Source organism: Pristiophorus japonicus, unplaced genomic scaffold (genome assembly GCF_044704955.1).
Source record: "Pristiophorus japonicus isolate sPriJap1 unplaced genomic scaffold, sPriJap1.hap1 HAP1_SCAFFOLD_267, whole genome shotgun sequence".
NCBI lineage: Eukaryota > Metazoa > Chordata > Chondrichthyes > Pristiophoridae > Pristiophorus > Pristiophorus japonicus.
This window is the reverse complement of record NW_027252417.1, coordinates 9,860-81,948: the sequence shown is the minus strand read 5'-3', so window position 1 is coordinate 81,948 and position 72,089 is coordinate 9,860.

Sequence of the window (72,089 nt, the reverse complement as noted above, 5' to 3'; positions counted from 1 at the left end):
GCTAATTCCACTGTTTCTGGAGCTGCTAATTTCACTGATCCTGGAGCTGCTAATTCCACTTTTTCTGATGTCGATAACTTCATTGTTCCTGGAGCTGCTAATTCCATTGTTTCTGAAGTCGATAATTGCATTGTTCCTGGAGCTGCTAATTCCACTGTTTCTAGAGCTTCTAATTACACTGTTCCTGCAGCTGCTAATTCCACTTTTTATGATGTCGATAATTTCATTTTTCCTGGAGTTGCTAATTCCACTGTTTCTGAAGTCGATAATTTCATTGTTCCTGGAGCTGTTAATTCCATTGTTTCTGAAGTCGATAATTCCATTGTTCCTGGAGCTGCTAATTCCACTGTTTCTAGAGTTCTAATTACAATGTTCCTGGAGCTGCTAATTCCACTTTTTCTGATGTCGATAACTTCATTGTTCCTGGAGCTGCTAATTCCACTGTTTCTGAAGCAACTTCCACTGTTCCTGGAGCTTCTAATTCTCCTGCTTCTGAAGGAAATACCCCTGTTTCTGGAGCTAATTCCAAAGTTTCTGTAGCTAATTCCACTGTTCCTGGATCTGCTAATTCCAATGTTTCTGAAGCTAATTCAACTGTTCCTGCAGCTGGTAATTATACTGCTTCTGGAGCTAGTACCTCTGGTCCTGGAGCAGCTATTTCCACTGTTTCTGGAGCTGCACATTTCACTGTTTCTGAAGCTAATTCCTCTGCTTGTGCAGCTGCTAATTTCACTGTTCCTGGAGCTGCTAATTCAACTGTTCATGGAGCAGCTATTTACGCTGTTCCTGGGGCTGCTAATTCCCTGTTTCTGGAGCTAATTGCCCTGTTTTAGAGCTGCTAATTCCACTGTTCCTTGAGCTGCTAATTGCACTGTTCCTGAAGTCGATAATTCCATTGTTGCTGGAGCTGCTAATTCCACTGTTTCTGGGGCTGATAATTCCGCTGCTTCTTGAGCTAATTCCGCTCTTTCTGGAGCTTCTAATTGCACTATTCCTGGAGCTGCCAATTGTACTGTTTCTGAAGGTAATTCCCCTGTTTCTGCAGCTAATTCCAATATTTCTGAAGCTAATTCAACTTTTCCTGGATTTGCTAATTCCAATTTTTCTGAAGCTAATTGCTCTGTTCCTGGAGCAACTATTTCCACTGTTTCTGGAGCTGCAAATGTCACTGTAACTGAAGCCAATTACTCTGCTTGTGCAGCTGCTAATTTCAATGTTCCTGGAGCTGCTAATTCCACTGTTGCTAGAGCTGCTAGTTATACTGTTCCTGGAGCTGCTAATTCCACTGTTTCTAGAGCTGCTAATTTCACTGTTCCTGGAGCTGCTAATTACACTGTTTCTAGAGCTGCTAATTACATTGTTCCTGGAGGTGCTAATTCCACTGTTTCTAGAGCTGCTAATTACACTGTTTCGCGAGCTGCTAATTACACGGTTTCGAGAGCTTCTAATTCCACTGTTTATAGAGTTGCTAATTACAATGTTCATGGAGCTGCTAATTGCACTGTTTCTAGAGCTGCTAATTACACTGTTCCTGGAGCTGCTAATTCCACTTTTTCTGAAGTCGATAAATTCATTGATCCTGGAGCTGCTAATTTCACTGTTTCTGAATGTAATCCCCCTGTTTCTGGAGCTACTTCCAATGCTACTGAAGCTAATTCCACTGGTCCTGAATCTGCTAATTCCCCTGTTTCGGGAGCTAAATCCTCTGTTCCTGGAGCAGCTATTTCCACTGTTTATGGAGCTTTAATTTCACTGTATCTGAAGCTAATTCCTCTGATTGTGCAGCTGCTAATTTCACTGTTCCTGGAGCTGCTAATTCAGCTATTCAAGGAGCAGCTTTTTCCACTTTTCCTTGGGCTGATAACTCCCTGTGTCTGGAGCTAGTTATCCTGTTTCTGGAGCTGATAATTGCACTGTTCCTGGAGCTGCTAATTGCACTGTTTTCAGAGCTGCTAATTACACTGTTCCTGGAGATGCTAATTCCACAGTTTCTAGAGCTGCTAATTACACAGTTCCTGGAGCAGCTAATTCCACTGTTTCTCGAGCTGCTACTTGCACTGTTCCTGGAGCTGCTAATTCGACTGTTTCTAGAGCTGCTAATTACACTGTTCCTGGAGCTGCTAATTCGACTGTTTCTAGAGCTGCTAATTACACTGTTCCTGGAGCTGCTAATTCCATTGTTCCTGGAGCTGCTAATTCCACTGTTCCTGGAGCTGCTAATTCCACTTTTTCTGATGTTGATAATTTCATTGTTCCTGGAGCTGCTAATTCCACTGTTTCTGAATGTAATCCCCCTTTTCCAAGAGCTAATTCCAAATTTTCTGAAGCTAATTCCACTGTTCCAAGATCTGCTAATTCCCATGTTCTGGGGCTAATTCCTCTGTTCCTGGAGCAGCTATTTCCACTGTTTCTGGAGTTGCAAATTTCACTTTATCTGAAGCTAATTCCTCTGCTTGTGCAGCTGCTAATGTCACTGTTCCTGGAGCTACTAATTCAGCTGTTCATGGAGCAGCTATTTCCGCTGTTCCTTGGGCTGATAATTCCCTGTTTCTGGAGCTAATTATCCTGTTGCTGGAGCTGCTAATTGCACTGTATTTACAGCTGCTAAATACACTGTTCCTGGAGCTGCTAATTCCACAGTTTCTAGAGCTGCTAATTACACTGTTCCTGGAGCAGCTAATTCCACTGTTTCTAGAGCTGCTAATTACATTGTTCGTGGAGCTGCTTATTCCACTGTTTCTAGAGCTGCTACTTGCACTGTTCCTGGAGCTGCTAATTCGACTGTTTCTAGAGCTGCTAATTACATTGTTCCTGGAGCTGCTAATTCCACTGTTTCTAGAGCTGCTAATTACACAGTTCCTGGAGCTGCTAATTCCACTGTTTCTAGAGCTGCTAATTACACTGATCCTGGAGCTGCTAATTCCACTGTTTCTAGAGCTGCTAATTACACTGTTCCTGGAGCAGCTAATTCGGCTGTCTCTAGAGCTGCTAATTACACTGTTCCTGGTGCTGCTAATTCCACTGTTTCTGGAGCTGCTAATTACAATGTTCCTGGAGCTGCTAATTCCACTTTTTCTGATGTTGATAATTTCATTGTTCCTGGAGCTGCTAATTCCACTGTTTCTGAATGTAATCCCCCTTTTTCTGGAGCTAATTCCAAATTTTCTGAAGCTAATTCCACTGTTCCAGGATCTGCTAATTCCCATGTTCTGGGGCTAATGCCTCTGTTCCTGGAGCAGTTATTTCCACTGTTTCTGGAGTTGCAAATTTCACTTTATCTAAAGCTAATTCCTCTGCTTGTGCAGCTGCTAATGTCACTGTTCCTGGAGCTGCTAATTCAGCTGTTCATGGAGCAGCTATTTCCGCTGTTCCTTGGGCTGATAATTCCCTGTTTCTGGAGCTAATTATCCTGTTTCTGGAGCTGCTAATTCCACTGTTCCTGGAGCTGCTAATTTCACTGTTTCTGAAGATATTAATTCCCCAGTTTCTGGAGCTGCTGATTTCACTGTTTCTGAAGCCCATAATTCCATTGTTCCTGGAGCTGCTAATTCTCCAGTTTCTGGAGCTGCTAATTCCAATGTTTCTTGAGCTACTTCTGCTGATTCTGGAGCTTCTTCTAATTCCGCTGTCCCTTGAGCTGCCAATTCTACTGTTTCTGAAGGTAATTCACCAGTTTCTGGAGCTAATTCCAATGTTTCTGAAGCTAATTCCACCGTTCCTGGATCTGCTAAATTCAATGTTTCTGAAGCTAATTTCACTGTTCCTGGAGCTGCTAATTCAGATGTTCATGGGACAGCTATTTCCGCTATTCCTGGGCTGCTAATTCCCTGTTTCTGGAGCTAATTATCCTGTTTCTGGAGCTGCTAATTCCACTCTTCCTGGAGCAGCTAATTCCACTGTTTCTAGAGCTGCTAATTACACTATTCCTGGGGCTGCTAATTGCACCTTTTCTGAAGTCCATAATTCCACTGTTCCTGGAGCTGCTAATTCCACTGTTTCTAGAGCTGCTAATTGCAGTATTCCTGGGGCTAATTCCACTGTTTCTGAAGTCGAAAATTACATTGTTCCTGGAGCTGCTAATTCTACTGTTTCTGAAGCAACTTCCACTGTTCCTGGAGCTGCTAATTCTCCTGTTTCTGAAGGTAATTCCCCTGTTTCTGGAGCTAATTCCACATTTTCTGAAGCTAATTCCACTGCTCTGGATCTGCTGCTTCCAATGTTTGTGAAGCTAATTGCACTGTTCCTGGAGCTGGTAATTATACTGTTTCTGGAGCTAATTCCTCTGTTCCGAGAGCACCTATTTCCACTGTTTCTGGAGTTGCGAATTTCACTGTATCTGAAGCGAATTTCTGCTTGTGGTGCTGCTAATTTCACTGTTCCTGGAGATGCTAATTCAACGGTTCATGGTGCAGCTATTTCCGCTGTTCCTGGGGCTGCTAATCCCCTGTTTCTGGAGCTAATTATCCTGTTTCTGGAGCTGCTAATTCCACTTTTCCTGAAGCTGCTAATTGCACTGTTTCTGAAGTTGTTAATTCCCCAGTTTCTGGGGCTGCTGATTTCACTGTTTCTGAAGCCCATAATTCCATTGTTCCTGGAGGTGCTAATTTCACTGTTTCTGAAGCTGCTTCCACTGTTCCTGGAGCTGATAATTCCCCAGTTTCTGGAGCTTCTAATTCCACTGTTCCTTGAGCTGCCAATTCTACTGTTTCTGAAGCTAATTCCACCGTTCCTGGATCTGCTAAATTCAATGTTTCTGAAGCTAATTCCAACGTTCCTGGATCTGCTAATTCCAATGTTTCTGAAGCTAATTTCACTGTTCCTGGATCTGTTCATTTCAATGTTTCTGAAGATATTTCCATTGTTCCTGGATCTAATGCAAATGGTTCTGCAGCTGCTAATTTCACGATCCTTGGTGCTGCTACGTCCACTGTTTCCGCAGCTAATTCCAAGGTTCTGGAGCTAATTCCTGTGTTCCTGGAGCTGCTAATTTCAATGGTTATGGAGCTGCTAATTTAACTGTTTCTGGAGTTTATTCGTCTGTTACTGAAACTAATTCCACTGTTTCTGGAGCTGCTCATTCAACTGTTCATGTAGCAGCTATTTCCGCTGCTCCTGGAGCTGCTAATTCCCTGTTTCTGGACCTAACTCTCCGATTTCTGGAGCTTCTAATTACACTGTTCCTGGAGCTACAATTCACTGTTTCTGCAGCTAATTATCCTGTTTCTGGAGCTGCTAATTCCACTGTTCCTGGAGCTGCTAATTCTACTCTTTCTGAAGTCGATAATTCCATTGTTCCTGGAGTTGTTAATTCCACTGTTTCTGAAGCTACTTCCACTGTTCCTGGAACTCATAATTCCCCTGTTTCGGGAGCTGCTAATTCCACTTTTGCTTGAGCTAATTCCCCTGTATCTGGAGCTTCTAATTCACCTGTTCCCGCAGCTGCCAATTCTACTGTTTCTGAAGGAAATTCCCCTGTTTCTGGAGCTAATTCCAATGTTTCTGAAGCTAATTCCACTGTTCCTGGAGCTGCTAATTTCAATGTTTCTGAAGCTAATTCCACTGTTCCTGGAGCTGCTAATTCTACTGTTCCTGGAGCTAATGCCACTGGTTCTGGAGCTGCTAATTCCAATGTTTCTGAAGCTAATTCCACTGTTCCTCGGGTTAATTCCTCTGTTCCTGGAGCTGCTTTTTCCAGTTTCTGGAGTTGCAAATTTCAATCTTTCTGATGCTAATTCCTCTGTTTATGCAGCTAATTCCACTGTTTCTGGAGCTAATTCCTCTGTTCCTGCAGCTGCTAATTTCACTGTTCCTCGAGCTGCTAATTCAACTGTCCATGGAGTAGCTATTGACACGATTGCTGGAGCTCATTCCACTGTTCCTGGAGCTGCTAATTCCTTGTTTCTGGAGCCAATCATCCTGTTTCTGGAGCTGCTTATTTAATTTTTCCTGGAGCTGATAATTGCACTGTTTTGAACCCGATAATTCCATTGTTCCTGGAACTGCTAATTCCACTGTTTTTGAAGCCGATAATTCCACTGTCCCTGGAGCTAATGCCCCTGTTCCTGGAGCTGCTAATTCCATTGTTCCTAGAGCTGATAATTCCACTGTTTCTGAAGCCGATAATTCCATTGTTCCTGGAACTGCTAATTCCACTGTTTCTGAAGCCGATAATTTCACTGTTCATGGAGCTTCTAATTCCACTGTTCGTGGAGCCAATGCGACTGTTTCTGGTACTACTAATTCCAACATCCCTGGCAATGCGAAGTCCATTGTTTCTGGAGCTAGTTACACTGCTTCTGGTGCTAAGTCCCCTGTTCCTGAAGCTGATAATTTCGCTGTTGCTGGAGCTGCTAATTCAACTGTTCATAGAACAGCTATTTCCGCTGTTTCTGGTGCTGCTAATTCCCTGTTTCTGGAGCTAATTATCCTGTTTCTGGAACTGAAAATTCCATTGTTTATGGAGCTGCTAATTCCTAATTACTGTAGTTGCTAATTTCACTGTTTCTGAAGCACCTAATTCCATTGTTCCTGGAGCTAATAATTCTTCATCATACTCCCTAGAATCAAATCTAAATCTTTGATATATATACCACAAAAAGCAAGGCTTCCAGTACTGAGTCTTGTGGAAGTCTACCTTCGACAAGGACTCCAACATCTCAACAGTGGTCAACCTAAAAAACATTTGCATTTATCCCGGTCATAAGGCACACTAGCCTCAATAAGAGCTCCAGTCCCGGGCTTTGCAATAGACATATAACATTTCTGTCATTTCAAAATTATCCAGGGATAATTTGTCTTTGCAAATTGCCGTATAGAGAAAGGTCATCAACCAGGGAGGCCCATCCTCGCTGCTGTTATTTAGTTTACTTGAAATGTAATTTAAACAATCTTAGTCTTGCATGAATCGCAGCTTCTGAGCAGCCCGCACGCGAATTGCACACGTGAATCGCTCCACGGCAATGTAGGGTGGGTAGAAGTGCTACATTTGGTAAAATCAACCAAAATAACCTGGCAATTCACCCTTTGAATCTCATCCCAATTGTAGCCCTCTGTCCGTGCCCAATCGCTCTTCTGTCAGGGCCAAGCCCATAGTGCCACTGTTGGCTGTCCTGGTATGCTCAATCCCATATCAGGGCGAGAATCTTGAGCCTCACGAGCCCACTGTCCTGGTTCTGTCGTTCATACAACAGAGTGAGCAAGATGAGCCCACACCCCCAGCTCTCACTCTTATGTCAGAGTGAGCATCATCAGCCCACGCTGCCCGCCTTCCATCCTGGCCCACCCACTCCATATCAAATTGAGCACGATGAGTTCTCGTCACCAGCATTCTGGCCTGGCCCACTCCCTCCTATATCAGTGTGAGCACCATGAGTACTTGCCCCATCTCTCTGGATTGGCCACTCGCTCCTGTATCAGGGTGAGCACCATGAGTTCCCCCCCCCCAGCTCTCCGACCTATCCAACGCTCCTATATGGCGGGGATCCATATTAATGACCGCAACCTGACCTACCCAATAAATTGAGAGTCCAATCATGACCAAAATTGCAAACTCGAAAATTGTCAGCATTTTCGTCCACAATTTAAACTTCAATCTATTATGTCGGCGTGATGCAGCACAGCGGGTTTGAATTTCACATAATTCACCTCGTTTCCTCGACGGTTCTATGTTGTTGCTATCAGATGCTGCATTGGCATGCAAATCTCTACAGAGTTTGTAAACTTTATGCAGTGAAATGGCTTTATTTCTTCTGAAAGTGCCTCCAATTGAGCTTCTCCGGCATGTTACTGTCTTGGCCAATCAGCAGACGGTCAATATCTGCCTCGCCATCCATTGCATAATTACACAAGTACATTTCTGATCCTATGTCTTTGAAACCAAACGAGAACTGCGTTACATAATGGACCAAACAGATACATGGTGCTGACAGAATAATATTTAGTTTTGGATTCAGATATAACAGTGGTGCAGTCATGCAAGGTTTACATAGAAAGAGAGAAACAGAGAAAATAGGTGCAGTACCAGGCCATTCGGCCATTCGAGCTGATATTGGGGAAGTCCAGAATCAGGGTTCAACTTCTAAGGATAAGGGGTAAGCCACATAGGACAGAGGTGAGAAGAAAATTCTTCGCCAGGTAGTGGTGCACCTGTGGAATCCTCTACCACAGAAAGGTGTTGACACCAGCTCGTTGGATATATTCAAGATGGAGCTCGATGTGGTCATTACGGCAAAGGGGATCAGTGGGTATGGAGAGAAGGCGGGAGTGGGGTACTGAAGTTGCATGATCAACCATGATAGCAAGCACAGGGCCTTGGTGAGTCCAAGCTTTGAGTATTGTGTGTAGTTTTGTTTTCCAATGTGAAAAAGGACAATCTTGCTATTGAGGGAGTGCGGCGAAGGTTCAGCAGACTGATTCCCGGGATGACAGGACTGACATATGAGGATAGACTGGATCAACTGGGCCTTTATACACGAGTTCAAAAGGATGAGAGGGGATCTCATAGAAACATACACGATTCTGACCGGATGGGACAGGTTAGATGCTGGAAAAATGTTCCCGATGTTGGGGAAGGCCAGAACCAGGGGACACAGTCTAAGGATAAGGGGGAAGCCATTTAGGACTGAGATGAGGAGGAATTTCTTCACCCAGAGAGTGGTGAGCCTGTGGAATTCTCTACCACAGAAAGTTGTTGAGGCCAATTCACTAAATATATTCAAAAAGGAGTTAGATGAAGTCCTTACTACTAGGGGAATCAAGGGGTATGGTGAGAAAGCAGGAATGGGGTACTGAAGTTGCATGTTCAGCCATGAACTCATTGAATGGCGGTGCAGGCTAGAAGGGCCGAATGGCCTACTCCTGCACCTATTTTCTATGTTTCTATGTTTCTAACCAGGGTAAGCCATTTAGAACCGAGAGAAGGAGAAACGTCTTCACTCACAGAATAGTGATCCTGTGGAATTCTCTATCAAAAAAGTTGTTGAGGGCAGTTCCTTTGATATATTCAAAAGGGATTTGGATATGACCCTTACAGCTAAAGGGATCAAGGGTTATGAAGTGTAAGCAGAAAACATAGGAACAGTGAAAATATGTGCAACATAGGCCATTCGGCCCTTCGAGCCTGCACCACTATTCAACAAGATCATGGCTGAACATTCGTATCAGGATCACTTTTCTGCTTTCTCTTCATACCTCTTGATTCCTTTAGCCGTAAGGGTCATAGCTAACACCTTCTTGAATATATCTAACAAACTGACACGCAAACAACTCTCTGCGGAAGAGAATTCTACAGGTTAACAACTCTCTGAGTGAAGAAGTTTCTCCTCATCTCCATCCTAAATGGCTTACCATTATCCTTAGACTGTGTCCCCTGGTTCTGGACTCCCGCAACATCGGGACCATTATTCCTGCATCTCCCCTGTCCAGTCCCGTCAGAATTCTACATGTGTCTATGATATCCCCTCTCATTCTTCTGATAATCAGTGAATACAGGCCCAGTCGATCCAGTCCCTCCTCAGATGTCAGTCCTGCCATTTCGGGAATCAGTCTGGTGAACCTTGGCTGCAATCCCTTACTAGCAAGAACGGTATTCCTCAGATTAGGAGACCAAAACCGAACACAATATTCCAGGTGAGGCCTCACCAATGCACTGCACAGCTACAGCATGACCACCCTGCTCCAATACTCAAATCCACTAGCTATGAAGGCCAACGTGCCATTTGCCGTCTTCAGCACCTGCTGCACGCAGAACTTCAATGACTGATATACCATGAAATTCAGTTCTCGTTGCACCTCCTCATTACCTAATCTGCCCTATTCAGGAAATATTCTGCCTTTGTATTTTTTCCACCAAATTAGGTAACCTCACATTTACCCACATTATACCCATCTGCCATCCATTTTCCCACTCATCTAACCTGTTAATATCAGCCTGAATACTCTTAGCATCCTCGTCACGGCTCACACCACAACCAAGCTTAGTTTATTCTGCAAACTTGGAGATATTAATCTCAATTCTTACATGTGATCATTGATGTATATTGTACATAGCTGGGGTCCCAGTACATAGCTCGGCGGCTCCGCACTAACCACTGCGTGCCATTCTGAAAAGTACGCATCTTTTCCCGACTCTCTAAAATTCTGTCTGCCAACCAGTTCTGTATTCACCTCAATAAATTAGTGCCAATAAAAATGTGCCTCAATTTTGCATACCAATCTCTTGCTGGGGACCTTGTCAAAAGCCTTTGAAAGTACAAATACACCACATCCACTGGTTCTCCCTTGTCCACTCTACTAGTTACAAGCTCAGAATATTCTGGAATATTTGTCAAGCATGAAGTCCCTTTCATAAATGCATGCTGACTTGGATCTCTCTTGTCACTGCTTTCCAAATGCGCTGCTACTTCATCTTTAAAAATTGATTCAAAAATTTTCCCCACTATGGATGTCAGGCTAACCAATCGATAATTCCACCATTTTTGCTCTCCCTCCTTTTTTTAAAAGTGGCATTACATTAGCTAACCTCCAGTGCATAGGAACTGATCCAGAGTCAACAGACTGTTGAAACATCATCACCAATGCATCCACTATTTCTAATGCCCCAGGAATGGAGTACTGAAGTTGCATGCTCAGCCATGATCATATTGAATGATGGTGGAGGCTCGAAGCGACGAATGTCCTACTCCTGCACCTACTTTCTTTGATTCTATGTTTCTATCACCTTCCTCAGATTCGTAGACCAAAACTGCACACAATACTCAAGGTGAGGCCTCACCAAGGCCCTGTACAACTGCTGTAAGACCTCCCTGCTCCTATACTCAAATACTCTCGCTATGAAGGCCAGCGTGCCATTTGCTTCCTTTACTACCTGTTGTACCTGCATGCCTACCTGTCGTGATTCATGTACCATTGCAACCTGGTCCCGTTGTACCTCCACTTTTACTAATCACTCATCTTCAGATAATAATCTGCCTTCCTGTTTTTGCCACCAAAATGGATAACCTCACACTGTTCCACATTATTCTGCATCTGTGATGCATTTGTCCATTCATCTAGCTTGTCCAAGTCCCCTTCAGCCTCCAGCTTCCTTCTCGCAGCTCGCACTGCCACCTGGCTTAATGTCATCTGCTAACTTGGAGATATTACATTCAATTCCTTCGTCTAATTCATTAATGTATATTGTAAATAGCTGAGGTCCCAGCACTGAAACCTGCGGCACACCACAATCACTGCCTGTGATTCTGAACAGGACCCGTTTATTCCCACTGTTTGCTTCCTGTCTGACAAAGATTTCTCTACCACGTCAATACATTACCCCAAAAATAATGTGCCTTAATTTTGAACACTAATCTTTTAGGTGGGACTTTGAAAGTCCAAATACATCACATCCACTAGTTCTCCCTTATCCACTCGAGTACTCAGAAAACTCCAGAAGATTTGCCAAGCAGGATATCCTTTCATAAATCAATGCTGACTTGGACAGATCATGTGACTGTTTTCCAAATGTGCTGCTATTACATTTTTAATAATTTACTCCAGCATTTTCACCACCAGAAATTCCTCCGTAGACAAACTTCTTTCTCTCTTTACCTTGTCAAATTCTACCATTTTACTTTCAGTAAACCCACAGCTCCTGTAGAGATATTACATAGAAACATAGAAAGTCGGTGCAGGAGCATGCCATTCGGCCCTTCAAGCCTGCAACTCAATTCAATATGATCATGGCTGATCATGGAACTTCAATACCTCTTTCCTGCTCCTATACTCAAATCCGCTCGCTCTGAAGGCCAACATGCCATTTGCTTTCTTAACCGCCTGCTGTACCTGCATGCCTACCTTCAATGACTGATGTACCACGACAACCAGGTCTCGTTGCACCGCCCCTTTTAATAATCTATCATCATTCAGATAATAATTTACCTTCCAGTTTTTGCCACCAACATGGATAACCTCACAGATGTCCACATTATACTGCATATGACATGCATTTGCCCTTTCACCTAACCTGTCCCAGACCCCTGCAACCTCCAAGCATCGTCCTCGAGCTCCACTGCCTCCCAGCTTAGTGTCATCTGCAAACGTTGAGATATTAGGAACAATTCCTTCGTCTAAATCAGTAATGTATATTGTAAATAGCTGGGGTCCCAGAACTGAAACTTGTGGCACGCCATAAGTCACTGCCTGCCAATCTGACAAGGAGCCGTTTCTTTTCACTCTTTGCTTTTGGCTGCCGACCAGTTCTCTATCCACATCAATACATTACCCCCAATACCATCTGCCTTAATTTTGCACACCAATCTCTTGTGTAGGTCCTTGTCAAACGCCTTTTGAAAATCGAAATACACCACATCCACTGGTTCTCCCTTATTCACTCGATTAGTTAGATCCTCAAAAAACTTTAGAAGATTTGTCACGCATGATTTCCGTTTTAAAAATCCATGCTGACTTGGACCAATCCTCTCATGATCATGTCACGTAAATTGCAGTCCACCCATCAATATTCAGGTTAGATTGTTTCTGAAAACAGCGCTGGGCAGCAACAATGCCGGTGGGAGGAAGACTCCATTGATTGAAATCCATCAGTTTGCTTCAATTTTAAAAAGCTCCTATCCATCACTCATCCTGGTGCCGATTACTTACACAAGGAGACATTCCAAATAGAGCAAAAGTGATCTGGATTATACAGCTAGAGATATTGATTTATACATTTTTATTTCAGTAATTTTCCATTTAGAGTAAACAGATATTTAATCCCACTCTTCAGCTCCTCCCTGAATTTTCTCTGGGTTAGTCCATAGATACACGTGTTTGTACAAGAACAAAGAAGCTGCAGCATGAATCCAACCTGCTGAACCCTGTACACCGGAGTATTGAAATATTTGTTGATATAATTATAGTTTTCCACTGGCCAATTTAGTGAATGCACCACATATACCATCCATAAGAGTAAGAAATTTCCAGATAGAGTGAATAGCAATACCATGGATTTTTTCCGATTTTCCATCTCTCGATCATTCTGATTCTCACTATTGCTCCGGAGACCCCTGCGGATTCGATTTGCCGCTATAATGTGTCTCACCGTACGAGCATTGAACAAAACAATTAAAAATATTGGCGTTAACGGGGTACACATACTGTCAATCCACTCATATGCCCTCCAAAAAGGCGAAGTCAAGAAGCTTATATTCGGAGCACAAAACCAACGTACTTGGTCAATTATAAAGTAGGGCAGGAATGTAAAATAAAAGGGGATACATCTAACACAGCTCACCATGCACACAGCTCCTAAAACCACAGTCGCAGTTCTCTGTGTGCAATATTTTGCTCTGTGTTTCGGACAGCAAATGGCTACAAAGCGATCAAAGGTGAACGCGACCATAAACCATACCGAACAGTCGAGGAATGCAATACAAAGAACAACTATTACCGAGCATACAGGAGTGACAAACAAAAGACTAACAGGAAAATACATAATATTAATGCGATTCAGAATTATGTCAGTGACAACAACAAGTAGATCGGCCGTTGCCATTCCAACCAGGTATCGAGTGATGCATTTGGAGAGACCGCACTTTCCGCGGGACAGGATCACAATCGCCACCAAGTTAACTGGAAGAAATACGAATAAAAAAATGATTCTAGACTCTGCCAGTATGTTTTGTTTATCACAATCTATTGTGTCAATTATAGCTCGGTTTTTCATCTTGCCGTTGGTAAATTACTATGCCACTCATATCGCTCGTATTTTTCATATTATGAAAGTAACGAGCAAATTTTGGCAATAAGTAAACAGAGAAACGGATACAATGCTTTTTTTCAATGAGCCACATAGAAGAGCGCGGTGAAATTCAGGTAACGAATAGGAAGTTTATAGTGATGAGCAAAACAAATACAATTTAGAGAGCTATAATAACTTGAGTGGATAATACAATATTTTTTCAGTGACTAGATTATGGTGATTTGTCAGCTATGTGAATTAAAAATAAAGACATAAATCACTAATGATTTGTGATAATCATGTTAGAGAATGAAATGACAAAATATAAATAAAAATAACGAATCGCCAGATTTTAAGAAAAGGAATACTTTTACCAGTAGTACAATGATTAACGACTATGAGATTAAACTAAATGGAAGATATAAAAGATCACAATCCAAGAAGGTATTCAGCGATTAACATAATGCAGGAGTCAACTGTACAAAATCAATAGAAATTTAATATTTATGTTATGAATTTAACAACAATGAATTGGCAATCTACACGTACAGGTTAAAATAAAAAAGCTGTTACAAATACTAATTTTAGTTCAGAAGGAATGTTAAAAACAAGAAAAATATCATGGAATTGTGAGATTATTATACGGGGGAAGTTAAAAAATTACAATATAGCAAGAATCCAGAAGAAATTGCTGCCAAAACTCAGCAGGACAGCCAGTTTCATGGACAGAGGAGAGCAGATAAAATCTGTGCTGCAAACTCGGGCAAAGATTCTTTATGATGAGAGAGATAGCATGAAGGTTAGACAAACGTGAATGAATTGAGAGGACATTTAACGAAACTAACATAAATAAATCCAATAAAGATTTAGCCAGCTCACAGTCAGTAGACAAGTGGAAAAGGAATATCAGTAATGGTTTTCGAAAGTACTGAAAATGTCACACTTGTTGACAGCAAATTCCGTGATTCATTGATTAAAGTAAAGCACATAATAAAACAGAAGTAGCACATTGATTGAGAGGTTGCAATGAAATTGAAATAGAAAAGCAACGGGTACTTAAAATTATGAGAAAATAGGATCATTATAAGAGCATAAGAACATAAGAATTCGGAACAGGAGTAACCATCTATCCCCTCGAGCCTGTTCCGCCACTCAGTCAGATCATGGCTGAGCTGGCCGTGGACTCAGCCCCACCTACACGCCCGCTCCCCGTAACCCTTTATTTCATTATTGGTTAAAAATCTATCTATCGGTTAATTGAATACAAGCAATGAGCTAGCCTTCACTGCTTCCTTGGGCAGGGAATTCCACAGATTCAAAACCCTCTGGGAGAAGACATTCCTTCTCAACTCGGTTTTAAATTGGCTCCCCCGTATTTTGAGGCTGTGTCCCCGAGTTCTAGTCTCCCCGACCAGTGGAAACAACCTCACTGCCTCTATCTTGTCCATCTCTGTCATTATTTTAAATGTTTCTACAAGATCATCCCTCATTCTTCTGAACTCCAACGAGCAAAGACCCAGTCTACTCAATCTATCATCATAAGGTAACCCCCATATCTCCGGAATCAGCCTAGTGAATCGTCTCTGTACCCCCTCAAAAGCCAGTATGTCCTTCGTTAAGTACGATGACCAAATCTGCACGCAGTACTCCTGGTGCGGCCTTACGAATATCCTACACAGTTGTAGCAGGACCTCCCAGCTTTTACCCCATCCCACTCGCAATGAAGGCCAACATTCCATTCGCCTTCCTGATTACCTGCTGCACCTGCAAACTAACTTTTTGGGATTCATGCACAAGGATCCCCAGGTCCCTCTGCAGCTCAGCATGTTGTAATTTCTCCCCATTCAAATAATATTCACTTTTACTGTTTTATTTTTCCCAAGGTGGATGACCTCAAACTTTCCGACATTGTATTCCATCTGCCAAACCTTAGCCCATTCGCTTAACCTATCTAAATCTCGTTGCAGCCTCTCTGTGTCCTCTACGCAACCCACTTTCCCACTAATCTTAGTGTCATCTGCAAATTATGTTACACGACACTCTGTCCCCTCTTCCAGGTCATCTATGTATATTGTAAATAGTTGTGGTCCCAGCACCGATCCCTGTGGCACACCACAAACCACCGATTTCCAACCCGAAACGGACCCTTTTATCCAGACTCTCTGCTTTCTATTCGCCAGCCAATTCTCTCTCCTTGCTAATACATTTCCTCTGACTCCGCGTACCTTTATGTTCTGCAATAAACTTTTGTGTTAAACCTTATCGAATGCCTTTTGGAAATCTAAATACACCACATCCATCGGTACACCTCTATCCACCATGCTCGTTATATCCTCAAATAATTCCAGCAAATTAGTTAAATATGATTTCCCCTTCATGAATCCATGCTGTGTCTGCTTGATTGCACTATTCCTATTTAGATGTCCCGCTATTTCTTCCTTCATGATAGTTTCAAGCATTTTCCCCACTACAGATGTTAATCTAACCGGCCTATAGTTACCTGCCTTTTGTCTGCCTCCTTTTTTAAACAGAGGGGTTACATTGGCTGCATTTCAATCCGCTGGTACCTCCCCAGAGTCCAGAGAATGTTGGTAGATTATAACGAATGCATCTGCTGTAACTTCCGCCATCTCTTTTAAAACCCTGGGATGCATTTCATCAGGATCGGGGGACTTGTCTACCTTGAGTCCCATTAGCCTGTCCAGCACTATCCCCCTAGTGATAGTGATTGTCTCAAGGTCCTCCCTTCCCACCTTCCCGTGACCAGCAATTTTTGGCACTGTGAAGATCGAAGCAAAATAATTGTTTAAAGTCTCAGCCGTTTCCACATTTTCCATTATTAAATCCCCCTTCTCATCTTCTAAGGGACCAACATTTACTTTATTCACTTTTTTCCGTTTTACATATCTGTAAAAGCTTTTACTTTCTGTTTTTATATTTTGCGCAAGTTTTTCTTCGTAATCTATCTTCCCTTTCTTTATTGCTTTTTTAGTCATTCTTTGCTGTTGTTTAAAATGTTCCCGATCTTCTAGTTACCCACTAACCTTGGACACCTTATACGCATTTGTCTTTGATTTGATACTCTCCTTTATATCCTTGGTTATGCACGGCTGGTTATCCCATTTCTTACCACCTTTCTTTTTCACTGGAATATATTTTTGTTGCACACTATGAAAAAGCTCCTTAAAAGTCCTCCACTGTTCCTCAATTGTGCCACCGTTTGGTGTGTGTTTCCAGTCCACTTTAGCCATCTCTGCCCTCATCCCACTGTAGTCCCATTTGTTTAAGCATAGTACGCTCGTTTCTGACACAATTTCCTCACCCTTAATCTGTATTACAAATTCAACCATACTGTGATCACTCATTCCGAGAGGATCTTTTTACTTGGAAATCATTTATTTTTCCTGTCTCGTTACACAGGACCAGATCTAAGATAGCTTGCTCCCTTGTAGGTTCTGTTAGATACTGTTCTGAGAAACAATCTCATATGCATTCTATGAATCCTCCTCCAGGCTACCCCGTGCGATTTGAGTTGACCAATCGATATAAAGGTTAAAATCTACCATGACTACTGCAGTTCATTTTTCACATGCCTTCATTATTCCCTTGATTATTGCCCACCCCACCGTGAAGTTATTATTTGGGGGCCTATAAACTATGCCCACCAGTGACTTTTTCCCCTTACTATCTCTAATCTCCACCGACAATGATTCAACATTTCGTTCATTAGAGCCAATATCGCCTCTCACAACTGCCCTGATATCATCCTTTATTAAAATAACTACCCACCTCCTTTCAATTCTTGTCCATCTTTCCTAATCGTAAGATACCCCTGTATGTTTAATTCCCAGTCTTGGCCAACCTGCAACCATGTTCCTGTAATGGCCACCAAATCATAACCATTTGTAATGATTTGTGCCGTCAACTCATTTACTTTATTTCGAATGCTGCGTGCGTTTAGGTAGAGAGATTTAATCCTGGTTTTTATACCATGATTTTTAGTTTTGACCCCTCCTGCAGCCCCTTTATATTCAGTGACACTTTTTGTTTTTTGCCTTGGGTTTCTCTGCCCTTCACTTTTACTCATCTCCTTTCTGTCTTTTGCTTTTGTATCCGTCTTGTTTCCCTCTGTCTACCTGCATTGGTTCTCATCCCCCTGCCATATTAGTTGAACTCCTCTCCAAAAGCACTAGCAAACACTCCCACTCGGACATTGGTTCCGATCCTGCCCAGGTGCAGACCGTCCGGTTTGTACTGGTCCCACCTCCCACAGAACCGATTCCAATGCCCATGGAATTTGAATACCTTCCATGCTGCAACACTGCTCAAGCCACGTATTATTCTGCGCTATCCTGCCATTCCTTCTCTGACTAGCACGTGGCACTGGCAGCAATCCCGAGATTACTACTTTTGAGGTCCTACTTTATAATTTAGCTCCTAGCTCCTTAAATTCGTCTCGGAGGACATCATCGCTTTTTTTACCTATGTCTTTGGTACCAATATGCACCACGACAACCGGCTGTTCTCCCTCCCTTTTTAGAATGTCCTGCACTGGCTCCGATACATCCTTGACCCTTGCACCAGGTAGGCAACATACCATCCTGGAGTCTCGGTTGCGGCCGCAGAAACGCCTATCTATTCCCCATACAATCGAATCCGCTATCACTATCGCTCTCCCACTCTTTTTGCTGCCCTCCTGTGCAGCAGAGCCAGCCACGTTGCCATGAACTTGCCTGCTGCCGCCCTCCCCTAATGAGTCATCTCCGTCAACAGTACTCAAAGCGTTGTATCTGTTTTGCAGGGGGATGACCAGAGGGGACCCGTCTACTACCTTCCTTGCACTGCTCTTCTTGCTGGCCTTCCATTCCCTACCTGGCTGTGGACCCTTCTCCTTTGATAAGACCAACTCGCTGCACGTGCAACTCATCTCATTCTCAGCATCGTGGATGCTCCAGAGTGAATCCAGCGTCAGCTCCAATTCCGCAACGAGTTCCGTCAGGAGCTGCAGGCGGATACACTTCCCGCACACGTAATCGTCAGAGACACCGGAAATGTCCCTGAGTTCCAACATGGTACAGGAGGAGCATATCACGTGACCGAGCTCCCCTGCCATGAATTAACCCTTAGATACCTTTAAATTGGCACAACAATGTTAAAAGTTACAGACTAATATAAAAAAGAAAAGGAGAAGCTACTCACCAATCACCAGCCAATCACTTACCACCTTGGCTGTTAAGTCACCTTTTGATTTCTTTTTACTCCTGCCTTTCTCGATGCTCCTCGGAATGCCCGACTGCTGAGCCTTTATTGGCCGCAGCTTCTCGCCGACTCCCGCCTCTCTCGACGCTCCCCGGACTGCCCGACTGCTGAGCCTTTATAGGCCGCTGCCTCTCGCCGACTCCCGCCTCTCTCGACGCTCACCGGACTGCCCAACTGCTGAGCGTTCATAGGCCGCTGCCTATCGCCGTCTCCCGCCTCTCTCGACGCTCCCCGGACTGCCCGAATGCTGAGCATTTATAGGCCGCTGTCTCTCGCCGACTCCCGCCTGTCTGGACGCTACCCGGCCTGCCCGACTGCTGAGCCTTTAAAGCCCGCTGCCTCGCGTCGACTCCCGCCTCTCTCGACGCTCCCCGGACTGCCCGAATGCTGAGCATTTATAGGCCGCTGTCTCTCGCCGACTCCCGCCTGTCTGGACGCTACCCGGCCTGCCCGACTGCTGAGCCTTTAAAGCCCGCTGCCTCGCGCCGACTCCCGCCTCTCTCGACGATCCGCAGACATCCTCAAGAAATTCCAGAAGATTTGTCAAGCATGATTTCCCTTTCACAAATCGATGCTGACTTGGACCAATCATGTCACCTCTTTCCAAATATTCTGCTATGATATCATTAATCATTGTTTTCATCATTTTACCCATTACCGATATCTGGCTGACCGGTCTATAATTAACTTTTTTCTTTTTCCCTCCTTTTTTAAAAAGTGGCGTTACTTTGGCTACCCTCCATGACATAGGAACTGATCCAGAGTATGGAATGTTGGAAAATTACTATCAATGCATCCGCTATTTCCAAGGCCACCTCCTTAAGTACTGTAGGATGCAGATCATTAGGCCCTGGGGAATTATCGGCCTTCAATTACGTCAATTTCTCCAACACAATTTCCCAACTAAAATGGATTTCCCTCAGTTCCCCCTTCTTACTCGACACTCAGATACCTTTTATATCCAAAAGGTTGTTTGTGTCCTCCTTAGTGAATACCAAACCAAAGTCCTTGTTCAATTCGACTGCCATTTCTCTGTTCCCCGTTATGACTTCCCTTGTTCTGACTGCAGGGGACCTACATTTGCCTTTACTAACCTTTTTCTCTTTACTTATCCGTGGCTGGCTCTGTTGTACAGGAGGGCAGAAAAAAGAGTGGGAGAGCGATAGTGATAGGGGATTCAATCATAAGGGGAATAGATAGGCGTTTCTGCGGCCGATGTCGAGAGTCCAGGATGGTATGTTGCCTCCCTGGTGCAAGGGTCAAGGATGTCTCCGAGCGAGTGCAGGACATTCTGAAAAGGGAGGGAGAACAGCCAGTTGCCGTGGTGCACATTGGTACAAACGACATAGGTAAAAAAGTCCGAAGAGACGAATTTAAGGAGCTAGGAGTTAAATTAAAAAGTAGGACCTCAAAAGTAGTAATCTCGGGATTGCTAACAGTGCCACGTGCTAGTCAGAGTAGGAATCGCAGGATAGCACAGACGAATATGTGGCTTGAGCGGTGGTGCAGCAGGGAGGGATTCAATTTCGTGGGGCATTGGAACAGGTTCTGGTGGAGGTGGGACCACTACAAACCGGACGGTCTGCACTTGGGCAGGAACGGAACCAATGTCCTAGGGGGAGTGTTTGCTCATGCTGTTGGTGAGGAGTTGAACTAATATGGCAGGGGGATGTGAACCAATACAGGGAGACAGAGGGAAACAAAAAGGTGACAAAAACAAAGGACAGAAAAGCGATGTTTAAAAGTGGAGGGCAGAGAAACCAAAGGCAAGAAACAAAAAGGACCACTGAATATAAAATGGCTGCAGGAGGGGTAACAACTAAAAATCATCGTTTAAAAACTAGTATGAAATCACTCTACCTAAATGCACGCAGCATTAGAAATAAAGCAAATGAATTGACGGCACAAATCATTACAAATGGGTATGATTTGGTGGCCATTACAGAGACATGGTTGCAAGGTGGCCAGGACTGGGAATTAAATGTACAGGGGTATCTGACGATTCGGAAAGATAGGCAGGAAGGGAAGATAGGTGGGTTATCTATGTTAATAAGGGATGATATCAGGGCAGTTGTGAGGGATTATATTGGCTACAATGAACAAAATTTTGAATCATTGTGGGTGGAGATTAGAGAGAGTAAGGGGAAAAAGTCACTGGTCGGCGTAGTTTATAGGCACCCAAATAAAAACTTCATGGCGGGGCGGGCAATTATCAAGGGAATAATGGAGGCATGTGAAAAAGGAACGGCAGTAGTTATGGGGGATTTTAACCTACATATCGATTGGTCAAATCAAATCGCAGGGGGTAGCCTAGAGGAGCAATTCATAGAATGCATATGGGATTGTTTCTAAGAACAGTATGTAACATAACCTACAAGGGAGCAAGCCATTTTGTAACTAGTCCTGTGTTACGAGACAGGAAAAATAAACGATCTCCTCATAAAAGATCGTCTCTGAATGAGTGATCACAATATGCTTGAATTTGTAATACTGATTGAGGATGAGGAAGTTGTCTCAAATACGAGAGTACGATGCTTAAACAAAGGGGACTACTGTATGATGAGGACAGAGTTGGCTAAAATAGACTGGAGACAAGGACTAAACGGTGGCATTGAGGAACAGTGGAGCACTTTTAAGGAGCTCTTTCACAATGCGCAACAAAAATATATTCCAGTGAAAAAGAAGGGGGGCAACAGAAGAGATAACGAGCCGTGGATAACCAAGGAAATAAAGGAAAGTATCAAATCAACGACTAATGCGTATAAGGTGGGCAAGGATAGTGGGAAACTAGAGGATTGGGAAGATTTTAAGCAACAGCAAAGAATGACTAAAAAAGCAATAAAGAAAGGGAGATAGATTACGAAGGTAAACTTGCGCAAAACATAAAAAACAGATAATAAAAGCTTTTACAGATATATAAAACGGAAAAGAGTGATTAAAGTAAATGTTGGCCCCTTAGAAGATGAAAAGGGGATTTAATAATGGGAAATGTGGAAATGGCTGACACCTTAAACAATTATTTTGCTTCCGGCTTCACAGTGGAAGACACAAAAACCATGCCGGAAATTGCTGGTCATAGGAATGTGGGAAGGGGGACGTTGAGATGATCACTGTCACTCGGGAGGTAGTGCTGGACAGACTAATGGGATTGAAGGTAGACAAGGCCCCTGGTCCTGATGAAATGCATCCCTGGGTATTAAAAGAGATGGCGGAAGTTATAGCAGATGCATTTGTTATAATCTACCAACATTTTCTGGATTCTGGGGAGGTACCAGCGGATTGGAGAGCAGCTAATGTAAAGCCTCTGTTTAAAAAAGGGGGCAGGCAAAAGGCAGGTAACTATAGGCCGGTTAGTTTAGAATCTGTAGTGGGGAAAATGCTTGAAACTAACATTAAGGAAGAAATAGCGGAACATCTGGATAGGAATAGTGCAATCAAGCAGAAGCAGCATGGATTCATGAAAGGGAAATCATGTTTAACTAACGTACTGGAATTCTTTGAGGTTATAACGTGCATGGTGGATAGAGGTGTACCGATGGATGTGGTGTATTTTGATTTCCAAAAGGCATTCGATAAGGTGCCACACAAAAGGTTACTACAGAAGATAAAAGTACGCGGAGTCAGAGGAAATGTATTAGCACGGATAGAGAATTGGCAGGCGAACAGAAAGCAGAGAGTCGGGAAAAATGGATTATTTTCCGGTTGGAAATCAGTGGTTAGTGGTGTGCCACAGAGATCAGTGCTGTGACCACAACTGTTTACAATATACATAGATGACCTAGACGAGTGGACAGAGTGTAGTGCAACACAATTTGCAGATGACACTAAGATTAGTGGAAAGCGGGTTGTGTAGAGGACTCAGAGAGGCTGCAAGGAGATTTGGATAGGTTAAGCGAATGGGCTACGGTTTGGCAGATGGAATACAATGTCGGAAAGTGTGAAGTCATCCACCTTGGGAACAGAAACAGTAAAAGGGAATATTATTTCAATGGGGAGAAATTACAACATGCTGTGGTGCAGAGGGACCTGGGGTTACTTGTGCATGAATCCCAAAATGTTAGTTTGCAGGTGCAGCAGGTAATTAGGAAGGCGAATGGAATGTTGGCCTTCATTGCGAAAGGGATGGAGTACAAAAGCAGGAAGGTGTTGCTGCAACTGTATAAGGTATTGGTTAGACCGCACCTGGAGTACTGCGTGCAGTTTTGGTCACCTTACTTAAGAAAGGATATGCTAGCTTTGGAAGGGGTACAGAGACGATTCACTTGGCTGATTCGAGAAATGAGGGGGTTAACTTATGATGATAGATTGAGTCGACTAGGTCTTTACTCCTTGGAGTTCAAAAGGATGAGGGGTGATCTCATACAAACATTTAAAATCATGAAACGGATAGACAAGATAGAGCTAGAAAGGTTGCTTCCATTGGTGGGGGAGACGAGAACTAGGGCGCACAGCCTCAAAATACGGAGGAGCCAATTAAAAACCGAGTTGAGAAGGAATTTCTTCTCCCAGAGGGTTGTGAATCTGTGGAATTCTCTGCCCAAGGAAGCAGTTGAGGCAGGCTCATTGAATGTTTTCAAGTCAAAGATAGATAGATTTTTGATCAATAATGGAATTAAGGGTTACGGGAGGCGGGCGGGTAAGTGGAGATGAGTCCACGACCAGATCAGCCATGATCTTAATGAATAGCGGAGCAGGCTCGAGGGGCTAGAAGGCCTACTCCTGTTCCTAATTCTTATGTTCTTCTGTTCTATAGAAGCTTTTGCAATCCATCTTAATGTTCCGTGCAAGCTTCCTCTCGTACTCTATTTTCCCTGCCCTAATCAAAACCTTTTTCCTCCTCTGCTGATTTCTAAATTTCTCCCAGTCCTTGTGTTCGCTGCTATTTCTGGCCAATTTGTATGCCGCTTCCTTGGTTTTAATAGTATGCCTGAATTCCCTTGATACCTACCTTTGAGCCACCTTTCCTTTTTTATTTTTACGCCAGAGAGGGTTGCACAATTGTTGTAGTTCATCCATGCGGTCTCTAAATGTCTGCCTTTGCCCATCCACAGTCAAACCTTTAAGTATCATTCGCCAATCTATCCTAGCCAATTCACGCCTCATACCTTCAAAGTTACCGTTATTTAAGTTCTGGACCGTGGTCTCTGAATTAACTGTTTTATTATCTATTCTAATGTAGAATTCCATCATATTATGTTCACTCTTCCACAAGGATCCTCGCACAACGAAATTGCAAATTAATTCTCTCACATACACAACACCCAGTCTATGATGGCCTCCGCCCCCCCAGTTGGTTTCTCGACATATTAGTCTAGAAAACCATCTCTTATGCACTCCAGGTAATCCTCCACCGTATTGCTTCCAGTTTGGTTAGCCCAATCTATGTGCATATTAAAGTCGCCCATAATAACTGCTGCACCTTTATTGCACGCACCCCTAATTTCCTGTTTGTTGCCTCCCCAATATCACGACTACTGTTTGGAGGTCTGTACACAATTCCCAATAACGTTTTTTGCCCTTTGGTGTTCCGCAGCTCTACCCATATAGATTCCACATCATCCAAGCTAATGTCCTTCCTAACTATTGCATTAATCTCCTCTTTATGGAGCAATGCTAGCCCATCTCGTTTTCCTTTTATTTTTTCCTTCCTGAATGTTGAATACCCTTGGATGTTGAGTTCCCAGCCTTGTTCGTCCTGGAGCCACGTCTCTGTAACCCAATTACATCATATCTGTCAACATTTATTTGCACAGTTAATTCATCCACTCTCTAGGGGATACTCCATGCATTAAGACACAAAGCCTTCAGAATTGTTTTTTTAACATCCTTGGTCCTTTTAGAATTATGATGTAGTGTGGCCCTTTTTGTTTCTTGCCTTTGTTTACTCGGCCTTCCACTATTGCTTTCTACCTTTCTACCATCTGTTTCTGACTCCATATTGCTTCGTCCTGTCTCGCTGCATAGTTTCCCATCCCCCTGCCATATTAGTTTAAGCACTCCCGAAATGCATGAGCAAATGTTACCCACAGAACATCAATTCCAGTCCTGCCCAAGTGCAGACCGTCTCTTTTGTACAGGTCCCACTTCCCCTAGAACTGGTTCCAATGTTCCAGGAATTTAAATCCCTCCCTCTTGCACCACTGCTCAAGCCACGTATTTATTCAAACTATTTTGCTCCCTCTACTCTGATTAGCACGTGGCACTGGTAGCCATCCAGAGATTACTACTTTTGAGGTCCTACTTTTAATTTAACTCCTAGCTCCCTGAATTCAGCTTGTAGGCTCTCTTCCCGCTCTTAACTATATCTTTGGTACCTACATGTACCGCGACAACTGGCTGTTCGCCCTCCCTCTTCAGAATACTCTGCAGCCACTCGGAGACATTTTTGACCCTTGTAACAGGGCGGCAACATACCATCCTGGAGTCTCGGTTGTGGCCGCAGAAACTCCTATCCCTAACAATAGAGTCCCCTATCACGATATCTCTCCCACTCTTTTTCCCGCCCTTCTGTGCAGCAGAGCCACCGATGGTGTCATGAACCTGGCTGCTGGTGCCGTCCCCTGGTTAGTCATCTCCCCCAACAGTATCCAAAACGTTATATCTGTTTTGGAGGGTGATGACCGCAGGGGACTCCTGCACTACCTTCCTGCTCTTGCCTTGTCTCTTGGTCATCCATTCACTATCTGTCCTAACCCTTCCCTGCAGAGTGACCAACTCACTGAATGTGCATACCACAACACACGCAGCCTCGCGCATGCTCCAGATCAAGTCCATCCGCAACTCCAGTGCCTTAATGCGGTCTGCCAGTAGCTGCAGCTGTACACACTTCCCTCACACATAGTAATCAGGGACACTGGAAGTGTCACTGAGTTCCCACATAGCACAGGAGGAGCGTGACACGGGCTGATGTCCAAATGCGCAGCTATTGTATTTTTAAAAATTGATTCCAACATTTTCTCCACTACCGATCTCAGGCTAATCAGTCTATAATTCCCTGTTTTCTCTATCCCTCCTTTTTTAGAAAGTGGGGTTACATTAGCTACCCTCCGATCCATAGTTTCAGAGTCCATGGAATGTTTGAAAGTGACGACGAATGCAACTATTATTTCTAGGGCCACTTGCTTAACTATTCTGGGATGCAGACTATCAGACCCTGGTGATTTATCGGCAATCAATCCCGTAAATTTCCCCAACACCATTTCCTGACTAATAAGTATTTCCCTCAGTTCCCTCAGTTCCTCCTTCTCGACAGATCCTCAGTCCCCTTGTATTTTCTGAAGGTTATTAGTGTCTTCCTTATTGAAGACATAAGCAAAGTATTTTTTTAATTGGCCTGCCATTTCCTTGTACCCCTGAATATGCATTCACCTGATTGTGTTTGCAACGGACCTACCTTCTTCTTCACTAATTTTTTTCTCATTTCATATCTATAAAAGCTTTTGTAGTCAGATTTTAGGTTCCCTGCAAGCTTACTCTCATACTCTATTTCCCCCTCCTAATTAAACCCTGAATACTCCTTTGCTGAATTATAAATGTTTCTCAATCCTCACGTTTGCTGCTTTTTCTGGAAAACTTATATGTGTCTTCCTTGGATTTAACACTATCTCTAATTTCCCTTGTTAGCCACGGTTGAGCAACATTCCCCATTTTATTTTTACATCGCACAGGGATGTACAATTATTGTAATTCATCCACGTGATCTTTAAATGCCTGCCATTGCCTATCTACCGTCAGTCCTCTAAATATCATTTGCCTGTCTATACTGGCCAATTCACGTCTCATACTATCGAAGTTACCTTTCTTCAACTTCTGGAGCCTACTCTCTGAATTTACTGTGTTCCTCTCCATCTTAATGAAGAATTCTACGATATTTTGGTCACTCTACCTCAAGGGGCCTCGCACATCAAGATTGCTAATTCGTCCTTTCTCATTATAGATCACCCAAACTTGAATGACCTGCTCTCTCTTTGATTCCTCGAAATATTAGTCTAGAAAACCATCCCTTATACACGCCAGGAAATCCTCCTCCACGGTATTTCTACCAGTTTGGTTAGCCCAATCTATAAGTAGATTAAAGTCACACAAATGCGCAAGCGATTAGGCTAATTGGCCAATCGTGATTCTGTCATATACTCAACAAACTTTACCCTTTCGACAAAGAAGAGCAGTTGATTCTAGAAATGGCTCGAGGATGGTTTGCAAAATGGGCGGTATCGGATCGTCCACCTGTTACAGAAAGCGCCTGAAATTCAGTTCCATTGACTGCAGTGCGACTGAATAACAGGCGCTTTTTATAACATGGAAACATAGAAAAATAGGTGCAGGAGTAGGCCATTATGCCCTTCGAGCCTGCACCGCCATTCAATAAGGTCATGGCTGATCATTCCTTCTGTGCCCCTTTCCTGCTTTCTCTCCATACCCCTTGACCTCCTTTAACATAAGAGCCATATCTAACTCCCTCTTGAATATGTCAAGTGAACTGGCCTCAACAACTCTCTGTGGTATAGAATTCCACAGGTTAACAACCCTCTGAGTGAAAAGGTTTCTCTTCGTCATAGTCCTAAAAGGCCAACCCCTTATCCCTTGTTTGTTGTTCCCTTGTTTGGACTTCCATAACATCGGAAACATTCTTTCTGCATCTAAACTGTCCACTTCCGTCAGAATCTAATATGTTTCTATGAGATCCCCTCTCATCCTTCTAAACTCCAGTGTCTCAACGCCCAGTTGATCCATTCACTCCTCATATGACAGGCCAGCCTTCCCTGGAATCAGTCTGGTGAACCTTCGCTGCACTTCCTCAATAGCAAGAACGCCCTTCTTCAGATTAGGAGACAAAAACAGAACACAATATTGCCGGTGAGGCCCTGAGCAACTGCAGTAAGATCTCCCTGCTCGTATATTCAATCCGCTAGCTGTGAAGGCCAACATTCCATTTGGCTTGTTCACTGCAAGCTGTACCTGCGTGCCCACTTTCAGTGACTGATGAACCATGACACCCAGGTCGCGTTGCACCTCCCCTTTTCCTAGTCTGCCGCCATTCAGATAATAATCTACCTTCGTGTTTTTGGCCCCAAAATCGATAACCTCACATTTACCCACATTATACTGCACCTGCCATGCATCTGACCACTCACCTAACATGTCCAAGTCACCCTGCACCCTCTTAGCGACCTCGTCACAAATCACACCGCCACCAACTTTAGTGCCATCTGCAAACTTGGAGATATTACACTCTATTCCTTCATCCAAATCGTTCATGCATATTGTAAAGTGCTGGGGTCCCAGCACTGAACCCTGCAGCACTCCGCTAGTCACTGCCTACCATTCTGAAAATGACCCGTTTATCACGATTCTCTTCTTTCTGTCTGCCAACCAGTTCCTTATCCACGCCAATACCATGTGCTTTGACTTTGCACAAAAATCTCTTGTGCGGTACCTTATCAAAAGCCTTCTGATAGTCCAAATACACCACATCCACTGGTTCTCCCTTGTCCACTCTGCTAGTTACATCCTCAAAAAATTCCAGAATATTCGTCAAGCATGATTTCCGTTTCATAAATCCATGCTGACTTTATCCGATCCTGTCACCGCTTTCCAAATGCGCTTCTATCGTCCTTCATGATCGATTCCAACCCTTTTCCGACTAATGATGTCAAGCTAACCGAGCAATAATGACCCGTTTTCTCTCTCGCTGCTTTTTTAAAAAGTGGTTTTACATTAGCTACACTCCCGTCCTTGGGAACAGATCCAGAGTCGATAGACTGTTGGAAAATGATCATCAATGCATCCACAATTTCTAGGGCCACTTCCTTGAGCACTCTGCGTTGCAGACTATCAGGCCCCGGGGATTTATCTGCCTTCAATCCCGTCAATTTCCCTAACACAATTTCCTGCCGAATAAGGATATCCCTCAGTTCCTGCTTCTCAATCGACCTTATGTCCACTAGCACCTTCGAAAGGTTATTTGTATCTTCCTTCGTGAAGACAGAACCGAAGTATTGGTTCAAATTGTCTGCAATTTCTTTGTTCCCCATTAAAATTTCACCTGAATCCGACAACAAGCGACCTACGTTTGTTTTTACTAAACTTTTTCTCTTCACATATTTATATATACTTTTGCAGTCAGTTTTTATATTCACTGCAAGCTTCCAGTCGCAGTCTATTTCCCCCCTCTTAATTAAACATTTCGGCCTCCTCTGTTGAATTCAAAATTTCTCCCAGTTCTCAGCTTTGTGGCTTTTTCTGGCCAATTTATATGCCTCTTCCTTGGCTTAAACACTATCCTTAATTTCCGTTGATAACCATGGTTGAGCCTGCTTCCCAGTTTTATTTTTACTCCACACAGGGATGTGCATTTGCAGAAGTTCATCCATGTGATCTTTAAATGTTGGCCATTGCTTAACCACCTTCAACCCTTTTATTATCGTTTGCCACTCTACTCTAGCCAATTTGCGCCACCTCATACAGTCGAAGTTACCTTTCCTTAAGTTCAGGACCCGAGTTTCCGAATTAACTGTGTCACTCTCCATCTTGATAAGAAATTCTACCATATCATGGTCACTTTTCCTCAAGGAGCCTCGCACAACAAAATTGCTAATTTGTCCCTTCTCATTACACAATACCCAGTCCAGGATGGCAAGCTCGCCGGTTGGTACCTCGACATATTGGTCTGGAAAAGCTTCCCGAATACTCTCCAGGAAATCCTCCTCCATCTCATTGCTACCAGTTAGGTTAGTCCAATCAATGTGTAGATTAAAGTCGACCATGATTACTGCTGGACATTTATTACACACATCCATTATTTCTTGCTTGATGCTGTCCCCAACCTCACGACTTCTATTTGGTGGTCTATACACAACACCCACCAGCGGATTCTGTGCTATGGAATTCCGCAGCTTCACCCATACCGTTTCCACATCATCCAGGCCAATCTCCCTACTTACAATTGCATTGATTTTCTCTTTAACCGGCAACGCCACCCCGCCTCCTTTTCCTTTCTGTCTATCCTTCCTAAATGATGAATAGCCTTGGATATTGAGTTCCCAGCCTTGGTCGCCCTGCACCATGTGTCCGTGATGCCAATCACATCATATCCGTTCAGTGCTTTCTGTGCAGTTAATTCATCCACCTTATTCCGAATACTCCTCGCATTGAGGCACAGAGCCTTCAGGCATGTTTTTTAAACACACTTTGTCCCTTTAGAATTGTGCTGTAATGTGGCCCTTTTATTTTTTTGCCTTGGGTTTATCTGCCCTCCAGTTTTACTATTCTCCTTTCTATATTTTGCTTCTGCCTGCTTTTTGTTTCCCTCTGTCTCCCTGTATAGGTTCCCATCCCTCTGCCATATTGTTTAAATACTCCCCAACAGCACTAGCAAATACTTCCCCGAGGATATTGGTTCTGGTCCTGCCCAGGTGCAGACGGTCCGATTTGCACTGGTCCCAGCTCCCCCAGAACAGTTCCAATGTACCAGGAATTTGAATCCCTCCCTTCTGCACCACTCCTCAAGCCACGTATTCATCTGACCTATCCTGCAATTCCTACTCAAATTAGCACGTGGCACTGATAGCAATCCTGAGATTACTACTTTTGAGGTCCTCCTTTTTAATTTAGCTCCTAGCTCCCTAAATTCGCCTCGTAGGACCTCAACCCGTTTTTTCCAATGTCATTGGTACCTATATGCACCACGACAACTGGCTGTTCACCGTCCCTTTTCATAAGTCATGCTCCCGCTCCGAGTCATCCATGACCCTTGCACCAGGGAGGCAACATCCCATCCTTGAGTCTCGGTTGCGACCAGAGAAACGCCTTTCTGTTCCCCTTATAATTTGAATCCCCTGTAACTATCGCTCTCCCACTCCTTTTCCTGCCCTCCTGTGCAGCAGAGCCAGCCACAGTGCCATGAACTTGGATACTGCTTCTCCCCCCTGATGATTCATCCCCCTCAACAGTTTTCAATGTGCTGTATCTGTTTTACAGGAGGATGCCCGCAGGGGATCCATGCACTACCTTCGTTGCACTGGCCTTCCTGTTGGTCTTCCCTTCTGTATCTGGCTGCGGACCCTTGACCTGCGGTAACACTAAATCGCTGAACATGATATTCTCGTCATTCTCAGCATCGTGGTTGCTCCAGAGTAAATCGACCTTCAGCTGCAATTCCGCAACGCAGTCTGGCAGGCGCTGGAGGCGGATGCACTTTCCACACATTGGTCGTCATGGACACCGGAGGCTTTCCTGATTTCCCACATAGTACAGAAGGAGCACAACACGTGTCCGAGCTCTCCTGCCATGACTTAACCCTTAGATACACTTTTATTGGCAAAAGCAGTGCTACAAGTTACTCACTGATATGGAAAAGAAAAAAGAAAAGCTACATTTCAATCACCAGCCAATCACTTACTCACTTGGCAAATCAGTACAATGGTCTCGCTGGGCTGGCCACGCTACAGGAACGGTAATCATCACGTAGCGCTTTGCAACGTGAATAACTTGATGTACTATCTTACCAGTGACACCAAAGACTGCAAGTACAGGGTAGTAGATCCGTTCGATCTGATATATTAGTGCATATCCCATTTTCCACGAGAAACAGCGATATCTCTGTTGCTGATGAGAAGGCTGCAAATGAACAAATGTTAAGATTAATTCAATGGAACCTGACTGATACCAGAGGAGAACCTACACAGAGCCAATTATTGGGAATGTTCCACATGTTGTATTATTTACTTTCGATACAAAAACTAGATTAATTTACCACTGAGGATTCGACTTTTATTGAGCAATAAAATATATCTTTATGCATATTCAGACGCATACGATTACATATTGTTTCCTATTTATTCACAATAAATAGAAATACAACTATTTTCCCGTATTCAGTTTTGGGATAATTCTTACTTAGAAGATGTTTTTTAATTGCCACAAGGGCTGTTATGTCAATTCTGCAGAAAGTACTACAAAATTTGCAATTGCAACGTTGTAAGTAGACTGGAGACATGCAATGTCAGTACTGTGGATGTTTACAATAGAAAGAGATCTGTAAATTCAGACCTTGTCATAAAAAGTATCAAAATAGACCTAGGCTTATTGACCATAAGTTAGCGTTGAAAGAACGAATCGCAGGCAGAAGAGATTCGTCGGTTCTATTATTGTAATCCCCATTTTAACTGTGAGAAGTAAATATGAACATAATAACAAACGAACATGAGAAATATGAGCAGAGATATGCCATTCGGATCGCTCGAGCTTGATCTGCCATGCAATGAGATAATGGCTGATCTTGTACCTCAAATTAGTTTCCTGCACTGTCGTCATATCCCATGAGTCGCCTAATATTCAATAATCAATCTATCACCAAAGTGAATAGACTCAAAGACAGAGCCTCTCTCCCTTCTCCTTTCAGCAAACATAAAAACGGATAGTAAAAGCTTTTACAGTATATATAAAACGGAAAAGAGTGACTAAAGTAAATGTTGATCCCTTCGAAGAAGGAAAGGGGGATTTAATAAAGAGAAATGTGGAAATGGCTGAGATCTGAAACAATTATTTTGCTTCCGTCTTCACAGTGGAAGACACAGAAACCATGCCAAAAATGCTGTTCACCAGAATGTGGGAAGGTAGGACCTGGAGACAATCAATATCACTAGCGGGGGAGTGCTGGACAGGTAATGGGACTCAAGGTAGACAAGTCCCCTGGTCCTGATGAAATGCATCGCAGGGTATTAAAAAGAAGTTATAGCAGATGCATTCGTTATAATCTACCAGAATTCTGTGGCCTTTGGGGACGTACCAGCGGATTGGAAAGCAGCTAATCTAACGCCTTTGTTTAAAAAATGTGGCCGAGAAAAGACAAGCAACTATCGGCCGGTTATTTTAATATCTGTAGTGGGGAAAATGCTTGAAACTATCATTAAGGAATAAATAGAGGGACATCTAGATGGAATAGCGCAATCAAGCAGACGCAGCATGGATTCATGAAGGGGAAATCATGTTTAACTAATTTACTGGAATGCTTTGAGGATATAACGAGCATGGTGGATATAGATTTACCGATGGATGTAGCGTATTTAGATTTCCAAGAGGCTTTCGATAAGGTGCCACACAAAAGGTTACTGCAGAAGATAAGGGTACGCGGGGTCTGTGGAAATGTATTAGCATGGATAGAAAATTGGCTGGCTAACAGGAACCAGAGAGTCGAGATAAATGGGTCCATTTCGCGTTGCAAATCGGTGGTTAGTGGTATGGTGCTGGGACCACAACTGTTTACAATATACATAGATGACCTGGAAGAGGGGACAGAGTGTAGTGTAACAAAATTTGCAGATGACACAAAGATTAGTGGGAAAGCGGGTTGTGTAGAGGACACAAAGAGGCTGCAAAGAGATTTAGATAGGTTAAGTGAATGGGCTGAAGCGACATGGAATACAATGTCGGAAACTGTGAGGTCATCGAAAAAAAACAGTAAAATGGAATATTATTTGAAGGGGGAGAAATTACAACATGCTGCGGTGCAGAGGGACCTGGGGGTCCTTGTGCATGAATCTCAAAAAGTTCGTTTGCAGGTGCAGAAGGTAATCAGGAAGGCGAATGCAATGTTGGTCTTCATTGCGAGAGGGATGGAGTACAAAAGCAGGGAGGTCCTTCTGCAACTGTACAGGGTATTGGTGAGGCCGCACCTGGAATACTGCGTGCAATTTTGGTCACCTTACTTGCGGAAGGATATACTAGCTTTGGAGAGGGCACAGAGACGATTCACTGGGCTGATTCCGGAGATGCGGGCATTACCATATGATGATAGATTGAGTAGATTGGGTCTTTACTCGTTGGAGTTCAGAAGGATGAGGGGTGATCTTATAGATACATTTAAAATAATGAAAGTGATAGAGAAGATAGAGGCAGAGAGGTTGTTTCCACTGGTCGGGGAGACTAGAACTAGGGGGCAACAGCCTCAATATACGGGGGAATCAATTTAAAACTGAGTTGAGATGGAATTTCTTCTCCCAGAGAGTTGTGAATCTGTGGAATTCTCTGCCCAATAAAGCAGTGGATGCTAGCTCATTGATTGTATTCAATTCACAGAGAGATAGATTGTTAACCAATAAGGGAACTAATGTGTATGGGGAGCGGGCGGGTAAGTGGAGCTGAGTCCACGGCCAGATCAGCCATGATCTTGTTGAATGGCAGAGCAGGCCCGAGGGGCTAGATAGCCTACTCCTGTTCCTAATTCGTATGTTCTTATGTTCTGGGGTACAGAATTCCAAAGATTCACTACCCTTTTCGTCTCATCTCTGTCCTAACGGGGCGACCCTTTATTCTGAGACTCTGGCCCTTGGTTCTGGATGTTCCAGCCAGAGGAAACATCTTCCAGGCTTTTGCCCCATCAAACTTTGTAAGAATTTTGCGTTTTAATATCACCTTTCATTCTTCTAAACTCGAGAGAATATAGCACAAATCTACTCAATTTCTCCTCATCTTGGGCTGTGGCGCAACTTTGGCGGTATGGAATCGGATGCCCGTCATGCGCAGTACTAGATAGTCAGATCGACTACAGCCCAAAGACAGTTAAGACAGAAGAATGCAGAAGTTAATAAATGAAGCACGTTAAAAATGATAGAACATCTGCTCGAAATGGATTGCATCTGTTATGGAATCATGTTATGGAAGCGATATCACAGGCAATATTTTCTGTACATATATAAAACAATTATTATGGAAGTATCAGTGCCAAAAAAAACTGCTATCCCTATATTTCACAAACTCCATTCCTCTCTTTTACAGCCGCATGAGACTGAACCAGATTTTTCGCAACCTTGGTACCATATTGGACCAAGCATTTCCAGCTGTGCAAGTCCATTGCCCTATGCCAACTTCAGCCGCAGATCATCTGCGAATGAAACCCTCATCCGTGCCTTTTTTACCTGTCGACTTGACAGATACAAAGCAAAGATCTCCCACCATCTACCCTAAATAAACTTGAGGTCATCATCATAGGCAGTCCCTAGAAATCGAAGGAGATTTGCTTCCACTCCAAAAATGAGTTGTCAGATTCAGTAATTACAGTCCCTGTCACAGGAGGGAAGACAGTAGTTGAAGGAAAGGGTGGGTGGGGAGTCAGGTTTGCTGCATGCGGCTTCCATTGCCTGCGCTTGTGCTCCACATGCTCCTGGCAACGAGACTCGAGGTGCTCAGCGCCCTCCCAGATTCTTTTCCTCCACTTAGGGCGGTCATGGGAAAGGAATTCGCAGGTATCGGTGGTGAAGAGGGAGGTGGATCAGGGGAAGGTAGCAGAAACAACGTCCATGGCACCAGGAGTGGCTCTGCTGCACAGGGGGCAGGAAGACGAGTGGGAAACCTACAGCTATAGGGGATTCTGTTATAATGGAAGAGATAGGTGTTTCTTCAGCCGCAAACGAGAGTCTAGGATGCTATGTTGCCTCTCTGGTGCAAAGGTCAAGGATGTCTCGGAGTGGCTGCAGTCATTCTGGAGATGAAGGGTGAACAGCCAGCTGTTGTCGTGCATATAGGCACCGACGATATAGGTAAAAAACACAAGTGGTGTGCTCGTGCAAGCTGAATTTAGGGAGCTAGGAGTTAAATTAAAAGATAGGACCTCAAAGCTAGTAATCTCAAGATTTCGACCTCTACCACGTGCTAGTCAGAGCAGGATTCGCAGGATCGCTCAGATGAATACGTGCCTTGTCGAATTGTGCAAGTGGGAGGGATTCAAATTCCTGGGATATTGGAGCCGGTTCTGAGGGAGGTGGATCCAGTACAAACCGGACGGTCTGCACTTGGGCAGGTCCAGAACCGATGTCCGAGGCGAAGTGTTTGCTAGCGCTGTTGGGGAGCGTTTAAGCTAAAATGGCAGGGGGTTGGGAATCAATGCAGGGAGGCAGAGTGAAGTAAAAAGGGGCAGAATCAAAAGGTAGGAATATGAAAAACCATATTGGAAAACAGAGCAATCGAGGGCAAAAATCAGAAAGGGCCACATTACAACATAATTATAAAAGGATAAAAAGTGTTACAAAAACAAGTCTGAAGACTCTGAGACTCAATGCGAAGTGCATTCTTGATAACGTGGATGAATTAACTGCGCAGATAGCTCTTAACGGATATGATGTAATTAGGATTATGGAGACATGGCTGGGAACTCAACATCCAGTGGTATTCAATATTCAGGAAGTTTAGCCAGAACAGAAAATGAGCTGGTGTAGCGTTACTGGTTAACGAGACGATTAACTCAATAGTAAAGAAGGATATTAGCTTGGATCATGTGGAATCTGTATGGGTAGAGCTGCAAAACACCAAAGGACAGTAAACGTTAGAGGGATTTGTGTACAGACCACCAAACAGTAGTAGGGAGGTTGGGGATGGCATCAAACAGGAAATTATGGACGAGTGCAATAAGGGCACAGCAGTTATCATGGGTGACTTTACTCTACATATTGATTGGGCAAACCAAAGTCGTAGCAATACTGTGGAGTAGTTCCTGGTTAGAAGGGATGGGTTTCTCGATCAATATGTCGAAGAATCAACTAATGATAAAGCCATCCTCGAGTGGGTCGTTTGCAGAGAGAGTATTAATTAGCAATCTGGTTTTACGAGGCACCTTGGGAAAGAGTGACCATAATAAGGTATAATTCTTCCTTCAGGTGGAGAGTGACACAGTTCATTCAAAGACTAGGGTCCTGAACTTAAAGAAAGGGAACTTCGACAGTATGAGACGTGGATTAGTTAGGATAGACTTATGAATGATACTTAAAGGTTTGAGGGAGTTAAGGCAATTACAGGCATGTAAAGATCACATGAATGAACTTCAACAATTGTACATCCCTGTGTGACGTATAAATGAAATATTGAAGGTGGCTAAACCGTTGCTAATAACGAAAATTTGAGAAGGTGTTTTATCTAAGGAATAGGCATAAACAATTGGCCTGAAAAAGCAGCAAACCTGAGGACTGGAAGAAATATATAATTCAGCAGAGGAGGACGAAGGGTTTAATCAGGTTTAATCAGCAAGTAAAAGAGGCAGTAGAGAAAGAAAATGGCATTCTGGCCTTCATAGCTAGGTGATTTGAGTATAGCAGCAGGGAGGCCTTGCTGCAGTTGTACATGGCATTGGTGAGACCACACCATGAGTATTGTGTGTAGTTTTGTTGTCCTAATCTGAGAAAGGACGTGTTTGCTATTGATGGAGTGCAGCAAAGCTTCACCAGACTAATTGCCGGGATGGCACGACTGATTATGAGCAAAGAGCGGAACGGCTTGTCTTATACTCACTAGAATTTCGAAGAATGAGAGGGGATCTCATAGAATCGTATCCAATTATGAAGGGACTATACAGTTTAGATGCAGGTAAAAGGTTCCCGATGTTGGGGAAGTCCAAAAGCAGGGGACATAGTCGAAGGATAATGGGTAAACCACATAGAACCGAGATGAGGAGAAAACTTTTCACCCAGAGAGTTGTGAACCTGTCGAATTGCCTGCCACAGAAAGTTGTTGAGTCCAATTCTTTTGACATATTCAAAAGGGAGTTATATTTGGTCCTTATGGTTACAGGGATCACATGGTATGGAGAGACGGCTGGGTTGGGGTACTAAGGTTGAATGATCAGCCATGACCATATTGAATGGCGGTGCAGGCCCGAAGGGCTGAATGGACTGCTACTGCAACTATTATGATGTAGCAGTTTATCAAGGATGCTTTGAGATTGTCTTTGAAATGTTTCCTCTGCCCACCTGGGGCTCGCATGCCGTGTAGGAATTTTGAATAGAGTGCTTGATTTGGGAATCTCGTATAGGGCATGTGGACTAGGTGGTGTAACCAATGGAGCTGGTCGAGTGTGGTCAGCGCTTCCATGCTGAGGATGTTGGCATGGTAGAGAACACTGACATTGTTGCGTCTATCTTCCCAGGGAATTTGCAGGTTCTTGCGGAGGCAGCATTGGTGATATTTTGCCTGTGCTTTGAGGTATCTACTGTATATGGTCCATGTCTCTGAGCCATGCAGGAGGGAGGGTATCACTATAGCCCTGTAGACCATAAGCTTCGTGCCAAATTTGAGGACCTGGCCATCAAGCACTCTCTTCCTCAGGCGACTGAAGGCTGCGCTGGCGCAATGGACGTGGTGTTGACCTCATCGTTGATGAATGCACTTGTTGAAAGGAGACTAGTAATGTATGGAAAATGGTCCACGTTGTCGAGGGCCGCCCCATTGATCTTAATGACAGCGGGGCAGTGCGGTGTGGCGGTTCATCTTTGTGGAGAAATTAAGTGTTATGGATGTTCCGTGTAAGGCCCATGCTTTCCCACACCGCAGTTGAGGATTTTGACGAAGGATTGAAGTTCAGCCTCTGAATATGCATAGACGCTAGCATTGTCCATGTATTGTAGTTCGATGACGGGGGATGGGACGACCTAGAATCTTGACTGGAGGTGACGAAGGTTGAACAGGTTCCCATTCGTTCTATAGTTGAGTTACACTCCAGTAGGGAGTTTGATGAGCAGGAGATGGAGCATTGCAGCGAACAAGATGGAGAAGAGATTTTGTGCAATGACGCAGCCCTGTTTGACCCCGGTCCGGATGTGGACTGGTTATGTGGTGGATCAATTTGTCAGGATCACGGTATTCATGTTGCCGTGGAGCAGGTGGGGGATTGTGACAAACTTTGGGGTGCAGCCGAATCTTTGGAGGACGCTCCATAATCTCTCAGGTTTGACAATGTCAAAGGTCTTTGTGAGTTGAAAGAAGGCCATGTACAAGGTGTGGTGCTATTCCCTACACTTCTGCTCTAGTTGTTGCGGGATGAAGATCATGTCCGGTATACCACTTCGTGGACAAAATGCGCATTGCGACTCTGGGAGGAGCTCTTCAACCACAGGGCGAAGATGGTTGAATAGGATTATTGTGAAGACCTCCCCAGCAGACGACAACAGGGAAATTCCTCTACAGTTGCCACAGTCGGATTTGCCCCTTTTTAAAAGTGGGTCACGATTATGGCATCTCTGAGATTTCTCACCATGCTCCCTTCCCTCCGGATAAGAGAGATGATATCATGCATTCGTGCCAATAGAGCTTCTCTGCCATAATTTAGTGTCTCAGCATGGATTCCTTCTGCTCCTTATGCATTTTTGTTCTTGAGCTGATGGATGGCCTTTTATACCTCGTGGATGGCTGAGGATTTGCTGAGATGCTATTAATATAGCACCAAAGCGGCGATGGCAAAGAAGTAATGCCATGGAAAAATCAACACCGGGGCACTCAAAGACCTAGTTAAGTGAGCCTTATAAAGCCAGCGCCTCACTGCCAACCTGGCGGCCCACAATGATACCGAGATGCGTAGTGCCCACTGCACTTGCTCTGCCTTCGGCCAACATAATCAGAATCTGCACAGCGACGCTCGGCCACAGAACCAGCAAACACAAGGTCAGGTTTGACGAGAATGACCAGGAGATCCAGTTGATAACATGCCATAAGCACAGCTAATTTCTGCACTTAAAGCAGCAACCCAATTCTGGAGCAGCAAAGCAGCTTTGCAAATGGCTGAAGACCGAGGACCAACAAAAAGCTGCTTAAGAATAAATGGTTTGCGAAAGGATATGAGATTCAGCAGCTGGTCAACAGCCATGGCCTGTGAGGATTCTTCAACGCAGTTAAGTGCACCTACGGCCCAACTCCCAAGGCCCCACCTCACTGCTGGCCAAGAACGGGGAGACATTCATTCAGGACGCCGAGGTACAGGGGCCGCATGAAGGACCACTTCAATGATCTCCTTAATGCAGGCATTGGCTTTGGCAGTACTGTCTTCTAATACAAACTGCAGCATGCTACCCGCCACCATATCAATAAAAATCCCAGTCCTGCACGAGGTAACTTGAGTCATCCAGAAGTCAGCTGCCAGTGTCCTCACTCGCAACAAGTCTGGTTCACACATCACCACTGCTCGCTGACCTCCATTGCCCCATGCTTAAGCAGCGCCTCAATTTTTAAATAATCATGCTTTTTTTCTAATCCTTCCATGGCCATGCCCTTCCCTATCTGTTTAATCTGCTCCAGTCCCACAACGCCCTTCGCCCCGCTCCCCACCCTCTCCCCGCCATCCAACCTGAGCTATTTGAGCTCCTCTAATTCTGGCCACTTCAGCATCCTGCTTATGATAGTACAACTATTGATAGCCGGGCCTTCAGAAGGCATGGCTGTGAAGTCTGAATGCCTCCAGAGCTTCACTGCCCCGCTACCTCCCTTTCCGCCTTTAACTCACTCCTTTAAACGTAACTATTAAATGCTTCATTCTCGGAATGGCAACCAGTAACTCGTGGGGTTCCACAGGGATCAATGCTGCAACCTAACTATTTACAAAATACATTTGCGACTTGGAAGATGGGACTGGGTGTAATTTAGCTAAGATTGCTGACGATACAAATATGGAAGGAAAAGCAACGTGTGAGGAGGACACACAAAATGCAAAAGGACACAGACAGGCTAAGTGAGTGGGCAAAAAATTGGCAGATGGAATATAATGTCAGAAAGTGTGAAGTCATACACTTTGGCAGAAAAAAATTTTGGTCAGTCCCACTAACTGCTCCTTATAAGATTCTGCTTTTAAATTTTATTTTACAAAACAAGCATGAAGCGACGTTGGATGTTTTGCAATAGTAAAGATGTTTTATAAATAAATGTTGTTGTTGTTTCATCAAATTGATTGACTAACAAAATGTATTTTGCCATATTATAGAGCATGCCACTCCATTTCGCAAATGCTCCATCTATTGCGCTCCTAGCTCTGTGTGTAGCAGATATCACTTCAATATTTATCTGAGAAAAATATGCGAGTTACAACTAGTCTGTCAACAGCTAACCACAAAAACTCACGACCCATCACGAGCCCAATTGCAGCTGATTATCTGCCAAATGTTAACTGCCACTGACTTGAAGTTTAAAGTAAAGTTTTAAAATATTAAAACAAGAAAAGTATGTTCAATTACAGCTTGATAAAAAAACATTGCCTGCAATGTTTACTCATCTATCAATTTAACCAAATAAGTTATTGATATGTGGTATTTCAGTAAGATAAGGGGACTGAAGGCAGAGAAATCCCTTGGACCTGATGACATGCATTCAAGAGTCTTAACAGAAGTAGCTGCAGCGATTGTGGATTATTTGGCTGCAATTTACCAAAATTCGCTAAATTCTGGGGAGGTCCCAGCAGATTGTAAAACTGTAAATGTGACGACCCTATTTAAAAAAGGTGGCAGACAAAAAGCAGGAGAAGATAAACCAGTTAGCCTAACATCTGTGCTTGGGAAAATGTTGGAGTCCATTATTAACGAATCAGTAGCAGGACATTTGGAAAAGCAAAATTCGGTCAGGCAGAGTCAGCATGGATTTATGAAGGGGAAATCAAGATTCTCAAATTTGCTGGAGTTCTTTGAAGATGTAACGAACAGGGTGGATAAAGAGGAACCAGTGGTGTGGTGTATTTGGATTTCCAGAAGGCATTTGATAAGATGCAACTTAAAAGGTTACTGCACAAGATAAATATTCACGTGATTGGGGGTAATGTATTCGCATGCATAGAGGATTGGTTAACTAACAGAAAACAGAGTGTCCGGATAAATGCTTCATTCTCGGAATGGCAACCAGTAACTCGTGGGGTTCCACAGGGATCAATGCTGCAACCTAACTATTTACAAAATACATTTGCGACTTGGAAGATGGGACTGGGTGTAATTTAGCTAAGATTGCTGACGATACAAATATGGAAGGAAAAGCAACGTGTGAGGAGGACACACAAAATGCAAAAGGACACAGACAGGCTAAGTGAGTGGGCAAAAAATTGGCAGATGGAATATAATGTCAGAAAGTGTGAAGTCATACACTTTGGCAGAAAAAAATCAAAGAGCAAGTTATTATTTAAATGGAGAAAGATTGCAAAGTGCCGCAGTAAAGGGGGACCTGGAGGTACTTGTGCATGAAACACAAAAGGATAGTATGCAGGTACAGCAAGTGATCAGGAAGGGTAATGGAATCTTGGCATTTTTTGCAACGGGTATGGAGTATAAAAGCAGGGAAGTCTTGCCATAGTTGTGCAGGTTATTAGTGAGGCCGCACCTGGAAAACTGCGTTCAGTTTTGGTTTCCTTATTTACGAAAGGACATACATGCTGTGGATGCAGTTAACAGAATGTTCACTATATGATTCTGGGGATGAGGGCGCTGACTTATGAGGAAAGGTTGACTATGTTGGGCCTCTAATCATCTCTAATCATTGGAATTCAGAAAAATTAGAGGTGAGCTTATCGAAAGTGATCAGGAAGGTTAATGGAATTTTAGCCTTTATTGCAAAAGGAAAAGCTGTTATCATGGGTCAAGTTAATCTACATATTGATTGGGCTAACCAAACTGGTAGCAATACTGTGGAGGCAGAGATCCTGGAGTGTGTACGGGAAGGTTTCCTAGACCAATACGTCGAGGAACCAACTAGAGAGCAGGCCATGCTAGTGGTCTTGTGTGACAAGAGAGGATTAATTAGCAATCTGGTCTTGCGAAGCCCCTTGGAGAAGAGTGAAGCTAATATGATAGAATATGAGGCCAATTCACTAAATATATTCGAAAAGGAGTTAGATGTAGTCCTTACTACTAGGGGGATCAAGGGGTATGGCGAGAAAGCAGGAATGAGGTTCTGAGTTTGCATGTTCAGTCATGAACTCATTGAATGGCGTTGCAGGCTCGAATGGCCGAATGGCCTAATCCTGCACCTATTTTTTATGTTTCTATGTTTCTATGTTTCTATGTTTCTATGTTTCTTCATTAAAATGAGAGTGACACAGTTAATTCACAGATTAGGGACCTGAAATTAAATAAAGGAAACATCGACGGTTTGAGCCGTGAATTGGCTAAGATAGACTGGTGAATGATACTTAACGGATTGATGGTGGATAGGCAATGGCAAACATTTAAAGATCACATGGATGAACTACCACAATTGTAGATCCCTGTGTGGCATAAAAATAAAAAAGGAAAGGAGGCTCAACCGTGGCTCACAAGGGAAATTATGGAAAGTGTTAAATCCAAGAAAGAGACATATAAATTGGCCAGAAAAAGCTGCAAATCTGGGGACTGGGAAAAGTTCAGAATTCAGCAGAGGAGGACCAATTGTTTAATTAGGAGGGGGAAATAGAGTATGAGAGTAAGCTTATAGGGAACATAAAAGCTGACTGCAAACACTTCTATTGATATGTGAAGAGAAAAAGATTAGTGAAGACTAATGTAGGTCCCTTGCAGTCAGAATGAGGTGAATTCATAATGAGGATCAAGGAAATGGCAGACAAATTGAACAAATACTTTGATTCTGACTTCACTAAGGAAGATACGAATAACCTACCGAAAATACTAGGGGACCGAGTGTTATATATGTCGACTTGTATTTACTCTGCATAGCCACCAGACGGCTCATCCACTGTAGTCCCAAGGGATGCCTAATCCCTTGGGAGCACAGATATTTAAGGAGACTTCACAGGTTGGAGAGGCACTCTGGAGACCAGCGCCAAAAGACTAAGGTTACACTTTACTTTGAGTTCACAGTCTTCAGTCTGACTCTTTCTACATACACAACAACTGGCGACGGGATACAGAAAGCGAAGCCAAAGATGCAGAGAACAGTGGGCATCCTGGAAAACTTTTCAGAGGGAGATGATTGGGAAAATTTCATGGAGCGACTCGATCAATAATTCGTGGCCAACGAGCTAAATGGGGAAGGGAACGCTGCCAAACAAAGGGCATTATTCCTCGCCGTCTGTGGGGAACCAACGTATGGGCTAATGAAAAATCTGCTCATTCCAGCGAAATCCATGGAGAAATTGTAATATGATTTGTGCACACTGGTCCGAGAACTTTTGAACCCGAAGGAATGCGTTCTGATGGCGAGGTACTGGTTCTACACCTAAAAAATGTCTGAATGCCAGGAAGTGGCGAATTATGTCGCCGAGCTGCGACGCCTTGCAGGATATTGCCAATTCGAAGCACATTTGGAGCACATGCTTAGAGACTTTTTCGTACTTAACATTGGCCAAGAAACCATACTCCAAACTTTTGAATGTAGCGACCACAACCTTGAGTACGGCTACACTGATAGCCCAGGCATTCATTGCCATCAGTGATAATACGAAGCAAATCTCTCAGCACACAAATGCTGCTCCAAATATTGTGAACAAAGTGATGTTGTTTTCGAATCATAATGTATAAGGCAGGGCATACATACCTGCAACTGCACGTCCGCGGATGACTCAGAGTCCACCATCAAGGCTGATGAATACAAGACCATTTACACCTTATTGGCGCTGTGGGAGTGATCGTCGTTTCTATTCATGCTGATTCAAATAATACGTTTGTAAGGGCTGTGGAACAATGGGACACCAGCAACGAGTGTGCAGCTGAACTGATAAGCCTGCTAATCCTGAGACCATCATGTTGCAAAGGAGGACAGATCCACGGAGTATGAAGATGGACCAGAGCCACAGATCGAGGAGGCAGAGGTGCATAGGGTGCACACATTCACTGCGCATTTTCCCCCGATAATGCTGAATGTTGACCTAAATGGACTACTCGTATCAATGGAGCAGGACACGGGTGCGAGCCAGTCCATCATGGGCAAAAAGAATTTCGAAAGGTTGTGGTGCAAAAAGGCGCAAGGCCAGCCTTAACTCAAGTTCGCAAAAAATTAAGAACTTACATAAAAGAACTGATTCCTGTAATTGGCAGTGCTACCGTAAATGTCTCCTGCGAAGGAGCGGTGCACAAGCTACCACTCCGAGTGGTACCGGGTGATGGTCCACACCGCTTGGCAGGGACTGGCTGGGAACGTTACGCAGGAACTGGGACGATGTCCAAGCAGTATCGCCCGCTGAGGACACTTCGTGTACCCAGGTCTTAAACAAATTTCCTTCGCTGTTCGTACCAGTCATCGGGAAATTCGAAGGAGCAAAAGTGCATATCCACCTAATTCCGGAGGCGCGGCCCATCCATCACAATACAAGAGCAGTACTGTACATGATGAGAGAAAATGTAGAGATTGAGCTAGACCAGCTGCAAAGCAGCAAAAGGCATCGTTTCACCGATCGAGTTCAGCGAGTGGCCCAGGCCTATGGTCCCAGTCCTCAAGGGAGATGACACCATCAGAATCTGTGGCAATTACAAAGTAACTATCAATCGTTTCACTTTGCATGTCCAATGCCCACTACCAAAGACCGACGACCTCTTTGCGATGCTGGTGGGAGGAAAGATGTTTACGAAGCTGGATCTCACTTCAGCCGACATGAAGCTGGAACCAGATGAATCATCGAAGGCTCTCACCTGCATCAACAAGCACACAAGCCTTTTTGTTTATAACAGATGCCTGCTTGGAATCCGATCAATGGAGGCGATATTCCAGAGAAACATGGAAAGTTGACTGAAGTCAGTCCCACACACCATGGTCTTCCAGGATGGCAGAACGGAACACAGTCGAGCACCTGATGGACCTGGAGGAGCTTCTTAGTCGACTCAACCGCGCGCTGCACAGGTTAAAACGCGCGAAGTTCATTTTCCTGGCACCAGAATTGGCATTCTTGGGAAAGAGGATTTCGGCGGACGGCATCAGGCCCACCAACGCGAAGACGGAAGCAATCGAGAACGCACTGAGTCCACAGAACTTGATGGAGCTGAGGTCGTTTCTGGGACGCTTGAACGACTTTGGTAAGTATTTACCGGGTCACAGCAGACTGCTAGAACCATGACATGTCTTACTACGAAAAGGGAGCAAATAGGTTTGGGGCAAAAAGCAAGAAAATGCCTTTGTAAAAGCGAGAAAGTTGTTGGGCTCAAACAAATTGCTTGTCCTGTATGTTCCATGTAAGCGGTTGGTACTAGCATGTGATGCATCGCTAGATATCGTCGGGTGTGTATTGCAACAAGGTAATGATTTTGGGAAACTGCAACCAGTTGCTTATGCTTCCACGAGTCTTTCTACGGCTGAGAGAGCCTACAGCATGATTGAAGAAGGAGCGTTAGCGTGTCTCTATGGGTAAAGAAAATGCATCAATACATGTTTGGGATAAAATTTAAATTGGAAACTTACGAGAAGCCACTTATATCCCTGTTTTCCGATAGTAAAACGATTAATATCAACTCATCGGGCCACATCCAGAGATAGGCACTCACGTTGTCTCCATAGATCTATGCCATCCGCACAGGACGGACACAGATACCTGCGCTGATACTCTCAGAATGCTGCCATTGGCCATCACGGGGGTGGAAATGGCGCAGCCTGCAGATCTAGCCATTGTTATGGAAGCAATTGGGAGTGAGCAATTACACATCACTGCCCAGCAGATCAAAACCTGGACTAGCCAGATACTCTTATTATCTCTAGTCAAAAGCTGTTTGCTTCACGGTAGTTGGTCTTGTGTCCCAGTGGAAATGCAGGAAGAGATAAAGCCGTTCCAGTGGCGCAAAAATGAAATGACTACAAAGGCAGACTGCCTTCTATGGGGCAATCGAATAGTGATCCCCAAGAAGTGGAGATAAACCTTTATCAATGTCGTCCACAGTACGCACCCAGGCATTGTAATGATGAAAGCGATAGTCAGATCCCATGTGTGGTGGCCCGGTATCGATGCAGACTTCGAGTGCTCCATTCAAAGATTTAATACATGCTCGCAGTTTACAATCAGCCCAGGGAGGCGCCGCTAAGTTTAAGGTCTTGGCCCTCTAAACCGTCGTCTAGGAAGCACGTCGACTATGCAGGCCTGTTCTTGGGTAAAATATTCCTTGTGTTTGTAAACGCATGCTTCAAGTGGATTGAATGTCAGATCATGTTAGCTAGCATGTCCGCTGCCACTTCTGAAAATCTGCGCGCCATGTTTGCCACTCACGGTTTACCCGATATCTGGGTAAGCGACAACGTGGCTTGAGGAGTGGTGCACAAGAAAGGAATTCAAATTCCTGGGGCATTGGAAACGGTTCTGGGGGAGATGGGACCAATACAAACCGAATGGTCTGCACCTGGGGTGGATCGGAACAAATGTCCTCTGGGTAATGTTTGCTAGTGCTTGGGGAGGAGGTAAACTAATTTGACAGGGGGATGGAAACCTATACAGGGAGATAGAGGGAAGTAGAATTGGGGCAGAAGCAAAATATAGAAAGAAGACAAGTAAAAGTGGAAGGCAGAGAAATCTGAGGCAAAAAACAAAAAGTGTCACATTACATCAAAATTCTAAAGGGGCAAAATTGGTTAGAAGGACAACCTGAAGGCTTAGTGCCTCAAAGCGAGGAGTATTCGGAATAAGGTGGACAAATTAACTGCACAGATAGCAGTTAACGGATATGATGCAATTGGCATCACGGAAACATTGCTCCAGGTTGACGAAAGCTGGGAACTCAACATCCAGGGTATTCAACATTTAGGAAGTGTTGTAGGTATTAGACACCCTAGGGCAACGGCAACCGTAGCATAAGGTGAGAATTATATATGTAAACTGTACCATTAAATGGCTACCAATGAAGCCTCAAGGGATTTATGTTAGCTGAAATAGACTACATTCCTGGGGACTGATACTTGTTGTTTCCCACACACAGGACGAGCATGCAAGCTCTGCAGGTGTCTCTAATCAGCTACACACCAAGACCAAATGTCCTAGAAAGAATACGGCTCTGTAGCAGGACGGAGATAAGGAGGCTACCAAATGCCAGCTTCCATGGACAGTAAGATAAGAGAGGCCCTGGCCATGTTACAAGACACATGAGTCATCTCGAGCAACACACCCCTTAGCAACACATTTCGAGGCAACACATAAGCCACTTTATGCTTAGAAACTAACTTTACCTATTGGTCTAATTGAATCTATAATCAATGATTGGATATTCTGTAACTGTAGTAAACTGTTGCAAAACATATGTTGTAAAACATATAAAAATCCATGTAACGCTTTGTTCAGCGGAGAGAAGCCTGGACTCAGTCCTGTGACTTCCTCCCCGCTGGCGTAAATAAAGGCCGCACTGGTGTTGGAACTGACTCTGAGTGTTGAGTGATTCTTCTGATAAACACTAACACTAACAGGGAGGATAGACATAAATTAAAATGAACAGGGGTGGCATTGCTGGTTAAAGAGGTAATTAATGCAATAGCAAGAAAGGACATTAGCTTGGATGATGTACAATCGGTATGGGTGGAGCTACGGAATACCAAGGGACAGAAAACGCAAGTGGAGGTTGTGTCCAGACCACCAAACCGTAGTAGTTAGGTAGGGACAGCGTCAAACAAGAAATTTAGGAGGCATGCAATAAAGATACAGCAGTTATCATGGGTGACTTTCATCTATATATAGATTGCGCCAACCAAACTGGTAGCAATGCGGTAGAGGAGGGTTTCCTGAAGTGCACTAGGGATGCTTTTCCAGACTAATATGTCGAGGAACCAACTGGGAAGCTGGCCATTTTAAACTGGGTGGTCTACAAAGAGAAAGGACTAATTAGCAATCTTGTTGAGTGAGGCCACTTGGGGAAGAGTGACCATAAGATGGTATAATTCTGAATTAAAATGGGGAGTTACACAGGTAAATCAGAAACTAGTGCCCTGAACTTAAGTAGAGGTAACTTCGATGGTTTGAAGTGATAATTGGCTAGAATAGACGGACAAATGATACATAAAGAGTTGATGGTAAATAGGCAATGGAAAATATTTAAAGATCACATGGATGAACTTCAGCAATTGTACATCCCTGTCTGATGTAAAAATAAAACGGGGAAGGTGACTCAATCGTGGCTAACAACGGAAATTAAGGATAGTGTTAAATCCAAGGAAGAAGCAGATACATTGGCTGGAAAAAGCAACAAATCTGAGGACTGTGAGAAATTTAGAACTCAGCAGAGGAGGACAAAGGTTTTAATTAAGAGGGGGAAAATAGAGAGCGAGACAAAGCTTGCTGAGAACATAAAAACTGACAGCAAAAGCGTCTATAGATATGTGAAGAGAAAAAGATTAGTGAAGACAAACGTAGGTCCCTTGCAGTCGGATTCAGGTTAATTTATAATGGGGAACAAAGAAGTGGCAGAACAATTGAACAAATACTTTGATTCTGTCTTCACGAAGGAAGACACATATAACCTTGCGAAAGTACAAGGGGACCGAGGGTCCAGTGAGAAAGAGGAACTGAAGGATATCCTTATTAGGCGGGAAATTGTGTAGGGAAATTGATAGGATTGAAGGCCGATAAGTCGCCGGGGACTGATAGTCTGCCTCCCACAGTACTTAAGGAAGTAGCCATAGAAATAGTGGATGCATTGATGATCATTTTCCAACAGTCTATCGACTCTGGATCAGTTCCTATGGACTTGAGGGTAGCTAATGTAAGACCACTTTTTAAAAAGGAAGGGAGAGAGAACACGGTTAATTATGGACCGGATAGCCTGAAATCAGTAGTGGGGAAAATGTTACAATCAATTATTATGGATGAAATAGCAGCGCATTTGGAAAACAGTGACAGGATCGGTCCAAGTCAGCATGGATTTATGAACAGAAAATCATGCTTGAAAAATCTTCTGGAATCTTTTCAGGATGTAACTAGTAGAGTGGACAAGGAAGAACCAGTGGATGTGATGTATTTGGACGTTCAAAAGGCATTTGACAAGGTCCTGTACAAGAGAGTGGTGTGCAAAATCAAAGCTCATGGTATTGGGGGTAATATACTGACGTGGATAGAGAACTGGTTGGCAGACAGGAGGCAGAGAGTCGGGATAAACGAGTCCTTTTCAAAATGGCAGATAGTGACTACTGGAGTGCCGCAGGGCTCAGTGCTGGGACCCCAGCTCTTTTCAATATATATCAATGATCTGGATGAAGGAATTGAGTGTAATATCTCCAAGTTTGCAGATGACACTAAACTGGGTGGCGGTGTTAGATGTAAGCAGGAGGCTAGGAGGCTGCAGGTTGCCTTGGACAGGTTAGGTGAGTGGGCAAATACATGGCAGATGCAGTATTATGTGGATAATTGTGAGTTTATCCATTTTGGGGGCATAAATGCGAAGACAGTATGTTATTAGAATGGCAGCAGATTAGGAAACGGGAAGGTGCAACGAGACCTAGGTGTCATGGTTCATCAGTCATTGAAAGTTGGCATTCAGATACAGCAGGCGGTGAAGAAGGCAAATGGTATGTTGGCCTTCATAGCGACGGGATTTGAGTATAGGAGCATGAGGTCTTACTGCAGTTGTACAGGGCCTCAGCTGTAATATTTTGTTCAGTTTTGATCTCCTAATCTGAGGGAGGATGTTCTTGCTATTGAAGAGTGCAGCGAAGGTTCACCAGACTGATTCCATGGATGGCTGGACTGACATATGAGGAGAGACTGGATCAACTGGGCCTTTAAACATTGGAGTTTAGAAGGATGAGAGGGGATCTCATCGAAACATATAAGTTTCTGCCGGGAGGTACAGGTTTGATGCGAGTAGAATGTTCCCGAGTTTGGGGAAGTCCAGAACCAGAGGACACCATCTTACGATAAGGGGTAGGCCATTTAAGACTGCGATGAGGAGAAACTCCTTCACTGAGAGAGTTGTTAACCTGTGTAATTCCCTGCCACAGAGAGTTGTTGATGACAGTTCATTGGATATATTCAAGAGGGAGTTAGATGGCTAAGGGGATCATGGGGTATGAAGAGAAAGCAGGAAAGGGGTACTGAAGGAATGATCAGCCATGATGTATTGAATGGTGGTGCAGGGTCGAAGAGCCGAATGCCCGACTCCTGCAACTATTTTCTATGTTTCTATGTTTTACCAGTGCTGTGTTCAAAGAATTCATGACCCGTAACGGGGACAGACATGTCACATCTGCCCTGTTTCAACAAGCATCCCATGGTCATGCAGAGAGATCAGTGCAAACCATCAACCAAGGCTTGAAGAATGTGACTGAAGGCTCACTGAGACTCGCCTATCCCGAGTCCTGCTCAGCTACCACACAAGACACCACTCATTCAATGGGATCACATATGCTGAACTCCTCATGAAAACAGCACTTAAGACAAGGCTCTCGTAAGATCACCCTGATCTACATGAACAGGTGGAGAACAAGCAGCTTCAACCAAGTGCATACCATGATAGCGCAAATGTGTCACGCGAGATTGGAGTCAATAATCCTGTATTTGTTTTAAATTATGGACATGGTCCCAGATGGCTTCCCGGCACTGTCGTAGCAAAATAGGGAAGTAGGATGTTTCGGGTCAAACTTTCAAATGGACTTATTCACCAGAATCATTTAGACCAAATCAAACTCACATTCAAGGACTATCCTGAGCAATCCACCTATGGACCGTACCATTTTTGATCCCCCAACATCCACACCAGTGGCAACCGGCACCACGGTTGAACACGAAGCAGAACTTATCATCCACAGCAGCCCTGCAGGGCCAACACACCAGGCACTCCAGCAAGGCCAGCCACACAGCAGAAAATTGAGTGCCCAATAAACGATTCAACAACAGCTTTCACACCGGGAAGATCAACCAGGGCAAGAAGCGCCCCAGATCGAGTCTCATTGTAAATAGTTACATTATTGACTTTTGCGGGGAGGGTTGTTATGTATGTGGACTTGTATTTACTCTGTACAGCCAGCAGAGGTTTCGTCCCCTGGATTCGCAAGGGACACCCTAATCCCTTGGGAGCATCGGCATTTTCGGAGGCTACACAGGTTGGAGGGACATCCTGGAGACCTGCAATAAAAGACTAAGCACTCTTTATTTTGACCTCGCAGTGTTCAGTCTTACACTTTCTTCATACACAACACCGAGGGTCTAGCGAGAAGGGGGAACTGAAAAAATCCTTATTAGTCAGGAAATGGCGTTAGGGAATTGAAGGGACTGAAGGCCTATAAATCTCGAGGGCCTGATAGTCTGCATCCCATAGTACTTAAGGAAGTGGCCCGAGAAATAATAGATACATTGGTGGTCATTTTCCCACATTCCATCTATTCTGGATAAGTTCCTATGGATTGAGATGGTAGCTAATGCAACCCCGCTTTTTACAAAAGGAGGGAGAGAGAAAACAGGCGATTATAGACCGTTTAGCCTGATATCAGGGGTGCGAAATGCTGCAGTGAATTATTAAAGATTTAATCGCAGCGCATTTGGAAAGCAGTGAAAGGAGCAGTCCAAGTCAGCATTGATATATGAAAGCGAAATGAGCTTGACAAATCTTGTAGAGTTTTTTTGAGAATGTATCCAGTCGAGTGGATATGGGAGAACTAGTAGATGTGGTATATTTGTACTTTCAAAAGGTTTTGACAAGGTCCCACACAAGAGATAAGTGTGCAAAATTAAGGCACACGGTATTGGGGCAATGTATTGACGTGGATAGCGAAATGCTTGGCAGAAAGGAAGCAAAGAGTGGTAACAAACGGGCCCTTTTCCAAATGGCAGGCAGTGACTAATGGGGTGCCTTAGGGTTCAGTGCTGGAACCCGAGCTATTTACAATATACATCAATGATTTAGACGAAGGAATTGAAAGTAATATCTCCAAGTTTGCAATTGACACTAAACTGGGTGGCAGTGCGAGCTGCGAGGAGGATGCTAAGAGCCTGCAGGCGGAATTGGAAAGGTTAAGTGAATGGGCAAATGCATGGCAGATGCAGTATAAAGTGGCTAAATGTGAGGTCATCCACTTTGGTGACAAAAACATGAAGGCAAATTATTATCTGAATGGTTTCAGATTAGTAAAAGGGGTGGTGCGAGTAGACCTGGGTGTCATGGCACTAGTTTTGAGGTCCTAAATTTTATTTAGCTCCTAGCTCCTTAAATTCATCCTGTAGGATCTCATCCCGTGTTTTACCTATATCGTTGATATCAATGTGCACCACGACAACTGGCTATTCACCCGCCCTTTTCAGAATATCCTGCACCCGCTCCGAGACATCCTTAACCCGCTCCGAGACATCCTTAACCCTTGCACCAGGGATTTCACATATCATCCTGGAGTCTCGATTGCGGCCGCAGAAACGCCTATCTATTCCCCTTACAATTGAATCCCCTGTCACTATCGCTCACCCACTCTTTTTCCTGCCCTCTTGTGCAGCAGAGCCACCCACGGTGCCATGAACTTGGCTGCTGCTGCTCTACCCTGATGAGTAATCCACCTCAACAGTACTCAAAGCGGTGTATCTGTTTTGCACAGGGACCCCTGTACTACCTTCCTTGCTGGTCTTCCATTCCTTATCTGGCTGTGGACCCTTCACCTGCAGTAAAACCAACTCGCTGCACGTGCTATTCACATCATTCCTTTATTTTATAAACTAAAAGCGAACGTTTATTTAAAAGACTAAGAACGAACCTTTATTAAAATATTTACCTTTATTTAAAAGATTGAGAACTAACTTTTAATTAAAGACTGAGAACGAAATTAAGAGATAAAGAAAATTCCCCCCCCCCCACTATTCTCCAATCAGGTTCTTCTCTTATGCCGATTTCACTTTTAAACTCTAACGTCCCTTGCCTGTTGAGCCGAGCTGTTAAGCGCTTGCCTCATCTTTCGCTGCTGCTCCCACGCAAGTCCACAGCCTCTCATAAATCATTAACATATTATGAAAAGGTACAGGAAATAATCACTAAGCCTAATGGAATGGTACTCTGTAGATCTAGAATTCAAGGGTTAAAAATTATGCGATAGCTATATATAGTTGTGGTTAGAGCACGCCTGCAGTACGGCAACCATTTCTGCTCGGCACACCCTGGGAGTGATATATTGAACTTGGAGGGAGTGCAGCATAGATTTCCCAGATTGATAACCGGACATCTGTGGTTCCATTAGAAAGACAGATTACACACACTATGGTTTATTCCATGAAAGTTAGATGTTTAAGGGGTGATTTTATCAATGCTTTCCAGAAGTGAAGGCAAACAGATACGGTAGAGAGAGAGAAACTATTACCATTTGTTGGGGAGTCTAGTCTGCGTCATGGTCTTGAACTTGGAGCGAGAAATTTAATGAGTGATATTAGGAAACACACCTACACACAAAGGATGCCTCGAAGTTTGGAACTCTCTTCTTCTGAGAGCAATTGGTACTAGATCAATTGATAATTTTAAATCTAAGTTTGAGAAATATTTGTTTACAAAGGCATCATTGGTTAACGGCCAAAGGCGGGTATATGCCATTAGATCACAGATTTGCCAACATGTCTTGAATAATGGAACAGGCTCGAGTGGCTAAATTGCCTTTTCCTGTTCCTATGTTCCTAAGCTATTAACGATTTAATTTTAATATGTTTTAATTGTGCTTAGTATTATCATATAGATGAATAAAATGGAAGATTAACCAAAAAGGACTGAGGAGCTGACAGGCAAATAAACTTGAGAAGGTTGTCCAACAATACAAATTCAAGCATTCCAACAGCTCCACAATAACACGTTTCAGTTTTAATTTCTATTTATTCTGTACTGAAAGTTTAAGAAGCTGCTCGCTTTGAATTTAATATTTTGCTTCTCTCAGACTTTGCCAATATCAACCACTCTTCTCTCTATTTTTTTTAATTTTCTTTTCTCCCAATATCCGCTTTCACATCCGATTTCATCCCAAAATCCTGAGCTGCAGCAGTTCACCAGGCCGTGTTACAACTATCCTATTCTCAGTGGTGATTATTAAGCTACAAAACATGTGTAGAAGGTTGTATTCTTTCTAGAGATCATCCATGTCTCCAATCTGTCCCTCTGCCCTGGTCATTTCATCGACAATGCATGGAATCAAGAGAATCGAATGTCTCTTCCAGACAAACCTCACGATGACTGAAATTCTTTAACTTTAATTATACATTGAAGCACGAGATGGCGCGATTGTCCAATTAACAAAACACCAATTACAATCTCAAGATCGATACAATGGCTACTGTTTGCAACAGATACAGCGCAAACTGTTGCACCATAACCATAACCATTTCATTTTACAATCAATTCCAGTGACCGTCAGATAATTCACCCACACTGAATCAGAGAAGGCGATGTGAAAGAGTCAGCAGCAAACATAGGTCAGTCGCCAGACCAATGAAGCAGCGTCAGCCACACAAAATAGCAAAACAATATTTCATAAATTGATAACCAATAAATACTTTGAAGTCGGAGTTTAATTGAACCTATTTTTGGAGGGAAGGGTTTGTTCTGCGCGCTTGTAACACTGAGAGCTTGAGCTCTCTCATTATTAATCATTGAAACACATTAATTAAGTAATATTCAGGACAGCTTAATTGTATAAAATGATAAATGATGAACAGATACGTGTTCTTAGCCCATAAACCTTATTCCAAGCATCCCATACAGAAAATATTCCCGAAAAATAACCGCTTTGGATAACCGAAGCTTATTACAGGTATAACGCAACTCATACATTGAGGTAAAGAGCATATAGTTATCACACTCCATTATTCAAACGATAGAACAAAACAGGCGGCTGTTCAAAATCTGCTCAGAGAAAAAAATATTTGTCAGGCTCAACATCACAGTTAACATCGATTTACAACTTTAATCTGTGATAACGCCTTACCAGGAACTCCAACTGGTGTAAGAACAGGATACTTAATATGTTCTTTCTGAAGGATAATTGGATAGCCCATGTATGTGAGAAGTCGGAATGGAATCCACAGCTCCGACAGGCACTCTGTGCTGATACATTGCAATGGGCCCTGATTTATAGAGGGGTAAGTCTCCACTGCCGCAGTTATACCCCTGACAATTGCAATTAATTACAGTCACTCGAACAAACACATTGCATCAGCAGCTTTGGCTCTGCTGTAAATAAGGTGGTGTATAAAACACAAACATCGCAATGTCCATGATATTAACCTAATCAGACAACTCTGGGGATTAAGAGTGAAAGTTGTGTTCATACTTGACGGATCCAACAATAATGAGCGGCTTCATTTATAGTTTTCATGTAATTGTTTTGACCATGTTCACTCTTGCTCATTCATTTAAAGTTTCTACCGATTTCTACGCAGTGTAGCCCGAAACCAGGAACATGAGAAGACAGTTTGTTTCAGTTACTGCAGTTTTCCATTTCAAATCTTAATATTTAGTTTCTGACATGAGGACAGTCAAATGTGAAGTTCAGTATTGCAACCTAGAAATTATTGCCGCCTCGAAAAAGCCTGGATCATATTGGGGAATGGTACAGTAAATCTCACAACAATATTTCTGCAGATGTGACCCATTTTGTTCTAAATTGATCCATCATATGATCATCAGGACATAAGAAATAACAGCAGGAGTAGGTCATGCTGCCGATAGAGCTTGCACCTCCATTCACTATCTTCGCTGATCTTCTGCACCGACTCTTCTTTTCTGCTTTATCCCCACACCCCTTGAATCATTAGTTCCCAAATTTGCGTGATAGTGCGACAGTCAAGTAACAGCAAAGCAGGGCTGGTATTCGGAAGGAACAAACCATGAAATGTCACGTAATTTTCTTGGGGAATCCTGTGTGAAGCGGATGCTGTAACAGCACTTCATGTCTGCCACTCTGCTCCAAAATGATTAAGATAACAAGAATATATTCCAAACCCAGCATATCCAAACAGTAAATGTATCATTAAGACAAGGTTAACAGGACATTAATTCTCTATCAACTGGTGGTCAGCTGGTTCACGATGAAGGCCAGATGTGTTTTAAATTCCATTATACTGAGGAAAGTGTGATTAGGAGGACAAATATCACCTAGGATTCTTTCCCCTATAATTATGGTAAATTTCAGCCGGAATAGCATAGTTCATAGAGTGTTAGATGGACGATCACCAAGCTTTTCGTCTACCCAGCTGTACTAGAACCCCTCTCCTGTATGACTAATAGACGTGAACCATATACAGCAGACATCTCAAATCGATGGAGAAATACCACCAACGATGTCTCCAGAAAATGCTGCAGATCCATTGGGAGGACAGACGCACCAACGTCAGTGTTCTTGATCAGTCCAACATCACCAGCACCAAAGCACTGACCACACCTGACCAGCTCCCTTGGTCGGGCCACATTTTCTGCATGCCCGACACGCTTGCTCCCAAAACAAGCACTCTACGTGGCAATCCTACACAAGTGAATCCCAGGTTTGCAGAGGAAATGTTTCAGGCACACTCTCAAAGCCTCTGATAAAGAGCAACACCCCTAGTGGCACCTGGGAATCCCTGGCCAAATACCACCCTAAGTGGTTGAAGAGCATCAGAGAGGTCGCTGAGCACCTCGAGTCTCATTGCCGAGAGCATGCAGAAATTAATTGCAGGGAGCGGAATGAGTGTGCGACAAACCATTCCGACCTACCACTTCCCTCAACGACCTGTGACAGAGACCGTGATTCCCGTATTGGACTGTTCACTCACCTGAGAACTCACGTTGAGAGTGGAAGCAAGTCTTCCTCGATTTGGAGGAACTGCCTATGATGAGATCAAAGATCAAAAGGTGCCACCTTTCCTCTGACTTTTATTACCGCAATTGGAAAAAATCTCAAACATTTCCACGTGGAAATGATTGTCTATGTTTCTTTCTAGAATTCTTTACTTCCACCTCAGCCTCGCTCTCTCCGGTCTCAATCTCTCCTGTTGTTACTCCCGCTTTTATTTTTTGTCCACTTTCACAGTTGCCCCGATGCTTGCATGCTCAACTCAAATTGATATTTCTGTGGAACATTGCATGAACCCGTCCAAAAGCGCCTTATTGCCAATGAAGCACCAGATACAGTCACGGCATAGACACATTCATACTACTCAACCCTGCAAGTCGACCTCACAATCTTGAACGAAAAATCTCCCAGAACACCAGAACACCTCTGCCAGATCGTGTCAGAACCAACACGAGGGATAAGCCTACTTGAAATAGTCCTTGTCAATCTACCTGCAACTGCAAAGTCCTTTTGGAGATGAAGTCTTTTCTTGAGACTGTGAGCATCCTCCATCGTATTGTGTGTCATAATCGCTGTGCTGAATAATTGAGATTCACAACTGAACCAGCAGCTCTAAACTGGGAAACCAGAAGGCGCCATGGGCTTCCAACAGCGGCAGAATTATATTCCACCACAATCGTTTAACTCATAGCCTAGTATTTCCCTCACTCTACCATTACCATGAAGTGAGCCGACCAACCGTGGTTCAATGAGAAGTGTTGAAGAGCATGCCAGGAGGAGACTACCTGGTGAAGAAACTGCACAAGACGACATGCATGCTAAACCGAATCATCAACCTATAGACAGAATTAATCGAGCCCACAACCAATGATCTGCAGTCCCAACTCATCTATTCGTGAATGGTGGTGGGCCATTAAACAACTAACGGGAGGAACAGGCTCTATGAACATGCCCATTCGGAAAGATAGTGGAGCCGATCACGTGAGTGCAAAAGAGAAGGCTGAACCGTTTGCAATCATCATTATCCAGTAGTGCCGCTTGGATGATTTACTTCCGTCTCCTCCTGTGTTCGCCACCATCAAAGAAGCCCGTCTTCAGCCAATACAATTGTATCCACGTGATGAAATGAAGTGGTTGAGCGCACTGGATACAGCAAAGAACCTGTGCCCTTAAAACATCCCAGCTGTTGTGCTGAAGGCTTGTGCCACGCTGTTCCAGAAGAGCTACAACACTTGACATTACCCGAAAAAGTGCAAATTAGCCCAGGTGTGTCCTGTTCACGCAAATCAGGACACATCTAATCTACCGATTTAACCGGCACAACCGCCTAACTTCAATTGTCATCAAATTGATGGAGGATTTCGGTGGCAATGCTACTCGGCAGAATTACTCAAAAATAACCTGCTCACCAATGCCCAGTTTAGATTCTTCCAGGAGAACTCAGCTCCAAAACTAATTTCCGGCTTGCTCCAAGACTGGACAAAAGAGCTGAATTGTAGAGGTGAGGTGAGAGTGGCTGCATTTGACATCAAGGCAGCATTTGACCGAGGACCATTAAGGATTCCTATTAAAATTGAAGTTAATAGGAATAGGGGAAGACGCTCTAGTTGCTGGAGTCATGTTTAGCACAAAGGAAAATTGTTGTGGTTATTGGAGGCCGATTATATCAGCCACAGGACATCGCTCCATGAGTTCCTCAGATCGCTGTTCTCGGCCGCAACATCTTCAGCTGCTTCATTAATGACCTTCCCACCATCATAAGGTCTTGTGCGGATGTTAACTGCTGGCTGCACAGTGTTCAGTTCTCTGGAAACTTCTCGGATAATGACACAGTCCATGCCTACATGAAGCAGAACCTGGACGACATTCAGGTTTGGACTGATAAGTGGCAATTAACAGACCCGCCACATATGTGCTGGGCACTGAACATCTCCAACAAGAGCGCCGCTCACCACTGCCCCATATCTTTCAATGGCATGCCGATCGTCGAATCCCCTATTATCAACATCATGCGGATTACCATTTCCAGAAATTTAACTACAAGAGCCATCTAAATACTGTGGCTACTAGAGCAGGTCAGAGACTGGTTATTCTGCGGCGAATGTCTCACCTCTTGACACACCAAAGCCTTTTCACCAGCTACAAGGCACAAGTCATGAGTGTGATGGAGTACTCCCACTTGCTTGGATGAGTGCAGTTCTAACAGCACTCAAAACTTGCAGATACATGGAAACACCAACTGTTAGTTCCCCTCCAAGTCACACGCCATACTGTTCTTTCATCGGTGCTGATCATAAAACATCCTCAAGATCCTGTAACTCGCTACCTAACATCACTTTGGGGGAACCTTCACCACAAAGACTGCAGCAGTTCAAGAAGTAGCTTATCGCAACCTTCTCAATGTTAATTCGTGGTGGTAAATAAAGGCTGGCCTTGGCAGCGATTCCCACATATCAGGAATGAATAGAAAAACATACGAACCAATTAGAAAGTTTTTTTCTCACTCCAGCACAATCTTCATTTCATCTGCAAACTTGAAAACAGCCTACTCCCATGTTTCCTGCAGAGTATTTCGAAATGTATATCCTTATTTTCAAATCATTCCATCGCCACGGCCTTCTCTATCTCTGTGATCTTCTTTAGCCCCACAATCTACCGAGATATCTGCACTGCTCGAATTCTGCCCTCTTGAGCACCCCTGTTAAAATTTATCAAACTTAGGTTGCCGTGCCTTATGTTGCCCAGGCCCTAAGATCTGGAATTCCCGGCTGAAACACTTCTGCCGCTCGCTTTCCTCCTTCAAGACGCTCCTTCAAACGAACCTTTTTGAACAAACTTTTGGTGACCTGCCGTAATTACTCCTTGTGTAGCTCAGTTTCAAATCTGTTGTCTCATAATATTCAAGTGAAGCGCCTTGCCAACATTACACTACATCAAATGCGCTATAAAAATAAATTTGTTGTTGATGTAATGATTGATACTCATGTGAAATACATTAGTACCACCACCGATCCGTGCATGGCACCACGCCTGAATCCATGTGCACCTTGTACCATTAAAGGCCACGTATCTTCTTATCGGTTCAGTTTCCTATTGGTTCAAAGCTTTTAGTGATTTCTGTGCGTGGACCAATACATCTCTCTTCGCCTCCACAGTTCCCAGCTTCACATCATTAAGAACATATTCTGATCTCTCGTCCTTCTGTCCAAAGCGGATGATCACACTCTTGCCCACATTGAGCTTCATCTGCCACAGTTTTTCCCATCCAGTTAATCTATCAATGTCCCTTTGCAATTTCCTGTTTCTCTCTAGTGCCATTAGCAAAATTGGATACACAGATAACTAACTATTCCTTAAGCCACGACAAGATAGAGAGGGGGTAAAAAATCCGGCAGCTATTTGCGATACTGATTAACGAAACTATTACAGTGTGAGGAGCGATGATATGTTAGAGAAAAAAATGGGCGATCACAATACTGGGCGCGTACTATACAACCCCAAACAGTGGGAGGGAGACAGAGGAGAAAATATGTTAGGCTAATTGCTGTGAAGTCTAAAAACCAAAGGGTAGTAATAGTAGGGGATTTTATCTATCCAAATATTGATTGCGACGAATTTAGTGTGAAGGGTATAGATGATGCAGAATTCTTGAAATCAACCAAGAGAACTGTTTTAGTCAGTATGCAGCAAGCCCAACACGAGACAGAGCGGTCGTGCATTTAGTTTTTGGGAATGAAGCTGGGCAGGTTGAAGAGATATGAGTGGGGAAGCACTTGGGTGCCAGTGACCACAATGCAATCAGATTCAAGTTGGTTAGTGATAAAGATAAGAAAAGGCCTGGAATAAAAGTTCTGAATTAGGCAAAAGCTAACTTTGCGAAGTTAATGAATGAGTTGGCCATAGTGGATTGGAACCAGCTACTTTTGGGTAAATCAGTGGCGGAACAGTGGGGGGCTTTCAAGGAGGAGATCCGGAAGGCTCAGGCCATACATGTGCCTTGAAAGAAAAAGGCTGGGGAAAATAATTCTAGAGCCCCCTAGATGTCTAGCGACGTACATGGGAGGATTATCAGAAAAAGGAACGATTATATCATATACCAACGGCTAAATACGTTAACATTTGTAGAGGAATATAGAAAGTTAAGTGGCCAAATTAAACAAGATATTAGAAATGCTCAGAGAGAGAAAGATAAATTTTTGGCAAGTAAAATTAAGGAAAATCCGAAGATGTACCGTAAATACATTAACAGTAAAATGTTAATTAAAGAAAGTGTATGCCTATTAGAGACCATGAGGATAATCGCTGTGTAGAGGCAGATGATGTTGGTAGGATTCTTAACGAATACTTTACATCGTTTTGACAAAGGAAAGGGGTAATGCAGATACTGCTATCAAGGAGGAGTGTGATATTCTGGATGAAATAATAATAGTGAGAGAGGAAGTAATAAGGGGTTTTGCAGCTTGGAAAGTAGATAAGTCGCCTGGCCCGGATGAAATGCACCACAAGCTTTTGAGCAAAGTAAAGGAGGAAATAACAAAGGCCTTGACCATCATTTTCCGCTCCTCTTTGGATTTGAGCATGGTGCTGGAGAATTGGAGGACTGCTACTGTTGTACCCTTGCTGAAGAAGGGAAAAGGAGATAGGCTGAGTAATTATAGACCTGACAGCTTAACATCAGTTATGGTAAAATGATTGGAAAGGATGTTGAAAGACAGGATAACTCTGCATTTGGAAAGACAGGATTAATTATGGGCATGTCAGCAAGGGTTTGTTAAATGAAGATTGGACTTGCCGAACCTGATTGAATTTTTTGTGGAGTTTACTGAGAGGGTAGTGCATACGATGTAGTATATATGGACTTTAGCAAGACTTTTGATAAGGTCACACATGATAGACTGGTCTTGAAGGTTAAGGCCCATGGGATACAGGGCAAAGTGGCAAGTTGGATCCAAAATTTACTTGGAGTTAGGAAGCAGAGTGCACTGATTGATGGATGTTTTTGTGAATGGAAGGATACTTCCAGTGGAGTTCCGCAGGGCTCAGTACTGGGTCCCTTGCTTTGTGTTGTATATATTAACGATTTAGATTTGAATATAGGGAGTAAGATTAAGAAGTTTGCAGACGAAACTAAAACTAGCTGTGTGCTTGATAACGAAGAGGAAACTCATAGGCTGCACGAGGATATCAATCTAATAGTCAGTTGGGCAAAACAGTGGCAAATGGAATTTGATTCAGAGAAGTGTGAGGTGATGCACTTTGGGAGGGCTGATAAGGAAAGGGTATAGACATTAAGCGGTAGGTCACTAAATAGTGCAGATGAACAAAGGAATCGTGGAGTGCTTGTCCACAGAACTCATTTGGGAGGAAACTTAAAACATTAAATCGTGGCCCCCCGATCTGGGAGACGCACCAAACATTTACAAGGCCCTTTTTTGTGTTTTCTTTTGGTTTTGTTTGTGTTTTTTATTGTGTTTTATTTTGTTTGGTTTTTTTTGGGCAATAAAATCATATTTATTTGTCCAAGTGCCCCCTATAAAAGGGGAGGGGGACACTAAAAACACCGGCAATTAAAACAAATAAACTTTAAAACATAAAACCAAATTAAAATTTGGTTGCCGTGTGTGACGATGCACTCCAGACCCACCGACGCCCACCTCTCGCGGAAGGCCACAAGCATACCGGTGGACACCGCGTGCTCCATCTCCAAGGACACCCTGGTGTGGATATATGCGCGGAAGAGAGGAAGGCAGTCAGGCTGAACGACCCCCTCGACTGCCCGCTGCCTGGACCGGCTGATGGCACCCTTGGCCGTGCCCAGGAGCAGTCCTACGAGGAGGCCCTCGGACCTACCCGTTCCCCTCCGCACAGGGTGCCCAAAGATCAGGAGTGTGAGACTGAAGTGCAGCCAGAATTTCAGGAGCAGCCCCTTTAAATAATAAAACAGGGGCTGCAACCTCGTACATTCGGTAAAAACATGGAACACGGACTCTTCCAGACGGCAGAAATGGCCGGCGGCCAGGGAGCCCGTGAACCGGCTTAAAAATTTATTGCATGGCACTGCTCCGTGCACCACTCTCCAGGCCAAATACTGGGAGGACTCCCGCGCAGAGTGCACTCCATCCGGGAGTCCCGCCACCTCCAGACGGCAAGATGGTACGCCATGGCGTGTCCAGACGACAGGCGAGGATATCAAAGTTGAGAGTGTGCAGGCACAGCCCGTACAGGAAACCCCTCCGAGCAGAGATGAAAGGCACGGAGGGGATTTCCCCGAGGCGGCTCAAGTTGTGAGACGCCGGCTACCGAGGGAGGTTCCGGGGTTTGGCGCCGATGAGGAATTCCGTCCGGACGGGGGTTAGTTCGGACGGCATCTCCCCACGTGCTTGAGCCTCCTCGATACACCAAACGGAGTCAGGGCCCAGAGCTGTTTTTAGCGGCTCGATGGCATCGGCCGCACGGCGGACGTTGGCCAAATTTATGCGCCGCGCCAGCGTGTCTGGTGCCATCCAGCCGGCTCCTCCGCCATCGATCAGGTCCCTGACCCTGGTCACCTCACCAGCCACAGCCCTTTTGTCCGACCGCCACCTAAAACCTCGATCGTGGAGGTACGGATTCCCGAGCAGCGACTCCTGCAGGACAGCCGCCACTCCAGCCGGTGGAGAGCTACGATTGGTGGAGACTTTGTTCCAGACCCTGGTTGCTCTTTGTAAAAGACAGGCAGCTCCTGGAAGGCGGTCCTGACGACCCCCAAACTCACAAACAGGAGCTGCGGGTCTTAGTTGAGGCCGTGCTGCTGGCGGAAGAAATACGTCGCCAGAGCACGCCACCTGGGATGGGGCTCAACGTAAAGGTATCTCTGCAGGGTCTGAAGACGGAAAGTCGCAAGCTGGGTGCTGACGCACACCAACGACTGACCGCCCTCCCCAAGCGGGAGACTCAAGACCGCGGCAGAGACCCAGTGCTTCCTGTTGTTCCAGAAGAACTCCAGCAGCTTCTTCTGTATCTTGGTTACAAAAGCAGGGGGAGGGGTCAAAGTGACCAGCCGGTGCCACAATATGGCGGCCACCGGCTGGTTTATGACGAGCGCTCGACCCCTGCAGGACAGCACTCGGAGCAGTCCTGTCCAGCGTCCTAGGCGAGCGGCGATCTTGGGCTCCAGCTCTTGCCAGTTCGCCGGCCAGGCTTCCTCGTCGGGGCTAAGGTAGACTCCCAGATAGAGGAGATGAGTCGTGCTCCAGGCAAAAGGCCTGAGCTCCTCCGGCAGTGAGTCCACCAGCCACTGACCCACCAGGAGCCCGGAACATTTCTCCCAGTTGATCCTGGCGGAGGATGCAGCTGAGTAAATCACCTGGCACTCACGCATCCTCCACACGTCAGCGGGATCCTCTACCGCGAGGAGCACATCATCATCGTAAGCCGAGAGGTCGACCTCCACGCCCGGCCCTTGCAGAACCAGTCCCATCAACCTCGTCCGCAGGAGGCGCAGGAAAGGCTCCACGCAGATGGCATATAACTGGCCGGACATGGGGCATCCCTGTCGCACCCCACTCCCAAAGCGAAGGGGCACTGTCAAGGACCTGTTAACCTTTATCAGACACTCCGCGGCGGCATACAAAAGTCGGATTCGGGCGACGGAATGCGTTCCGAACCTCAAAGCGTGCAGAGTTCCGAACAGATAGTCGTGATTCACCCTGTCGAGAGATAGGAAGGCGACCGACAGACCAGCCTCCTGGGAATGATGGATGAGGTCCCGGACCAGATGGATGTTATCGTGGATTGTCCTGCCCAGGATCATGTAGGACTGGTCCGGGTGGATCATGTGGTCCAGCACGGCGACAAGGTGAGCAGACATCGCCCTTGTGAAGATTTTGTAGTCCGTGCTGAGGAGGGAGACCGGGTGCCAGTTCTTAACGAGGCGGAGATCGCCCTTCTTATGCCGCAGGATGATGACTGCCCTGCGCCAAGAGAGGGGCATTCTCCCAATACCCGCGCGTATTCGCCCCCTAGGACGTCCCAGAACGCCCTGTGGAAACCTACGGTCAGCCCGTCCAGCCCAGGGGCTTTTCCCCTCGAGAGCCGGTCCAGGGCGACGGTCAGCTCCGCCAGGCTTAGCGGAGCTTCCAGATTTTCGGCGCCCTCCGGGCTGACCTTCGGCACGTCGTCCCACAAAACTCTACGCGCTTCTTGCTGGATGGCTCAGGAGAGAACAGAGCCCCGTAATATTCAGGGGCCCTGTTGTTGCCGCCCTCCGGATCCGAGACGAGAGAGCCGTCGTTGGCCAGCAGCGTCAAGAGCTGCTTACGGACACTCTGTCTTTTTCTCCAGCGAGTCGAAGAAGGGGAGCCGCGGTTCAGGTCCCGCAGGAACCGGATCCGCGACCTCACGAACGCACCTCGGGACCCGACGAGCTGCAGGTCCTTCAGCGCGGCCTTCTTCGCTTCGTACACCATCCACAACGCCGGGTCCTCGACGACTTGACCGAGACGGGACTCCAGGTCGGGCACCTCTTTTTCTAGGCGCCTGACCCTGGCCGTCCGACTCTTGACAGAAGACGCAGATGTGAGCCTTGCCCACGTCCCCACCATAGCCTCAAGGAGAGGAAGCCCCCCTGCTTCCTTCTCCAGTCGGCCCAGAAACGATGGAACGAGTCCTGGAACCGCACGTCCTCCAGCAGCTGGTTGTTAAAATGCCAGTACGCGGACCCCGTCCTCGCGCGGAGTGAAGCGAGCTCCGCCCACACCAGGTGGTGGTCCGAAAACGGCACCGGCCGCTTGGAGGCCGCCGGTATGCAGGAAACGTACGCCCGAGACACGTAAAGGCGGTCGACTCTGGACCATCCTACTCCAGGCCTCACCATAGTAAAGGCGCTGGAGTCGGGATGGAGGTTTCGCCAGACGTCCACCAAGTCGAAGGACCCGACCAGGTCCCTCAACTTCTCCATCGCCGTCATGCTTTGCGGGGCACCGGAGCGGTCCCTCGCCTCGTGGGTGCAGGTAAACTCCCCCCCGAGGACGATGTAGTCGCCGACGTCGACGGAGCCAAGAAGAGCGGACACTTCTACGAAGAAGCACCTTTGCTGCGGGCCGGGCTGAGGGGCGTACACGTTCACGAGATGGAGCGGCACGTCCCCCAGGCGAACCGTGACGTGCAGCAAGCGGCCTGGCACGGGCCCCTCGAACCACAAGATCTCCGGCTGAAAATGCGGGGCCAACATGATGGCCACCCCACAAGAAGTAGTAGTGAGGTGGCTCTTGCGGACCTCTCCTTGCCATTCCTGGAGCCACGTGGCTTCGTCTCCCGGAACGGTGTGGGTTTCTTGCAGGAAGCACAAAGCATATTTCCCCTCCCACAGGAGCGAAAAATTATTAAATCTACGGCGTGCCTCTCTGCCGCCGTTGATGTTGAGGCTGGCTATGGTTATCTTCATGACAAAAGCATAGTGCAACCTCTACCTAACCTATTGTGGCAGGGGGGAGTGGAGTCGTTTGTTGAACTCCACTCCTTCAGCAGCCCAGCGAGGAACCTTTTGAGCCGGCGAAGCTCAAGGCCTTGTGCCTTTGATAAGGGCCCGCCCGCGGGCATGGTTTTAGCGGCGGCGCGGACGGACGTGACGAGCAGCCCCGGCTCGGACCATCTTTCCAGGGCCAGATGGGCTCGATTGCGGCGACCCTGGTTCTTGACCAAAAAGTCACGGACTTTCTTTGCAGGAATGTGGGGGGACTCAGCGGCGGGCACGAGGAGATCCACCGACTCACTGGCGATAGACTTGAGATCTTCTCCCTCGTCCCCCACCGAGACCCCGTCCCTCTCCGGGAGGTCGCAACCAGCAGCCGGCCCGTTGACCGCACGAGGTACGGCAAACGGCCCGGCCGCTTCATCCGACCCTGGCTCCGCCCCGACCCCACACCTAGGATCGTCGGCAGAGGAGTCCCCACTGGGCTCTTTTAAAAGCGGTGCTGGGTCAGGAAGCGACAGGGGACCGGGTTCCTCCTCCGCACCAGGAGTTGGGGAACACAGAGAGACCCAGCCAAAGAAATTCTCCAGGTCCTCCAAGTCCCTCACCTCTAAAGTAGGGAGCGAGGATTGTTGTTCTTCCCCTCCCCGCCGCCACCCCCCGGCCCATCGTTTACAGAATCATTAAAATTGTTAACATATTTTGTTTCATACGGGCCGAGCGACCTCCGATGGAAGTTGGTTAACAGCTGGGCGGGCTCAGCTTCGGCCTTTTCGGCCCCGCCCGCCTCAGTTCCCGGGACGCTCGACCCGGCGGCTACGCCTTCCTCCGCTGGCCCCATGCCAACCACGACAGGCAGATCTTCCACGCCATCTCCGGGAGGCAGAGGCTGCGCAGCCTCGACTGTCACACCCTCGCCGGGGACAGACTCCTCTCGCCTACGGCGCAGTTTGGGACCGCTGGGCGAGATGCGGGACGCACGGCAGGCACCGACTCCTCCGCAGAGGGATGTTGTTCCCCCTCCGCCTCATTGGAGCGGTGCCTCCTTTTGTTCCTGGGGGGGCGCGGAGGCAGGGAGACCTCCATGTCTGCCGAGGCCTCCCGCTACACTCCCCCCTTTTTCTTATCTTGCCCACGCCCGAGCCCCTCTAATATTGGTCAAGGGCTCGCGCACGGGCTCAGGGCACCCCGCGCTCGCCGGTGAAAGGGTTGGGCTGAGCGCGGTGATCAAATTGTCTGGCGCACTGAGGGAACCCGCTTCGAGATGTTTCGCAATCCTCCGCACCTTCTTTCCAATCGGAAGCTCTCCCTCCCCCTCCGCCGGAGGCCGTGAAAAGAAAGGCTCCCGACGATGCCCGTGCACCCACAGCTCCCGGCACGCGGACGTTACTAGGGCGAGGGGTGGCAGCGGCGCCAGCCTTGGCTGCCTTCCGTGGTTTGGCGGCCTTGGAGGCGGGGCAGTTCTTACGGACATGCCCCACCTCCCTACAGGCATGGCACCGCACGCTTTCCAACTGCCAAAAGACGCGGTAGGCAGTCCACTCGTGCAGCACATTAAAATAGCCCTCCGTCCTCCCCTCCCACGCCAGCCGGACAAAGAGCTGGCGGTGGAAGGAGAACACGTGGTGCAGGCTGCTCTCCCTGAGGGCGAGCGGTATGGAATTGATCCCTGACCTTACCTCTCCCAGTTGGTGTAGGTGAGGGAGGAGGAGCTCAGCGGGAACAAAGGGCGGGACGTTTGAAAGGATGACACTCTGCGCAGTGGCCTCGGGAGGGTCCACCGGCAGGAACGTCCCACCCACCGTGAGCCCCTTTTCAAGGGCCAGGGACACCGCCCGCTCCGATCCCAGGAAGAACACCGCCTTCCCAGACATCTTGGAGGCTGCGACAATGGCCGAGGGGCCGACTACCCCAGCCATCGCCCGCACGCTCTCCTCAATGATCATTGTGGGGTGTGTGTAGCTCTTGACCCCGTGTTTCTTTGTTATTAGTCTGAAAGGTGACAGGGCAGCAGGATGCGCAGGAGGCGCCATGGATGTGGACGCCGCCTGCACATATGTCTTTGCTCGCCCTACCACCGGCATGGATGGAGTGGCCATCACGGGGTCCTTTTAAAGGCCACACCCACCCCAATGTCACAGGCCTTAATGGTCTTAAATGGCCTCGGTTGTGTTTGAACAGAGGGAGCTCTAAAAGAGGCACACCTCTCCCCTAGTTGACAATTGGGGAAGGGCCTTGCTCTCTCTGCTCAGTTGTCATAATTGTTTTTTTCAATTCGGAGGAAAGGGCTCTAAGAAAGAGAGGGGGGAGACAGAGAGAGAGAGAAAGAGGGTGGGTGTTGGGAAAGAGGGAAGCTATGAGGGCAGGTCTCCCCTAACAACGATGAGTGGGTGTTTCTTGAGGTGCACCCACAAGATAGCAAAAAACACAATCTTTGTAGATGGTCTTCGGGTGGGGGGTGAAGATGTCTTCACCTGCTGTAGCTGGAGACAGCCAGGCACACACTCCCAACGATTTTAAATAGGTAATTAATAGTTCTTCAGCCAGTGAGCTCCAGCTATCCCAGGCTAGGCAATGGTGGAGGGGCGCTTCCGTGGTGTGTGGGGCCTAGCTGTGATCAAGACACCCACACACACTTCCACACACACAAACCCACGCGATGTTCCGGCCCTCTAGCAAGTCTTCTTTCCTCCCCCCACCGGTACAACAAAGTCTTTATGGGAATGCACCAAAACACACCCACCTTTGGTTGATGAAGTTCCTCCCTCCTTACACACTGGATAGCTGTTTTTTCCCCCTCTCTCCAGCTCTCTGCAGCAGTATTAAAGGTTGTTGAATGTTCTGCTCTCCTCCTTTCCCTCTGGATGAATTGGAATTGTAGTAAGCCCGTTCCTACTATTCCTGGGCTGTTTCACAGGTCTCACTAGGCTTTCCAGGCAGGAGCAACAGCAGGTAGCTCCTTCTCTCACTGCTCCAAGCTCCAAGTGAATAGGCCACGCTTCCAAAGCTCCACAATTGGTCCACAGATCCCCTGAAAGTAGCAGGCCAGGTGGATAAGGTGGTTAAGAAGGCATACGGAATGCTTGCCTTTATTAGCTGAGGCATGGAATATAAGAGCAGGGAGGTTATGCTTGAATTGTATAAAACTTTAGTTAGGCCACAGCTGGAGTACTGCGTGCAGTTCTGGTGGCTGTATTATAGGCCACCAGAGGAGATTTACTAGGATGCTGCCAGGAATGGCTAATCTTAGTTATGAGGACAGATTAGAGAGGCTGAGTCTGTTCTAATTGGAGCAGAGGACGTTCAGAGAAAACCACATCGGGGTATACAAAATATTGAGGAGCCTGGACGGAGTGGATATTAGGGGTCTATTTCCATTGGTGCAGGGGTCTGTTTCGAGAGAGCATAATTTTAAGGTGAGTGGTGGAAAGCTTAGAGGGAATTTGAGGGGAGCATCTTTAAACAGAGGGTTGTGGGGATCTTGAACTCATTGCCTGGAAGAGTGGTCGATGAGGTAATCCTCACCATTTTTAAGAGATGGTTAGATGGGCACTAAAAGTGCAATAACCGGCTGGGTTACGGACCTAGAGCTGGAAATTGGGATTAGACTGGATGAACGTTTATTGGATGGCGCAGATATAATGGTAAGTACTGCAGCGAATCGAATATGGCCAGGGTGATCTCCTAAACTAGTGTCGATCGCCTGGATGTATCAGAGAGGAATTGTCGCAGATTTATCTCGCTAAATTGGCCTGGGTTTTTACCTGGTTTTTGCCTCTCCCAGGCGGTCACCTGGCTCCGGTTGCGGTGGAATGCAAATTTTTTCAGTATAATTGGTGTCACAGTCATTTCTGGTGGATTGGTTGGGTTGGGTCATCTTTGCCTTTCCGTCATTGTGCATAAGTTTATATGTTACCTTTAGGGCTGCTGACCAAGGGCCATGTGACTCTTTGTCGGCCGGCTCAAACACGATGGGCTGAAATGACCTCCTTCTGCGCTGTATTTTCTATGTTTCTATGTTTCCTGAATTGTGGTGGGCAGAATTGTCCACAATACACGAGCTGAGGACGGAAGAGTTATTTATAAAGCTGTAGTATGTTCTTTTTGATTTTAAATTCTATCCCTCGATTTCGAAAACCTAGTAACGCTAGTTTGTCGACCAATTCCAAGTCCAGCTGCCTTCATTATTGTTAAGAATCGTTCATGTCAAAGATCTTCTTGAAGTCCATTTAAAGAGCATCCATAGACACTCCCAAATTTAGTACATTTTGGAGGGGACTTGTGAACCGCCAGTTGTCGTGGAGCATACTGGTATCAACGATATCGGTAAAAAAACGCGACGAGGTCCTGCAAGCTGAATTTTGGGAGCTAGCAGTTAAATTAAAAGGTAGGGCCTCAAATGTAGCAGTCTCCCGATTGCTACCAGTGTCACGTGCTAGTCAGAGTAGGAATTGCAGCACAGCTAATCTGAATCCGTGGCTTGAGGAGTGGTGCAGTAGGGGGGGATTGAAATTCCTGGGACATATGAACCGTTTCTGGGGGAGGTGGGACAAGTGCAAATCGTTCGATCTGCAGCTCGGTAGGACTGGAACCAATGTCCTTGCTAGTGCTGTTGTGGAAGGGTTAAACTAATACGGCAGGGGTTGGGAACCTATGCAGGTTGACAGAGGAAAGTATAATGGTGGTAGAAGCAAAATATAGAAAGATGAAAAGGAAAAGTGGACGGCAGTGAAACCCGAAGCAAAAATCAAAAAAAAGCCACTTTACAGCGAAATTCCAAAAGGGCAAACATTGTTAAAAAGACAAGCCGCAATGCGAGGCGTATTCGGAATAAGGTGGAAGATTTAACTGCGCAGAAAACAGTTAATGCATATGATATAATTGGCATCACGGTGACATGGCTCCCGGGTGACCAAGGCTTGGAATTCAACATCCAGTGGTATTCAACATTCAGGAAGGATGGACAGAAATGAAAAGGAGAGGTGTATCGTTATTGGTTAAAGAGGACGTTAAGGCAATCGTTAGGAAGGACATTAGCTTGGATGATGTGGAATCTGTATGGATAGAACTGAGGAATCCAAAGGGCAGAAAACACGAGTGGCACTTGTGTACAGACCACCAAACAGTAGCAATGAGGGAAAGGACAGAATCAAACAAGAAATTAGGGATGCGTGCAAAAAAGGTACAGCAGTTATCATGGGCGACTTTAAACGATTTATAGATTGGGCTAACCAAACTGATAGCAATACGTTGGAGGAGGATTTGCTA